The sequence below is a fragment of the Dasypus novemcinctus genome, chromosome Y (assembly GCF_030445035.2).
Source record: "Dasypus novemcinctus isolate mDasNov1 chromosome Y, mDasNov1.1.hap2, whole genome shotgun sequence".
NCBI lineage: Eukaryota > Metazoa > Chordata > Mammalia > Cingulata > Dasypodidae > Dasypus > Dasypus novemcinctus.
In genome coordinates, this window is record NC_092216.1 from 14,301,331 (window position 1) to 14,373,419 (window position 72,089).

Consider the following 72,089-nt stretch of genomic DNA (forward strand, 5'->3'; position numbering starts at 1 on the left):
GACAGATATCTTAATAATGCTTAATCTTCCTATGTATGAACAGGGAATATTCCTCCATTTATTTAAACCTTCTTTGATTTCCTTTAAAAATACTGTGTAGTTTTCTGCACACAAGTCTTTTGCATCTTTAGATACATTTCTTCCTATATTTGCTTCTTTTACTTGCAATTTGAAACTGACAATTTTTCCCTGATTTCTGCCTCAGATTGCTCATTATTGGTGTACAGAAATGCAATTCATTTTTCCACAGTGATATGTAACCTGTCATTTTACTTACTAAACTCATTTCTCAGCTTTAGAAGCTTTGTTGTAGATTTCTCAGAACTTTCTTTGTATAGAACCATGTCACCTGCAAATAGTGATATTTTGACTTCCCCTTTCAAGTTTGGATACCTTATATCTGGTTCTTGTCTCAGTGCTCAAGCAAGTACTTCTAAAGCAATGTTAACTAGGAAGGGTGATAGTGGGCATCCTTGTCTTGTTCTTGATCTTTGAGGGAAACATTTTAGCATCTCGCCATTCAATATAATGTTAGTTGGGAGTTTTTCATATATAACCTTTATCATGTTGAAGAAGTTTCCTTCTGTTCTTATCCTTTACAATGATTTTATCAGGAAACAGTACTGTATTTTGTTGAATGCTTTTTCTGCATCAATAGATACGATTGTTTGATTTTTTTCTTTTGCTCTCTTAATGTGATATATTACATTGATTTACTTTTCCTATGTTGAGCCATCCTTTCATACCAGGGATGAAAACCACTTGGTCATGGTGTGTAATTCACTTGCTATGTTGTTAAATATCATTTAGCCAGTATTTTGTTGAGCATTTTAGACCATGTAGACCATCTAGATTGGTCTATATTTTTCCTTTCTTGTGGCATCTTTGTGTGGCTTGTGTATTAGGATTACATTGGCATCATAGTATGAGTTAGACTATGTTCTCTCCATTTCTCATTTTGGAAGAGTTTAACCAGGATTGGTGTTAGTTCCTTCTGGAAAGTTTGGTAGAATTCACCTGTGAAGCCATCTGGTCCTCGGTTCTTCTTAATTGGGAGATATTGATGACTAATTCAATATCATTACTTTTGTTTGGTCCTATGAGATCATCAATTTCTTCATCATTGAAGTTTGCATGTGTGTTTCTAGAAGTGTGTCCATTTCCTCTAAGTTATACATATTTTTAGCATAAAATTTTTCATAGTATCCTCTGATGATAATCTTTTTTTCTGTGTAGTTAGTGGTGATCTCCCTTCCTCATTTCTTATTTTCTGTATGTGCATCCCCCTCTTTTTATCTTTGTTAGTCTAGCTAAAGAGATTTGTCAATTTTATTAATTTTCTCAAAGAACCAGCTTTTAATTTTGTTAACTTTTCTACTGCTTTCTTATTTTCTTATTTTCTTATTTTCTTTTTATTTTTTGTCTTTTTTTTTAATATTGCATTTAAAAAATATGACATCTCCATAAACCCTCTACCCCCCTCATCCCACTCCTCTCCCCAAAGCGACAATCTCCTCCATCATCATGAGAATTATTGCATTTGGTGAATACATCTCTGAGCACTGCTGCACCTCATGGTCAATGGTCAACATCATAGCCCACACTTTCCCACAGTCCACCCAGTGGACCATGGGAGGACATACAATGCCTGGTAACTGATCCTGCAGCATCACCCAGGACAACTCCAAGTCCAAAAAATGCCTCCACATCTAATCTCTTCCTCCCATTCCCCACACCCAGCAGTCACCATGGCCACTTTATCCACACCAAGGCCACATTTTCTTTGATTACTAATCACAATAGCTCATGAATAGAATATTAGTAAGTCCACTCTAATCCATACTCTATTCCTTCATCCTAAGGACCTTGGAATGTTGTGTCCACTCCATATCTATATCAAGAGGGGGCTTAGATTCCACATGGATGCTGGACGCAATCCTCTTGCTTTCATTTGTAGGCTCTCTTGGCACCTTGGTGTGGTGGTTGACCTTCAACTCCATATTAGCTGAGGGGGTAAGTCTAATAAACCAGAGTGTAGGAGCTGAAGTCTATTGAGGCTCAGGGTCTGGCTATCATATGGTCAGTCCAGAGATTCAGATCCCCTGGGTGTATATTAAACCCCAGCACCAACTACAGTTCTGGTAAAAGTAACAGGAGAGGCTTGTGAAAAAAGATCACATCTGAGTCCAGCTCCATCACACAGAAACAAAAACTTCAAAGAAGGGCCAACTGACATGGCACTGAATTCCATCTGCCATGACCACAGAATCTGTGGGTCTCTGTAGCCTCAGAAGAACCAATACCTGGGGTTGTACCTACTTTATCTGTCTCTGGGACTCTGCTGAGGTGTGCTAAGGGCAACACCTCTGATAACCTCCTAGCTCTTTTTTGGAGACTCATAGCCATATAAACTTATTTGTCCTTTCCATTCCCCCTTGATTCTGGTAAAAAGCATTTTTAACTCCTGGTATTATATGTAGACTGAGATATTTTGTGGGTCTGAGTTGACCCTTTTATTCAAGACCATTTTCTAGTTACATCATCAGCTGGTACTTGGTAGTAATCCCTCAGTGCCAGGGAGGATCATCCCTGGGAGTCATGTCCCACACTGGAGAGAAGGCAATGCATTTACATGCTGAGTTTGGCTTCGAGACTGGCCACATTTGAGCAACATGGAGGCTCTCAGGAGGTAACTCTTAGGCACCCTGCAGCTCTAGGCCTTGTTCTTATTTCAGGTACATAGGCTTACAAGCATAGTCATTAGTATCAAGGGCTCATTGTTGGACCTTCCTTCTTTTTTTGTCTTTGCCATTGCACTTGGGGGATTGTTGCTGTTCCTTTAGGGACTGTGATAGAGCTCCCCTGGCTAGGAACTCAGCACTCCCTCAGATGTTGTTTTTAATTGTATCCACTATGAAAATATCCAAACATTTTTATGTACCCTGGATATATGCCCTGGAGAACTCCCTACCAACCATGTGTCCCCTGTCAATAGCATACCACACCAGTATTCCTCCACTGCCATTGTTGAACCTCTCTGTGATCCAAAACTTCCTGAAAAGTGAAGCCCAATATATTGTCAGATTCCCTTAACAGTTAAGTGGAATATAGTGATGAGTTTAAAGGTTAGATATAGAATACATATTAATTTGGAAAAATTATGGTAAAAATTAATTGGGGTATCAAAAAATTAAAAATCGCAAAAGCTTTGTTTTTGATGTTTTGCCTTCCATCACTGCAATAAATGTTGCCCTGTATGCAAATTGGCAAGGCAACCTTTTATGTCTTTTCCTCAGTGTCTAAGTCCTATCTTTTTCTTTTCTTTTTGTAATTATTAAGCTTATCTTCACAAGAGATTTAAATCACATTAATTCATATATACAATAAACAGTACTCCCACATATCCAACATAAAACCTTTTCCCTTCCACAGCAATAATCTTTTTACATATTCATATTATCTTTAATGAAACTGATGTACGGATATTCAGACAACAGCTTTCAAACATGGTAACATTTGGGTTTACTTTGTGGTTTATATTTTAGACTATACAATTTCCTTCATTTTTAGTTATCTTATGTTTTACATTATGGTTTACATTTTAGCCTATCAGCCCCTATATATTTTTGGTGTAATTTTACATGTCTTATATCCAACCTTGCCTACTCTTGTGAAACACTTCGATTGCCCACACAGTTACAATGGTTCCATCTATTCAATACCTCTTTACCCCTCCCCTTAGGGCCCATAGTGACAGCCAATATTCATTGCTTGAAGGGCCATGTTCAGAGATAATTGCAACCATGTTGAGGGCTTGGCATGCTCAACTGCCCTAAGGCACTGGGAGCCATCATTTCGTTGAGAGATACAGTTCCCTCTATTTGATGGCATCAGTCCTCCCCAGGGTGTGGGTTTACCTTGGCTCTCATTATATGACTCTCTGTCCAATGACAGAACACACTATTGCAAAATGAGCATTCACATATTCCCTAGGAGCCTGACCTGCATCAGATCATCCCCTTTAAGCATCTTAAACAGGTAACTGTCCTCATTATATTTTTGAAAAGGTTTCCTCAGCATACCCTCAACCAAATACCTGACAATCTCTTATGTTTGTATGTTGCCCCACCCTCCCTCCAATTTCCTGGGCAATATTACCCATCCTCCCATTCCTAGCCCCCCTCAAGCCTGCAAAGCCCCACCCAAAGGTAACCCTATGCCCCCATTTTATCACTTCCTTGTACAAATCCTTACCTCCAGTTTATCATAGATTTCACCCATGTAGGTGTCAGCTTACATCCTTCCTCTACCCCCAATTTCCTGTAAACCTATCATCTAGTCTCTAGCTTTCTGAGGCAGCTTGGTTTACTAACTTCATATCATTGAGGTCATGTAGTATTTGTCCTTCAATGCCTGGGTTGATTCCCTCAACATAAGGTTCTCAAGACTCATCCATGTTATCATGTGTGCTTGTAGTGTATTTGTTCTTAAAGCCGAGTAGTATTTCATTGTATGTATATACCACATTTTATTGATCCACTCGTCTGTTGATGGGCATTTGGGTTGATCCCAACTTTTGACAATTGTGAACAATGCTGCTATGATATTAGTGTGCATATATTGGTTTGTGTCCTTGTTTTCATTTCTATTGTGTATATACCCAGCAGTGGTATTGCTGGGTCATATGGCAAATCTATGGTTAGTTTTTTGAAAAACCACCAAACTGTCCTCCAGAATGGCTGGATCCTTCTTCATTCCCACCAGCAGCAGATGAGTGTTCCCATTCCTCCACATCCTCTCCAGCATTTGTAGTCTTCTGTTTTTTTCATGGCTGCCAATCTTATGGGAATAAGATGGTATCTCAGTGTAGTTTTGATTTTCATTTCCTTGATAGCTAGGGATTTTGAGCTTTTTTTTTTTTCATGTGATTTTTAGTCATTTATATTTCTTCTTTGGAGAAGTTTCTGCTCAAATCTTTTTCCCAGTTTTTAAATGGGTTGTTTACTTTTTATTTCAAAAATATAGGAGTTCTTTATATATGCAGATTATAAGTCTCCTATCCGATATATGGTTACCAAATATTTTCTCCCATTGGGTATGCTCTTTTTTCACTTTCTTGACAAACTCCTTTGAGGTGCAGAAGACTTTAGTTTTGAGGAGATCCCATTTATCTATTTGTTCTTTTGCTGCTTGTGCTTTTTGTGTGAAGTTCATGAAGCCATTTCCTATTTAAACATCCTATATATGCTTCCCTACACTGCTTTCCAAAGTCTTTATGGTCTTGGCTCTTATATTTAGGTCTTTGATCCATCTTGAGTTGATTTTTGTGTAAGTTGTGTGATGGTAACACTCTTTCATTCTTTTACATATGGATATCCAGTTCTCCAGGCACCATTTGTTGAAGAGGACATTCTCTCCCAGTTGAGAGGGTTGATGGCTTTATCAAATATTACATGACTATATATATGAGGATCTATATCAGAACTCTCAATTCGGATTCATTGGTCAGTGTGTCTCTCTTTGTGCCAATACCATGCTGTTTTCACTACTGTAGCTTTGAAGTATGTTTTGAAGTCAGGTAGTGTGATTCCTCCAATTTCATTTTTCTTTTTCTAATGTCTTTGGCTATTCGAGGCCACTTTCCTTACCAAATACATTTCATAGCTAGATTTTCTAGTTCCCTAAAGAATGCTGTTGATTTTTATTGGGATTGCATTGAATGTGTAGGTCAGTTTTGGTAGGATAGACATCTTAATATTTAGTCTTCCTATCCATAAACAGAGAATATTCTTCCATTTATTTAGGTCTTCTTTGATTTCCTTGAACAGTCTTGTGTAGTTCTCTGTGTATAAGTTTTTTACATCTTTAGTTCAATTTATTCCTAGGTATTTGATTTTTTTTATTTACTATCGTAAATGGTATTTGTTTCTTGATTTCCTCCTGAGCTTGCTCATTATTGGTGTACAGAAATGCTACTGATTTTTGCACATTGTTCTTATAACCTGTGACTTTACTAAACTCATTTATGAATTCTAGAAGCTTTATGGTAGACCTCTCAGGGTTTCTATGTATAGGATCATGTCATCTGCAAATAATGAAATTTAACTTCTTCCTTTCCAATTTGAATGTCTTTCATATCTGGTTCTTGCCTCAGTCCTCAAGCAAGTACCTCTATGACAATGTTAAATAGAAGGGGTGAGAGTGGGCATCCTTGTCTTGTCCCTGATCTTAGAGGGAAGGATTGTAGGATTTCACCATTGTAAATGATGTTCACTGTGAGTTTTTCATATATACTCTTTATCATGTTTAAAAATGTTCTTGTATTCCAATCTTTTACAGTGTTTTTATCAAGAAAGGGTGCTGTATTTTGTCAAATGCTTTTTATGCATCTATAGATTTAATCATGTGATTTTTTTTCCTTCAATCTGTTTATATGGTGTATTACATTAATTTTCTTATGTTGAACCATCCTTGCATACCTGGAATGAATCCCACTTGGTCATGGTGTATAATTTGTTTAATGTGCTGTTGAATACAGTTAGCAAGTATTTTGTTGAGGATTTTTGCATCTAAGTTCATTAGAGAAATTGGTCTGTACTTTTCCTTTCTTGTGGTGTCTTTGTTTGGCTTTGGTACCAGGGTAATGTTGGCATGATAGAATGAGTTAGGTAATGTTTCTTCTGTTTTGATTTTTTGGAAGAGTTTCAGCAGGATTGGTGTTAGTTCTTTCCAGAATGTTTTGTAGAATTCACCTGTGAAGCTGTCTGGCACTGGGCTCTTCTTAGTTGGGAGGTTTTTAATCACTGATTCTATCTCTTTACTTTTGATTGGCTTGTTGAGATCATCAATTTCTTCTTTCATCAATATACACTGCTTATGTGTTTCTAGGAATTTTTCCATTTCCTCTGAATTGCCATTTTGTTGGAATATAGTTTTTCAAAGTTTCCTCTTATGATAGTCCTTATTTCTGTTGGGTCAGTGGTGATATCTCCTTTCTCATTACTTATTTTATGTATCTGCATCTTCTCTCTTTTTTTCTTTTTAGTCTAGCTAAGAGTTTGTCAATTTTATTGATCTTCTCAAAAAACCAGCTCTTGGTTTTGTTTATCTTTTCAAGTGCTTTCTTATTTTCTATTTCATTTAATTCCTCTCCTTGTTATTTCATTCTTTCTTCTTCCTGTGGGGTTACTTTGTTGTTGTTGTTTTTACTAATTCCTCCAAATGTGCAGTTATTTCTTCAATTTTTGCTCTTTCTTCCTTTTTGATGTATGAATTTATGGCTATATATTTCCCTCTCTGTACTGCTTTTGCTGCATCCCATAAGTTTTGGTATGATGTGTTATCATTTTCATTAGTTTCAAGGTATTTATTAATTTCTTTTGAGATTTCCTCTTTGACCCATTTTTTTTTCCTACAAGTGTGCTGTTTAATGTCCATATCTTGGTGTGAAATCTGGGCCTCTGGCCCTTGCAGATTTCCAGCTTTACTCCACTGTGGTCAGAGATATTATTTTGTAGGATTTTGATCTTTCTCAATTCATTGAGCCTTTTTTTGTGGCCTAGAATATGGTCTATCTTGGGAAAATGATCCATGTGCACTTGAGGAAAATGGATATCCTGCTGTATTCAGTGTAATGATTTGTATGTCTATTAGGTTCAGCTCTTCTAATATACTGTTCAGAATTTCTGTTTCTTTATTGATTCTCTTTTTTTATTGACTTTGTAATAATATTACATTAAAAATATATATGTGAGGTCCCATTCAACCCCACCCCCCCACCCCACCTCTCCCCCCCCCCCCCCCGCAACACTCATTCCCATCATCATGACACATCCATTGGATTTGGTAAGTACATCTTTGGGCACCTCTGCACCTCATAGTCAATGGTCCACATCATGGCCCATACTCTCCTCCATTCCATCCAGTGGGCCCTGTGAGGATTTACAATGTCCAGTGATTGCCTCTGAAGCACCGTCCAGGGCAGCTCCATGTCCCAAAGATGCCTCCACCTCTCATCTCTTCCTGCCTTTCCCCATACCCATCAGCCACCATGTCCACTTTTCCCAATCCAATGCCACCTCTTCTATGTGGACATTGGATTGGTTGTGTCCATTGCACCTCTATGTCAAGGGGAGGCTCAGATTCCACATGGATGCTGGATGCAATCCTCCCACTTTCAGTTGTAATCACTCTAGGCTCCATGATGTAGTGGTTGTCCTTCTTCAACTCCATCTTAGCTGAGTGTGGTAAGTCCAATAAATCAGATTGTAGGTGCTGGAGTCTGTTGAGGCTCAGGACCTGGCTATCACATTGTCAGTCCAGAGATTCAAATCCCCTAAATATATCTTAAACCCCAACTTTTGAGATGATCATTAACTTTTGAGATGATCTGTACAAAATTGATAGTGGTGTATTAAAGTTCTCCACTGTAGTTGTAGAGGCATCTATTCTTTCACTAATTTTTTCCAGTTTTTGCCTCCAAAGAGGTGCCCTTGTTAGGAGCATAAATATTTATGATTGTTCATTCTTCCTGATAGATTATCCCTTTCACTAATATGTCGTATCTTTCTTTGTTTCTTGCTATTGTTTCGCACTTAAAGTCTACTTTGTCTGATATTATTATAGGAATTCCTGCCCTGTTTTGGTTATTGTTCGCTTGTAAGATTGTTTTCCAGCTATTCACTTTCAACCTCCTTGAATCCCTGCATCTAAGATATGTATCTTGTAGACAGCATATAGATGCATCATATTTCCTTATCCAATCTCCAAGTCTGAATCTTTTGATAGGTGAGTTTAATCCATTGACATTCAGTGTTATTACTTTCAAGGAATTATTTATGTTAGCCATATTTTGATGGGATTTGTGTTTGTCATATTTTGTTTGGTTTTTTTTTCTTCTCTTTTTGTCTATTTGTTGCTCTTGCACTCTCCTCCAACTCTGCCTCTTCTGTTTTTTTCTTCCTTCCTGCACAACTCTCTTTAGTATTTCTTGGAGGGCAGGGTTCTTGTTGGCATACTCTGTCATTTTCTGTTTATCTGTGAATATTTTGAACTCTCCATCATTTTTGAATGCTACTTTAGCTAGGTAGAGTATTCTTGGTTGGAAATTTTTTTTTTTAGTAACTTGACTATATCATACCACTGCCTTCTTGCCTCCATGGTTTCAGATGAGAAATCAGCACTTAATCTTATGGAGACTCCCTTGTATGTGATGGTTTTCTTTTCTCTTGCTGCTTTTAGAATCTTCTCTTTGCTTGAGCATTGGATAATTTGACAAGTATATATCTTGGGGTGGGCCCGTTGGTATTTATGATGTTTTGGTGCACTGTGCTTCCTGGACATGTACATCCATCTCTCTCAGTAGATTTGGGAAGTTTTCACCCATTATTTCCTCCAACACTCCGTCCGTCCCCTTTCCCTTCTCTTCTTCTTCTGGAATACCTGTAATATCTATGTTTGTACATTTTGCATTGTCATTCAGTTCCCTAAGTCCCAGATAGAATTTTTCTTTCTTTTTATCGATCAGTTCTACTATCTGTTTAATTTCCGAAGTACTGTCTTCCACATCACTAATTCTCTCCTCTGCCTCTTCTAATCTGCTGCTATATGCTGAGAGTGTTTTTGAAAATTTCTTTAACTGTGGTGTTCCTCACCATAATATCTGTTATCTTTTTGCATATGTCTGCAATTTCCTCTCCAAGTGTTTTCTTCATATTTTTAATCTCTTCCTTTTATTTCCTTAAGTTGGTCTCTAATAGATGTTTTGAGATCTTTAATCACTTGTCTGTGTTTTGCTCCCCTTACTGGTTTTTAGTTTGCTCATTGGATTTGGCCATGTTTTCCTGATTATTGGTTTGTTTTGTAGTTTTTGTTGCTGTCTGGTCATCATTTTATCTTGATGAGTGCAATCAGTTCCTTAGCTTCTTTGTCTACTTTTGGGGATTAATTAGTTGCTGTTCATGCATAAGTGTTATGTGTCCTCTTTGTCACTTTGTTTTTCTTACTCTATTTTCTTGTTGCTGGCTAAATTCACTTTGAAGGAAAAATACTAGGGCCTGGGAAAGCAAAATGAGTAAGAAAAGAAAATGTATAAGGTACTATTGGTAATCAATGTTAACAGGATAACAATGTGAGATCTAGGAGAATGGATATTAGTTTCATGTAAATTATGTAGAGTTATAGCAGTAAATAGAGTACCTATAATGAGACAGTCAACTGAATATGGGGAGCAATAAAGTATGAATTAAAAGACCAGTGTTTTCATGAGAAACGGAAAGAGAATAGAAAGACAATAATATCAAGATTGGATAACAGACAGAACAAAGGTGTTAGAAATAAAAAGTCAGACAATTTAGGGGCCAAAGAAAGGAAGGTGGAATGTAAGAGAAACAGTCGATGATGGAGGATAGAAAGATATGGGGGAAAGTGGATAGTGTAGGTGGCCAAAATCAAAACACACAGAGAAGAGGAAATAAAGGTTGAGGAAACACAGCAAGTGTGAAGTGCTCCCTGCAGCACCTATTAGGTAAAGAAAATAAAATAGGGGAAACGGACTTGGCCCAGTAGTTAGGGCGTCCGTCTACCACATGGGAGGTCCACATTCATACCCCAGGCTTCCTTTACCCTTGTGGAGCTGGCCCATGTGCAGTGCTGATGTACACAGGGAGTGCCATGCCATGCAGGGGTGTTCCCCATGTAGGGGAGCCCCACACGCAAGGAATTCACCCCATAAGGAGAGCCGCCCAGCGCAAAAGAAAGTGCAGCCTGCTCAGGAATGGTGCTGTCCACACTTCCCGTGCCACTGACGGCACCAGAAGCAGACAAAGAAACAAGATGCAGCAAACAGACACAGAGAACAGACAACTGGGGGAGGGGGGAGAATTAAATAAATAAATAAATAAATAAATAAATAAATAAATAAATAAGAAAATAAAATAAAAAAAGAAGAAAAAGAGAGAAAGAAAAAAGAGAAGAGAAAAATGGGGGGCAAAGAAAACAGGTGGAAACAAGCAAGAAAAAGAAAAAGAAAAAAAAACTAAATAAATGAAAAAGGACCTTGGGGTATAAAATGAGAGAAAAGAGTAGGAAACAATGCAATATTAGCAACCATGACCAAAAACAAAAAACAAAAAACAAAAAACAAAAAAACTAACAAAAAAGCCAACTAGGAATCCTCTTTGCAATTAAATAATATGCTTAGAGATCTGACCTTCCCCCTTTCTCCTTTCCTCAGCTCTCTCTCTTCCAGGGCAGCAGAAAAGCTGCCTTAGTGGTCTGGTAGGAGGTTCAAGTAGGTCCTTGTTGAATCAATGCAAAACAGAAGACTATGACTTTATTTCCAGCATGAGTGCACCTATACCTCACTAGAAACCCTAAATATACTATTGGAAGCTTCGATAGCAGCTCCTACAATGGTAGGAGAGGTCTAATTGATTTTCTGACTCCACCTTCTCCCAGACCAAGTTTCTTATCCCAGGATGTTTAAGTAAATTGGGCTTTCTCAGCAGATTCGCCTCTCCTTACTTCCCAGATTCTCCCCAAGTCAATCACTACACTCCTTCAAATTCAAAGAGAGAGAGAGAGAGAGAAAAACACACACACACAAAACACCGAGGACTAGGATAATCAAGGACCTCAGATGGACCTCAGGGTGCAGTGCATTTGGGGATGGGATTTCCGTGATATTGCAGACTCAAGGTGTGTGAGTCTCTGTAGTGTGGGCCACCAGGGTTTAGGGGACACAGATCTGGGAACCATGCATCCAGTTAACACAGGGGCTGGGAACACAGCAGCACAACAAAGCCTTCAGGGATCACAGTGGCCAGGCTGCCAGCCCTAGGAGGAGGGGTTCTGCCCACAACTTCTGACCTCCATGTCAGAAACCCAAAATTCCACCTCTCGCAAGAATCTCCTCTGTCACTGTCTCACCAAATTGACATCCAGACACCTCCCACCCTGCAAGCCCCCAAAACAGCCCACTCAGGGCTTGGGAACATCCCAGCACAACAAAGACTTCAGGAATTGCTGCAGCAGGGCCACCAGCCCCAGTGGGAAGGGTCCCACCCATGACCTCCAACCTCCATGCAAAAGACCCAAAATTCTGCCTCTTGCAAGAATCTCTTCTGTCACCATCCCACCAAATTGATGTCCAGACATCTCCTACCCTGCAAACACCTGAAATAGTACGGTCCAGCAGGACTCCAACCCTACTCAGCCACTTCTTTGCAGGAGAGATTATGAGGTGCACTCACTCAGATGCCATCTTGCCCTGCCTCCTTATTAACTTTCTATGTTATTGTCCTTTCCTTTCTCTTCCCCTCTCTTCTATTCACACTGACAGCTTAAATCATACCATATTCTTCTACAAAACAAATTCCCATCTTACTATAGGTGCTCCACTACTTATTGTTGTACCTCTACACAGCTTACATGTGTTTAATATTCATTCTCTTAGGTCTTACATGGTTTTTCTGTTAACATTTACTATCAATACTGCTATTAGAAGTGGAGCAAGATGGTGTCTGAGTGAGTGCACTTCACAGTCTCTCCTGCAAAGAGGCAGCCAAATGGGGCTGGAGTCTTGCTGGAGTGGGCTATTTGGAGACTTGCAAGGCAGGAGGTGTGTGGACATTGATTTGCAGAGACGGTGACAGTGGGAGTGCTTGCTAAAGTTAGAATGGTGGGTTGTAAGTATGGAGGTTGGAGGCTGTGGGAAGGTGGGATCCTTCCCCCTAGGGCTGGCTGCTGTGGTGTTCTCTGAGAACTGTTAGTTGTGTGGGGGCATTCCTGGGCCCTGTGATCCCCAGATGTGTGATCCCCAGGTCCGTGTCCCCTAAATCCCTCTATAGGCATGCATACTATGAGTCTACAATGACCTGGACTTCCCCTTTCTGAATCCACTGCTCCTGGAGGTTCTGGTTGGTCCTAGCCCTCTGGTTTTGGACTGACTCCATGAGTGGAAGGGATTAGGTGGAAGATGCAGCAGCAGGGTTAAGTTGAGTTCAGGTTCAATTTTCTGGTTTTACCCCCACTTTTTTTGGGGGGGGGGGAGCTTGGAGGAACATACTGGCTGGCTTGGGGAAAGCCTGGGAAGAGAGGATTCATGAATCTGCTAAGAAAGCCCAATTCACCTAAACACCCTGGGATAGGAAATTTGGTCTGGGACATGGTGGAGATCAAAAACCCACTAGCCTTCTTGTAGGACACCTAAAGGAGAGGGACTGTAGTATGTGCTTTCCAAGCTTCCAATAGCATACATGGGGTTCCCTGTGAGGCGTGAGTGCTCTCTCTCTCTGGAAATTAAGAGGCATTGTTTTCTTAACCAAGCTGGTTCAACAAGGGCCCACTTGAATCTCCTACCAGACCTCTCAGGCAGCTTTCTGGCTTCTTGGGAGAGAGGGAGAACAGGGGAACATCAGATCCGTAAGTGTTTTATATAAATACAAAGAGGATTCCTTGCTTGAAATGTTGTCTAGTATTTTGTTGGTTTGTGTTCTTGTCTTTCCTTATCTTCCAAAGTCCCTTTTTTTCTTTCTGTTTCTATTTTTCTTTTCCTTTTTCTTGCTTGCTTCACCCCTCCCTTTTGTCTTTTCTTTTTCTTTCTTTCTCTTCTTTTTTATTCTTTTTACATTAGGTGCTACAGTGAGCACTTCACTTTTGCTGTATTTCCTCATCTTTCATTTCCTCTTTTCCATGTGTATTGATTTTGGCCACCAACACTAAGCCCTTTTCTCTACATCTTTATATCCTCTATTATTTATTCTATCATTTATTCTTTTACATTACACCTCTCTTTATTTTCCCCCCAATTTTTCTGACTTTTTATTTCTAATACCATTGTTCCACATTCTGACATGTTCTTTCTTTGTATTATTGTCCTTTCTTTTCTCTTTCCCTCTCTCCTAAACACATTGGCCTTTTAATTCACACTATATTCCTCCTCATATTCTATTTACTGTCTCATTATACATACTCTACTTTTCTTATTGTTATTACTCTACATACCTTACATGAGTCTAATATCCATTCTCTTAGATCTCACTTGGTTCTTCTGTTAATATTTACTATCAATACTACTATTATTAATTTTCTTTTCTTACTCCTTTTGTGTTCTCTGGCCCTAATACCTTCCTTCAAGTGAACTTAGCCAAGAACAAGAAAATAGAATAAGAAGAACAAAGTAACAAAGAGAAGCCTTAACACACACACACACACAGAAACAACTAATTAAGTCCTAAACTAGACAAAGAAGCTAAGAAAATGATTAAACCCATCAAGATAAAAAGATGACCAGACAGCAATAAAAAACTACAAACCAAACCAATATCAGGAAAACATGGCCCAATCCAATGAACAAACTAAAAAGGAAGAGGAGCAGAACATTGAAGAAGTAATTAAAGCTCTCAGAACATATATAAGTGAACAATTTGATGAAGTGAAGGAAGAGATTAAGAATATGAACAAAAACTTGCAAAGAATACAGAAAAAATCACAGTCATATCCAAAATGATAATGGATATGATGGTGATGAATGGCACAATCCAAGAAATCAAAAATACACCCTCAGCAAATAACAGGAAATTTGAAGATGCAGAGGAAAGAATTAGTGATATGGAGAGCAGTATATCTGAAATCAAACAGATAAAAGAATTGATTGATAAAAAGATAGAAAAAATCCAGTAAGGAGGTAGGGATCTGAATGACAATGCAAAAAGACAATCATAGGCGTTATAGGTATTCCAGAAGGAGAAGAGAGGCTAAAGGGGACAGAAGGAGTGTTAGAGGAAATAATGACTGAAAGCTTCCCAAACCTATTGAGGGAGATGGATGTACATATCCAGGAAGCACAATACACCCCAAAGAGCATAAATCCCTACAAGCCTACCCCAAGACATATACTTGTCAAATTATTCAGTGCTCACGACAAAGAGAAAATATTGAAGACAGCAAGAGAAAAGAGAACCATCATGTATAAGGGAAGCTCAATAAGATTGTGTTGATTTCTCATCTGAAGCCATAGAGGCAAGAAGACAATGATATGATATATTCAAGATACTAAAAGAAAAAAATTCCAGGCAAGAATACTCTATCCAGCAAAGTTGGCATTAAAATATGATGGAGAATTCAAAATATTCACAGATAAACAGAAACTAAAAGATTATACCAATAAGAAAACCTGTCCTTCAAGAAATATGAAAAGAAATTCTGCAGAAAGAAAGAAAAAACAGGAAAGACAGCATTGGAGAAGATGGTAAGAACTAAAAAGACAAAATGTGAAATAAAAACAACCTAGGACATGCAGAGATCCAAAGAAAATACAGCTAATGTAAGTAATTCCTTGAGAGTCATAACATTGAATGTTAATGGATTAAACTCACCTGTCAAGAGACACAGATTGGCAGAATGGATAAGGAAATATGACCCATCTATATGCTGTCTACAAGTAAACCATCCTAGACCCAGGGATTCAAGAAGGCTCAACGTGAATGGCTGGAAAACATTCTTATATGCAAACAATAACTAAAAAAAGACATGAGTAATTGTATTAATATGAGATAAAATAGACTTTAAAGGCAAAACTATTGTGAGAGACAAAGATGGACACTACATTTTACTAAAATGGGGTATCTTTCAAGGGGAAAGAGTAATCCTAAATATTTATGCTCCTAATGAGGGCACCTCCAAATACATGAGGCAAACTCTGTAAAAACTAAGTGAAGGAATAGATGCCTCTACAATTATATTGGTGGACTTGCCTACACCATTATCACCACTGGGCAGAACATGTCAACAGAGAAGCAATAAAGAAACAAATGTATTACAGAATCTGGGCCTAATGGACATATACACAACATCCCACCCAGATACAGCAGGGTATGTATTCTTCTCAAGTGCACATTGATCGTTCTCCAAGATAGATGACATGCTAGGCCACAGAGAAACTCCCAATGAATTCAGATAGACTGAAATCAGAAAAAAATAATTTTTCTGACAACACTGGAATGAAGCTGGAAGTTTGCAAGGATGAGAGAATCAGATAAGGCACAAAGATGGAAATTAAGCAACACACTCTTAGACAAACAGTGTGGCAAGGATGAAATCTCAAAAGAAATCAGTAACTACCTTGAAACCAGTGAAAATTACAACACAACATATCAAAACTTAAGGGATGAAGCAAAAGCTGTATAGAGAGTGAATATCATAGCCATTAGGAAATTGATGATCTCAGCAAACAAATCACAAGTACAGAGGTAGAATTGATCATTAAAAACCTCTCAAAAAAGAAGAGTTCTGGACCAGAGGGATTCACAGGTGAATTCTTCCAAATATTCAAGAGAGAATTAACACCAATCTTTTTAAAACTCTTTCAAAAAATCAAAATAGAAGGAACATTGCCTAACTCATTCAACATTACATTAATGCCAAAACCAAACAAAGACACCACAAAAATGGAAAATTGCCAACCAATCTCTCTAATGAACCTAGATGTGAAAACCTCAACAAAATACTTACCAATCATGTTCAACAACACTTCAAATGAATTATACACCATATCCATTGGGTTTCATCCCTGGTATGCAAGGATGGTTCAACATAAAAAAAACAATCAATGTAATACACTACATAAACAGATCAAGGAGGAAAAACCACATGATCATATTTATAGATGCCGAAAAGGCATTTGGCAAAATACAGAATCCTTTTCCTAATAAAAACACTGGAAAAGGTAGCAATAGAAGGAAAATTTCTGAACATAATAAATGGTATATATGAAAAACCCACACCTAACACATCAGCAATGCTGAAATGCTAAAATCTTTCCTCTAAGTTTAGGAACAAGAAAACAGAATAGGAGTGTCAACTATCATCCCTATTATATAACAGTGTTAGAATTACTTGCTCAAGACCATAGGAAAATAACAAATATAAATGCATCCTAATTGGAAAGGAAGAATTCAAAATTAAACTCTTTGCAGAAGACAAGATCCTATATAAAAGGCCTTGCAAAATCTACAACCAAGCTATTAGAACTTATGAGTTCAGTAAAGTCACAGATTATAAAATCAAAACACAAATATCAGTCACATTTCTGTACACCAATAATGAGCAACCTGATGAAGAAATCAAGAAAAAAATACCAATTCAAATAGAAAATTTTAAAATCAAATACCTAGGAGTATATTTACCTAAAGTTGTAAAAGGCTTATACACAGAAAACAACACAACACTGTTAAAGTAAATCAAAGAACACCTAAATAAATGGAAGAATATTCCCTATTCATTGACAGGAAGACTAAATATCATTAAGATGTATATCTTACCAAAACTGATCTACATAATTAATCCAATCTCAATAATAAAAGCAGCATTTTTTAATGAACTAGAAAAATTAAATATGAAATTTATTTGGGAAGGAAATAGGCCTCAAATAGCCAAAGACATATTGAAAAAGAGAAATGAAATTGAAGGAATCCCACTACCTGATTTTAAAACATACTACAAAACTACAATGGTCAAAACAGCATGATATTGGTACAAGGATAGGCATCCCTTCAGACCATTGGAACTGAATTGAGAGTTCTGATATAGATCCTTGTTATACAGTAATCTGATATTTGACAAGACCACCAAGTCACTCAACAGGGAGAGAATAGCTTCTTCAATAAATGGTGATTGGAGAAGTGGATATCCATATGCAAAGAATGAAAGAGAATTACCACCTCACACCTTATACAAAAATCAAGTCAGGATTGATCAAAAATCTAAGAGCCAAGACTATAAAGACCTTGGAAAACAAGGTAGGGAAGCATCTACTCGACCTTGTAATAGGAAATGACTTCATGAACTTCACACCCAAAGTAAGAGTTGTAAAAGAAAAAATAGATAAAGGGACCACCTCAAAATTAAAGCCTTTTACACCTCAGAGGTGTTTATCCAGAAAATGAAAAGAGAGCCTGCACAATGGGAGAAAATATTTGGGAAGCATATATCTGATAGGAGACTAATATTCAGCATATATAAATAAATCTTTTATCTTGAAGATAAAAAGACAAACAACCTATTGAAAAATGGACAAGAGATTTGAACAGATGCTTCTCCAAAGAAGAAAGTGGCTAAAAAGCACATGAAAGGATGCTCAACACCAGTATTAGGGAAATGAAAATCAAAACTACAATGAGATACCGTATTACACCCATTAGACTGATGGTTACTAAAACAACATAAGACTATAAGGCTGGAGTGTATGTGGATGAATGAGTACCCTCATCCACTTCTGGTGGGAATGTCGCAGGAGCCAGCCGTTCTGAAGGGCAGTTTGTTGCTTCTTAAAAATGCTAGCTATAGATTTGCCATATGATCCAGCAATTCCACTGCTCATTATATACCCAGAAGAATTAAAAACAAGGATGCAAACAGATATAGGCAACAATGTTCACAGTGGCATTATTCACTATGGCCAAAAGTTGGAATCAACCCAAATGCCCACCAACAGATAATGGATAAACAAAATGTGGTATATACTTACAATGGAATACTACTCAGCTGTAAAAGGAATAGTATAATAACACATGGGATAACATGAGTGAATCTTGAGGACTTTATGTTGAATGATGCAAGCCAGGTATTGAAGGACAAATACTGCATGACTTTTCTGATATAAATTTAGCAAATCAAACTGTTTCAGAGAGGTAGAGACTGGATGACAGGCTTACAGGCATTTGGGGGGAAGAAGAAGGATATGAGCTGATTCTTACATGGGTGAAATCTATGATAAAATGGAGCTAAGTAGTTGTGCAGGGAAAGGATAAGAAGGGTGCACAGGGATAATATTGGGTGGAGCTTTGCAGACTTGAGGGAGGTTAGGGTTGGGAGGATGGGTCAGATGGACCATGGAACTGGGCATGGTTTTGGGGGGAGCAGGTGAATGTGAGAGATTGTCAGGTATGTGGGTGAAACTTTAACAGTGGGAAAGCTCTTTAGAAAATATAATAAGGAAGGATTACTTGTTTAAGGTGTTTGATGGGGTCATCTGGCACAGACTGCACCTGGGTCAGGCTTCTAGGGAGCGTGTGAGTGCTCATCTTGTCATAGTGTGTTCTTTCATTGGGTGGAGAGCCATACAAGGACAAGAGACGGGTTGTACTCCCATCCTGGGAAGGCCTGATATTCTCAAACAAAGGGAAGGGTGTCTCTTGAAAGCATTAGTGGCTTCCAGTTAGGAAGGAGGACCATGTGTCAAGTCCTCAGCATTGCTGCAATTATCTATGAATCTGGCCCTTGAAGCAGTGAAGATTTGTTTTCACTGTGGTCCCTGCAGGGAGGGGGAGAGAGTAATAGAATAGGTGGAAGAGGGGGTAACTGGAGAGCAAAGAAAGTGTTCACAAAATCATGCAATGATACATATAAACCATGTTAAATTTTACAAAAATATTACAAAAATGTATAGTCTAAAATGTAAACAATAATGAACCCCCAAATTTGTAAATTTTAGTCTAAAATATAAACCATACTGTAAACCAAAATGGAATCATCATTAGTAGATATGTTTCAAACTCTGTGCATCAGTTGTTGCAAATATAATATCCACCTGTAAAAAGATCATTGCTGTGGGAGGAAGAAAACGGTTTGATGTTGGGTATATGGGTATCCCATACATTGTATATGTGTAGCAGTTTGATTTAATTGATGAACTCCAAAAAGAAATATTGGATTATTTTTGTAATCTGATCTGTACCTGGCCATGATTGAGTTATTATTAAAGCTTTTATTGGGTCATGCCATTAGGGTGTTGAGTCCCCACCTACAGATAAAAGGTGTGGCAAAGAACAGAGTTGGAGTTTTTTATGTGAATGGTTTTGATGTTGGAACTTGATGCTGAAGCCTTAAACTGGAGCCCTGGGAAGTAAGCTCACAGAGGAAAGAGAAGCTATCCCAAGGAAGAGAGGAACACTGAGCCCAGGAAGAGGCAAACACTGTGAAGAAAGGAAACTTGAACCTTGAGGGAAGCAAGACCCGGGAAGGGAGGAACCCAGGAAGACTGAATCCTCACAGCCACCAGCAGCCGTCTTGCTCCAAATACACTTTGGGGAGGAAAGTAATTTGTGCTTCATGGCCTGTTATCTGCAAGTTCCTATCCCAAAAAATACCCTTTATAAAAACAAACCAGTTTCTGATATTTTGCAGCAGCAGCCCTTTAGCTAACTAATACAGTAGGCGACTTCACTGTGACTTAAAACTTCTTTGAAGGCAAAATTAAAAATTAAAAAATGATGTAGAAATTGAGGAAATTGAGGAAGGAATGGATGATTGCCACTACATACAGGGTAGCACCTATTACAGTGATGAAGGAAAACCTCAAAAAGAAAATTTTATGATATATTTCATTTTTTAATATCCTGAATTATTCTTTACTTATTTTTAGTTTTCCTAAATTAATATGTATTCTATTTCTAACCTTTAAACCTATCATTACAATTTCATTTTCCTATGAATTGAAATTGGCAATAGATTAGGGTCCATTTGTTAGGAAGTTTAGGATCACAGAGGGGTTCAACTATGGTAGGGGATGAGCAGTGGGGTGAGGTGTCATTGGTGGGGAATCATGGGTGGGAGGGAGTTGTCCAGGGCATGTATATAGAGCATATATAAATGTTCATTGATTATTGTCATAATAAATAGAGTTACGAATGACAACTGAGGGATTGCTGAGTTCCTAGCTGGGGAGTCCTGTCACATTCCCCAAGGAAAGAGCAACAATCACCCAAGTGTAAGGGCAAAGACCAGTGAAGAAGGATGGTCCAAAGATGTGCCCTTGGTACTGATGACTATGCTTATGAGTTCAAATTTCACCTAGGCATAGACTGGGAGGGTTCCTAAGATTACCTCCTGAAATCCTCCATGTTGCTCAAATGTGGCCACTCTCTAAGCCAAACTCAGCATGTAAATGCATTACCTTCTCCCCAATGTGAGACATGACTCCTGGGGATGAGCTTCCCTGGTGCTGAGTGATTACTACCAATAACCAGCTGACGATGCAACTAGAAAAACAACTTGAATAAAAGGGGGGAATGGCAAAGACAAATGAGTTTATATTGCTAAGAGACTTAAAAATGTGTCATGTGGTCATCAGAAGGGTTCCTTCTTACATCAGTTCCTTCTTACCTCAGGATCAATAGGATCCCAATGACAGCCAAAGTATACATAACCCCATATACAGGTCCTCCTGAGGTTTACAGAGACATCCAGTTCCTACAGTCATGGTGGATGGCTCTGGAGTTCACTGCCTTGCCTGTGGGCCTTACTTTGGAATTTGTGCTCCTGAGTGCGATGGAGTTGGACTCAGATGTGATCTCTCTAAACATGCCTCTTCTGTCACTTTTACTGAAAGTGTGTTTGGTGCTCGAGTTGGTGTATACTCAGGAGACATGAATCTCTGGACTGGCCATATGCCAGGTGGGACTTGAGCCTCAGCAGAGTTACAAAACCTCCTCTCTGGTTTGTTCCACTTAACCAGGTCAGCTAACAGAGTGGTGAAGGTGTCACCTACCACATCAGGGTACTGAGAGTGCCCACAACTGCAAGCAGGAGAAATGCATCCATCAGCCATGTGGGATCTAATTCCCCTCTTGATTTTGAGGTGTAGTGGACATCACCTTCCCTGGGTCCACTGTTGGAAACTGAGGCACAGTGGCCTCTCAAGGAGAGACATGCTGTCTCCATGCTCATGCTGTCTCCATGACTACGCTTGCAACCTAAGGAATGCAGTGATTGGGAGTTCCCGGCAAATGGACTGAAGCTGTTAAAGGCTGAAGGAAAAGATGAGTTCATACCTTTTGTAATGTATAGAACACTTAGACTTTGTACCTTGAGATAAGATTTTTTCTAAAATTCCTTACACATAGGAAATGCTGATAGTTAATATGAGTTGCTCCTTAATGTCATGTAAGCTATGTTTCTACTAGGTCTGTGCTTATTGGCACGTAGGCTGTCATGGTTCTGCTTGTAGACACATACACTGTGGTATATAAGGAGCCCCATGTAATCAATAAAGTTGTCTGATGAGTCTCTACTCGCAGATCCCCTGATCCCAGCTCTCTCATTCTATTTCTCTTGCTCTTTCTTTTTGTGTTTCATTCTCCCTTCTCTCTTTGTCTTTAATTCCCGATACCCTCAGGTCACTGATTAAGACTCTGACAGCCCACAGGATGGAGGAAGAAAATATGATTGGAGGGGACTCACTAGTATTCTACCATAGAACTATTGTGCTCTAGCAATGGCAGAAATTGTATCATTGCTGTGGAAACAGTGGCCATGGGAGATGCTGAGGGCAGGGAGAGGGAAGAAGAGGTATGAAAATGATATTGCAAGGACAGATGCAGGACATTATATATCCTGTCATAACCCATTGAGTGGACTGGGGGAGAGTCTAAACTACAATGTAAACTATAATCCATATGGTGCAGGAGTGATACAAAATGTATTCACCAAATTCAATGAATGTGGCATTAAGATGAAAGAGGTTGTTGATGTGGGAAGAGTTGGGTATAAGGGAAGTTCTTATATTTTTTAATGTGACATTTTTAAAACCTATGTATGTTTTTTAAAAAAGACAATTAGATGAACACACCTGGAACTCCAAAACACACACACACACACAAACCCATGTTTATGTTTCATGTGATCCAAGTAAGAAACATGTTTTCATACCCTATGAAATATCCTTGTTTTTAAACCCCCTATTATATCATCCCTCATTTTCTCATCTCTTTGCAGAGTGCAATCTTCATTCATTCCTTGTCCAACTGCCATCAAAGAGTCTCTTCACTTCATAAGTCCCATTAAAACTTTCATCTGATTCTGTACCTGGTGTGTTCTTTGCTCTAAAAGCCACACAAACTCAAAGCCTTCAAAAATTGGATAGTAAAAATCGGTGAGTCAGTCAGGAAACCAAAGGATCACCAGCAGCAATAGGCATCAGCTTAAGGAGAGGAGACTCCATAAGGGAAATCTGAGGTTAGTATATACCACCCACATGAGGAGGAATGGCTACCTTCCAGGATGAACAGGGACTGTCAAGAGAACATGGGGACACCCAAAAAACTATGGCAGATATACTGGCTGTACTACAGCAGATAGCAGAGCAGCTGCACTTAAATAAGGAAAAGGGGGACTACTGTAAGATAGCCCTTATCAGAAGACTTGTGGACAGCAACTGAGGCAGAATTTGTGGCAAAGGTCTCTGTGCACCACTTAGAAGGAAAGTTAAAGTAAAAAGGGAAAAGCATTAGCACAGGCACAGGTGAAAGATTCCTTAGCTAATCGCCTGTCCTTTGTAGTTGTTGAGCTTGAGGAGAGGAAAGAAGAGATGTGATATGACAGCATTTTCAGAACTTGGAGTTGTTCTAAATTATATTGCAGGGGCAGATACTGCACATTATATATCCTACCATAACCCACTGAATGGACAGGGGGAGAGCGTAAACTACAATGTAGATTATAATCCATGAGATGCAACAGTGCTCCAAAATGTGCTCACGACATGCAATAAATGTGCCACAATGATGAAAGAGGTTGTTGATATGGGAGGAGTGGGGCAGTTGGGGTGATGGGTATATGGGAATCTTTTATTTTTTAATGGAACACTTTTTATGAACTATGTATCTTTAAAAAAATACAAAAATTTTTTTAAAAAGAAAAAGAAAAAAATCAGAGTGGAAATATGTAAGATAAGGATTGAATGAATATGGAAAGTTTTGAAGACATTGTAGAAGATAGTATTAAGAAAGGGAATGTGTTTTGTAAGGGTGAAATTTGTCTGGAGATGAAGTAACTATAGTCCATATTGTTATGGTTGGTTACAGGAAGTTTGCAAAAATATTTTCTAAACTGAAATATTTAAACGACTAGTCCCAGGAAGCCATTATTAATTAGAAACTTGGATAAAAAGTAACTTCATGACAGTGAAACTTGTCAGAGGCCACTTCAATCTGCATATTAAAGTAGTGGTAGTGGGAAGATAATCTTGATTCCATTGGGAATCTTAGGTTTTCATAAAATAATGGAGAAAGTACTTTTCCTATACTGCTAAGTTAAAATATCTGTTTATTAACATAATCATGGCAAAGGTTGTAGAAGTAAAGTAATAAAAATAGTTAAGTCCATTTAATGTTATAAACTGCATTGGAAGAAATTAGAAAATTTATAAAAATTAAGAGCTAGCTTTAGTTTTGTCAAACTCTCTTGCACATTCAAACCCCGGCCTCTAGTATCCTGAATAGTGTCTCTCCATTTGAGTTATTGGCTAGGTTGGTCACTGCAACCCTTAAAATAATAAAAGGATCTTCCTTCTCTGGGCATGCTCCTGAAGTGGATGGAGAGTATGTTGCTGTTTCAGGCAGCTGGCAATAGTTTGAGTGGCCAGATTTACTATGGGTATTGCCTATAAACTGGTAATGTTTCATAATGCCCAAAGGTGCTATGAACCAGACAGGTGAAGCACTGGAGCCTCCCTCCAAGAGCCAGTGGTGCTGCAGCATGCTGACTGTGTGAAGGACGTACCAAGTGGAGTATTACTTACTGGGGTAACATGAGTAGAAACTAAACAGACCTAAACAATTGGCATTATGGTCTACTCCCATGGAGAGACAACATGTATGGTAAAGCAAACCTGGAGCTTAGATCTATTAACATCAGCTCAAAGAGGAACTTGTGCATTTATTAGTATATTGATTAGTGTTAAGTACTGTACCTATATACCTGATGAGTATGACAATATCTATAGGAATATAACATAACATGTTAATAGTCTTTATAAATGTAATTCATTTTCTAATGAATTAATGAATGTGCCTATAAGATAAAACAATGCCTTTCTTAAGTATTGTCCTTATTTTGCCTGCCATATGCTTGTCTTGTTTTTGCCTATATTGTCTTTGTGAGTTTATATCTAGGGTAGTGCCTCTTTTTAACTCTCCTAGCTGTCATAAGCATAACCACCACTCTGGGAACTGAGCGTGGCAGTTTTCTAGCAGCATTTGAAACTTACAGGACAAGTCCATCAGCTTCAGAAAGATGTAGTCTCTGGAGACACCTAGGCTTTCCCATTCCCATGGTCCAATATGCATGGCTACCCTACCTTTGGGGACTGCTTATCACCATTTTATTTATCCTTTTAGTAGGACCACATATTTTGAAAATTCTAACATAAGTTTATTTTTTCCAGGGTCAATTCCTTCCAGAAAATGGTATTAGTCATGTGGGGGTTTCATCCTACTCCAATCATGGTGCCAGGCCCACCTTCCCTCAAACTCAATAAAATAGATGGAGAGTTTCACAAATCATTAGTCGAGGAACTTCTGCCCCTAATCAGCAGGAAGCAGCTACAGGAGAATAACCATTACCTTTCAGTTCCCCCTCAAGAATAAGGGGGTGAACTCTCTGAGGAGGGAATTGAGGCAGGTTAATTTAGGAAACAGGGGAGACAGCTGGTCAAAATAAAGTCCACCAAAGACCCTGGTCACAAGGTCCAGTTTGAAAGTCCTGGACTACTTATTATCTGTTAATGGAAATGTTTCTTCCCCCTCATGTTCCCCGTAAACATTTTTCTTTTTGCCCCTATGCCTTGCCTACAGTGAGCTTCAGCAGTAACACATGCCCACAATCAAACCAATGTTTGATCTTCCTTGGTAAGTCGAGGATGCTCCTGGCCTTCCTTGGATCATAACTACAGCAAATTGACAGCATGAAACACATTGCTGGCATGACAGAATACAACCCACTGACAAGTTTGGAACATGACTTTCTCATTTAAGACTGAAATATAGCTGCCCTCTTTCAATGAGACTCGATTATATGTTTTCCCTTTTAAGGGAACTGGTGAATAAATCCAGGCCTTTATTAGGATATGCTTATATAATAATTTAGGGTGGTTAAGGACTGAGTCTACCATCCTAGGTTGCATTGCCCAAGGGCAATGGAATAACGGACAGAATCTGTGATGTGGAGTAGTTACCCATGGAGTTTTGTCCTATTGTCAATGTAGGCTGCTTTGTGCGACTGTGGGAATCCAGGCTTCCTCGTCAAGTCCTCAGCATGCAGCCACCTGTGTGACCTAAGCATAAGTTAAAGGTCAACAACCCTCCCCAGAGGGTAAAGGATGTATAATGTTATCATAAAATAAGATCTTCACAAAGCAGTAAATGTCCTTCCTATGAGCATAGCAAAAACATCCATACATGTCATCTATATGCTTCACATGACCCTAGCAGGAACTCTGTTCTGAAAACCTTTATATATCATCCTTAATTTTCTCATCTGTTTGTAGAGCCCTATTTGCATTCATTCCTTGACTGGCCACCAATGATCTCTCCTGTTCATAAGTCCCAATAAAACTTATGTCTGATTCTCTTCTCAGTGCATTCTTTGTTCTTGCAGCCACACCAACTCATGCCCTTTAAGAGTTGGGTTATAATAGGCATATTGGCCTCTCTTCTTTTATTAGTCATTGCCTATCTACTCTAGTGATTCTTGCTCCTTTATTTGAGATTGCAACAGGACTCCAAAGGGTAGGCATACGGATTTTGTTGGCCATTATGTGGGTCTCTAGCTACTGAGATAATATATATAATCACATGAACACAGTCATATTCCACAGACGTATGCCCCAGTGCTAGCTTCAGCATCTATACTAATATTGGAATGATACAGAGATTAGCATGGCCTCTGTGAAAGGATGATGCAAAATCATGAAGCATTCCATAGAGGCATGCCTAGATGTACCCTTCTCCACCCATCTCCTCTCCAACACCCTGCACTGCTGCCCTCCCCTGCCATAATTGCTGAAAGGATACTTCCACAATTGTGTTTTTAACCACTCCTCAAACTCCTAAGTTCATCTGGTCCTTCCTCCAGCCCCCCCACCTGCTCAATCAGTAACCCAACCCAACCCCCAGCCCCACTGAAACTCACACACCAGCATCATCAACCCATTCATATCCCTGCCACCATTACCTTATCCAATGCCAAACCACTCCATTCACAACCTCACAGGTTCTACCCAGATTGAGCATCACCTCTCCATTCTCTACTATCTCCTGCTAACTCATTTTTCAGATGACTTTTGTGATTCTAGTCAATATCCTTTGTTTATATCAGTGAAATCATATATGTCCTTTATTGATTGATTTATTTCAATTTATTTCACTAAACATAATGTTTAGATACTGATGGATGTAGGATGACTGAACACCTGAATATAACTTGTTTCTCTCCCTGTTACCATGGTACAAAGGAAAGAATTGTATGCAAATTAGAAGGTAATGAGATGTAAACCTCAGCGTCAAATTCTGCTTTTGCTGGACAAGACCTTCTGTTGAAGCGATGAGTATGAAAACCATTGAAGTATCAACCATTTGGCCATACCTGCACAGAAGTCCCTTGCTGTCCTCACTTCAACTTGCTTAATTAACATAGTAAACTCCCACCCAGGGGTGGAGTTATCTGTCCCATTTTTGATCATGCAATGTGTGTGCAAGTGTGATTTCCTGGACATATTAATCATACAATTGTATATCCGGCTGTGTGTATGTGTGTTCATCCATATGCATAAAATCGAATGCGTAATCAGAGCCAATGCTAAGTAGGAACTTGAGTATTTAAGCAAGAGTGAAACTGCAGCACAGGGAATCAGGTCTGAGTCACTTTAGACAAATCTTGGCTTCTGTCTGCAGACATAATATTTGTAAGATCTGCCTAGCTATCAGGTTAAAGGTTTTGGTGTTTTTTTTTAATATAGGATGCAGATATATATATATCTGGTTATCCTCAAAGGCCCAGCTTTGGGACCTAACAATTCATCCATGTTTTAGCATTCCTTCTTACAGCTGACTAATATTTCTTTGTCTTTTATACCACTGTTTGCTTATCCTTTCATCTATTGATGGATATTTGGGGTGCTTTCAACTTTTGGCAACAGTGGATAATACTGCTATGAACATGATTGTACACATATTTGTTCATGTTCATATATTTAGGTATGTCCCTCAGAATAGGATTCCCAAATCATATAGCAGTTCTTTATTTACCTTCTTGAGGAACCAGCAAACAGTCTTACACAGTGGCTGCACCATTCTACATTCCCACCAGACGTGGATGTGTGTCCCGTTTCCTCCATATCTTCTCCAACACTTGTAGTTTTATAGTTTTTTAAATAGCAGCAATCTAATAAATGTTCAATGATACATGATGTAGTTTTTCTTCCTTAAAGTCTATTATTTTTAATTCTCAATTGCATTTATTTGTATTCTACACTTTTTCTTTTTCTTTTCTCTCTTTCTGCATGCTTAGTTTGAGTTTGCTTTACTTTTTTCTAGTTCATCCAGGTGTGTAGTTAGGTCTCTACAATTTTTTTTTCTTTTTTAATATATGTACTTATGGCTATAAATTTCCCTTTTAGGCATATCTTTGTTGGATCACATAAGATTTGCATGATGCTTTATCCTTTTCATTTGTTATAAGCTATTTACTGTTTTCTATTTTAATTCTTCTCTGGAACACTGACTAAGAATGTGCCATGTAACATCCATGTATTTTTAATTTTTTAATTTTTCTGTTATTGATTTACAGCTTTATACTCTTATGATAATAAGAGTTGCCTTGACTAATTTCAGTCTTTTAAATTTATTGATTCTTATTTTGTCACCCAATATATAATCTATCCTGGAAAATGATCCAGGGCCACTTGAGAAAAATATATATCTTGTTTGGGGGTTCTAACCTACTAACTTGAAAAGAATCTAACTCAGGTTCAATAGCATACACTTTCTCTGTTTGGATATCCCTCTATTTCCCTCTCTTCTTGTACTTGCCCTATATTACTTCTTTATATTTTAAATGTCCATATTCGGGAAATACACTATTTTTCTTGCTCCACTGTATTCTGACTTTTACAGGAATTAAAGAGTAGAGACACAGATTGAGAATACAGTACTATTGGGATTTTAAATATACTTTCCTTATTCGAGAAATTGTAGGTTTACAGAACAACTGTCCATAAAATACAGGATTTTCATATATCACCTTATGCATTGGTACAGAATATTTGCAGTAATTGATAATAGTACATTTAAATTTGTTCTATTAATTAAATGCCCTGGGTTAGCCTAGGGTTCACTATTGTGAAGTACAGTTCCATAGAGTTTTTAAAATATTTTATCTTGTCACTATATATAAAATCTAACATTTCCCTTTTAATCCTATGGAGATGGATATTTCAGTGCTGTTAATTGCATACACAATTAACAATGTGCTAACATCACAACCATCCATTACAGAAACATTTTCACCACAAAGGCTCATTACTTGAATATTTCCATATTTCCAAATAGGAACCCTGTTCATTTTAAGTCTTAACTTTCCATTCTTTATCAGCTATCTATCCCATGGTAACACATATTCACCATTGATATTGGTCTTGTAGAATGAATTTGGTGATGTTTCTTCTTCAATTTCTTTGAAGAGTTAGAGGAGAAATGGAATTGTCTCCCTGAAATATTATGTAGAATTCCCTGGTGAAGTTATCTTTTTTGTCTTTTCTTTGTTGGAAGTTTTTAGATTACTGATTCAGTCTCTTCATTGGGAATGGGTTTGTTGAGATCTATTTTTTGAGTTGGTACAGATGGTTTGTGTGTTTGTATGTATTCATTTCATCTAGACTATCTAATTTATTTCATACCATTGCTCATACTATCCTCTTAGAGTCCTATTTATTTCAGGGAAGTTAGTAGTAATAATTTCTTTTTCATTTATAACTTTAATCATTTGTATACTATTCCTTTTTTTGTTGTTGTTAATTTTATTGATCTTTTCAAAGAACCAAATTTTGGTTTTGTTGCTTCACTGTATATTTTGTCTATTCCATTTATCTCCATTCATTTTGCCTTTTCCTGCATTCTCATTTTGGGTTTAGTTTCCTCTTTTTTCTAGTTATTTCAGTTTTAAGGTTATGTCTCTGTTTTGAAATCTGTCTTCTTTTCCAGTGTAAACATTTAGAGCTACAAATTTCACTCTCAACACTGCCTTTGCTGCTTCCCATAAGTTTAGTATGTTATATTTTCATTTTCACTTGCCTCAAGACATTTCCTAATTTTGCTGTTGATATTTTCTTTAACCCATTGGATGTTTAATAGTATTTTGTTTAGATTCCAAAGATTTGTGAATTTCTCATTTCTCACTATTTCTTGTGTCTTTGAATTTAAGATGAGTCTGTTGAAGACAGCATATACTTCAGTCATGTCTTTTTTATCCATTCTGCCAATCTATCCCTTTAATGGAGAGTTTAAACCATTTACATTTTCTCTTTTTAATTATATTTCATTTTTAAAGAAGATTTAGATTACATAAATGTTGCATGAAAAACATGAGAGATTTCTATATGCTGCATTTCCTCCCCTTTCCACTTTCCCACATTCTTTTCAGCGTGGTACATTTGGTACAATTGATGAACTCATATTGAAGCATTGCTACTAACCATAGACAACAGTTTACATTACAGTTTGCACTCTGTCTCACACAATTTTGTGTTTTGACAAAATATACAATGGAATGGATCTGTCACTGCAATGTCATGCAGGACAATTCCAGTGTCCTGAAAATGCCCCCATGTTACACCTATCCTTCTCTCTACCATCCCTCAGAACTTCTGGTGGCCACTGCCCTTATATCAATGAAAAGAGTTCTTCCATTGCTATAATAATATTAATATGTCTGTAGAAGACTAATAAGAAGTCTATTTTAGTCCATTGTGCATTCCCAGTCTAGAGGATTTGGAGATGGTGATACCCACTCTACTTCTAGTTAAGACCTCTTAGGGTGAATGGATGGGACTATCTTTCTTGCAGTTGCAGACGCTCTCTTTCCTTGGGATAGCCATTGTCCATCATAATATCTTTGTTCTTTGTTCTTGGTGAGTCCAATGAACTGGAGAGTAAGTGTTGCAACTGCTGAAATTTACACTCCACTGGCCAATGGATCCAAAGATTTCAGTCTCTGAAACATATATTTATCAAGTGTAGTGCTAATTATAGTTTCAACTAAAAGGAGCAGAAGAGTCATGTGTACAGGATCTAAAAATGAATCTAACTGTTATACTGAGGGACATAAATTCCAAAGTAAGGCTCACTGATAGGGTGCTGAATTCCTGAGCTGTTTGCCCTGCTATAGTTTCTGGATATCTCTAGAGCTGTCAGGAACCCAGCTATTTAAGGTACTGTTGATTGTGATAGTCACTTTCTTCCATTGCTGGAATAGTAATGCCTACCTCAGTACATAGTTGCATTTCCATATTTTAGCTTTAAATAAGTCTTTTGTCTTTCTTTTCCTCAGCAAGATTCATTTCAAGAGATTTTTCTTTGAATTTACTAATTCTGTCTTCTTCCCCATCCAGCCAAGTCCTGAATCTCCTGGGAACTTTTCATTTCACTTATTTTGGTATTCAATTCTAGTAGTTCTTTCAGCACCTGTTAAAATTTTCTCTCTTTACTAAGATCCTCATATCAGTTATTTATTCTTTTCCCAATATCTGTTAGTTATTTCTCAGATTTCCTTTATCTCCTTGAGCACTTTTAATATTATTTATTAGAAGCTTTGCTCAGTATGTACAAATTCTTGTCTTTTTCTTCAGTGTTTTCTGAATTAGTACCCTTTTCCTTATATGGGCCATGATTTCCTGGGTTTTTTGGGGGGAGGCGTGTTTTGGTATGTATTTGTCATATATTCTTTTCTACGCACTGCATATTTTAATATTTTAAAAGCTTAACTCTTGAAACAAAACAGATGGAGGAGATCAAGATGGTGGCTGAGAGAACTTGCCTTGTGGTCTCTCCTGGGACGAAGTGGCTGGGCGCCGCTGGAGGTTCACCGAGGCCGGGCTTTTTCGGGATTTTTGCAGGGCAGGAAGTGTCTGGACATCGATTTGGTGGAAAGGTAACGGAGAGGATTGGTCTATAAGATATAATTTGGGTTCTATTGCCCAGAGGTGAGACCTGCACACGGGTTGCTCCCTCTTTGGGGTGGGTGGAGCCATGGTATTGGCACGGTGGTGCTGCTTTTTGGTGGCTCTGTGGTGCTGGGGAGTTCGCGAGTCCTGGGCAGGCTGTTGGGGGGTTGATGGGATGGGCCACCTTTGCGGATCGATTTGGGGAGACAGACGGTGTTTTGTTGTGAAGCGGGGGAATTTTTGATTGCGGACACAAATAATAGCGCTTCCGCCTGGAGCCCCGCCCACACAAGCTAGGCTGCCGATCTGCAATGGAATTAGATTGTGGGCAATAAAGGGACGTAATTGCGAGGTTGTTACAGGGTGCAGCGAGGGAGGGGGACACGTCTGGAAGCTGAGTGGGGAATATTTTGCGAAGACTGGGAATTCCGGTTTTGGAATCTGTTTTCAGCATTTCAAACTGGCGGCCAGCCCACGGGCCGGGCTTCGGATCTGCATCATTAAATTGGCTGCCATGTAGAGGCGCCATCACGTGGCCATTTTATGGAATCACAGGGTGGGAGCTGTCCAAAAGCTGAATTGATGATTTACCCTCATAAATAAACCCTAGTGAGTAAGTGAATTGCAGGGTTCAGACATAATATAGAGTTTGCGGATCTGACTTCCCCCATAGGACTGGCACCCAGCTGTGGGGATCCCTGAGGGCTGTGTTACACTGAGGGGCTCCTACTCTTCCTGTTGACCAGATTTGAGGTTGCTGGGTCTGAATCCCCTAAACTCTGGTGGCCCACACCCCAGAGTCTCACACCTCTTGAGCCTTCAATATCTCAGACTTTCCACCCCTGAATCCATCACGCCCTGAGGTCCATCTGAGATACTTGAATGCCCTAGCCTACAACATTTGGGTTTTTTCTTTATCATTTCATTTTGTTTTGTTTTTATTTTCATTTTATCTTTTTTTTTTTACTTTTTTTAATGTCTTGATTGCTAATATTGCATTATCCCCTAGTCTTTTCTCCCAGCGTATCCCACAAAGTCTTTTTTTTATTCAGTTATTTAGGGTTTTGTATTCTTTTTGTTGCTGTAGTTGGTGTTGCAATTGTGGTTAGTGTATATCTGGTTTTTTTTCCTTTCCCCAACCTGTTCCCCACCCTTTGCCCACCACTTTTTCTTTCTTCCTTTCTTGTCTTCCTTCTTTTTTTTCTTCTTTTCTTTTTCTGTTTTCTCTCTCCCTCATGTCCCTCATTTTCTACTTATTTTATTTTAACTCAATTATACAATAGGTGCAGCAGGGAACACCTCACATTTGCCAGATTTTCTCATCCTCCACTGCCTCATTTCTCTGTGAACTGATTTAGGCTTCCTACACTATCCCCTTTCCCCTACATCTTGAAATCTGCCATCATCTACTGTCTCTCCTATATTCCACCTCCCACCTCCCTTTCTTTGATCCACAAAGTGTCTAACTCTTAATTTCTAATACCTTTGTTCTGTTTTCTGTCTGTTATCCACTCTTGAAACTATTACCTTTCTTTTCTCTTTCCCTTTCTCACGAAAACAATAGCTTTTTAGCTCATACCATATTCCTCCCATATTCAGTCATCTACCTCATAATAGGTACTTTAACTACAGTTATAATTCCACAGAATTTACATGAATCTAACCTCCATCCTCCCAGATCTCATATTCTTGCTTTGTTAACATATATCACCAATACTATTTTACACTTTTTCCTTGTTTACACAATTGCCTTTCCCCACCACTAATACTTTCCTTTAAAGAGAACTTAACCAGTAACAAGAAATTAGAATAAGAAGAACAAAGGGAAAAAGAGAAGATATAACAGTTACGCAAAAACAACAGCTAATTAATCTCCAAGAGTAGACAAAGAAGCTAAGGAACTGATTAAACCCATCAAGATAAAATGCTGACTAGACAGCAACAAAAATCTACAAACCAAACCAGTAATCAGGAAAACATGGCTGAATCCAATCAACAAACCAAAAATCAGAAGAGGAGCAGAACTTCGCACAAGCAATGAAAGATCTCAGAACATTTATCACTGAGAAATTTGATGAAGTAATGAAAGAGGTTAACAACATGAAGACAACACTTGGAGGGGAAATTGCAGATATATGCAAAAAGATAACAGATATGATGGGAATGAACACCACAGTTCAAGAAATCAAAAATACACTTGCAGCAAATATCAGCAGACTAGAAGAGGCAGAGCAGAGAATTAGTGATGTGGAAGACAGTACATCAGAAATCAAACAGATAGTAGAAGGGGTCGATAAAAAGATAGAAAAAATCCAGCTAGGACTTAGGGACCTGAATGACAATGCAAAATGCTCAAACATACGTATTATAGGAATTCCAGAAGGAGAAGAGAAGGGAAAGGGGTCAGAAGGAGTGTTGCAGGAAATAATGGCTGAAAACTTACCAAATCTACTGAAAGAGAAAGATGTACATGTCCAAGAAGCACAGCGTACTCCACTAGTCAAAAACCCCAACAAGCCCACCCCAAGACATATACTTGTCAAATTATCCAATGCTCAAGACAAAGAGAAAATCCTAAAAGCAGCAAGAGAAAAGAAAACCATCACATACAAGGGAAGATCCATAAGATTAAGTGCTGATTTCTCATCTGAAACCATGGAGGCAAGAAGGCAGTGGTATGATATAGTCAACGTACTAAAGGAAAAAAATTTCCAAACAAGAATACTCTATCCAGCTAAACTAGCATTCAAACATGATGGAGAGTTCAAAATATTCGCAGATAAACAGAAACTGAAAGAGTATACCAACAAGAAACCTCCCCTTCAAGAAATTCTAAAGGGAGTTCTGCAGGAAGAAAGGAAAAAACAGGACAGGCAGAGTTGGAGGAGAGTATAAGAGCAACAGAAAAAGACAAAAAGAGAAGGGAAAAAATTACAAACAAAATATGACAAACACAAATCCAATAAAAAATATGGCTAACACAAATAATTCCTTGAAAGTAATAACACTGAATGTCAACGGATTAAACTCACCTATCAAAAGATTCAGACTGGGACATTGGATAAGGAAATATGACCCATCTGTATGCTGTCTACAAGAGACACATCTTAGACCCAGAGAAGCATGGAGATTGAAAGTGAATGACTGGAAAACAATCATACAAGCAAACAATAACCAAAAAAGGCAGGAGTAGCTATATTAATATCAGACAAAATAGACTTTAAATGTGAAACAATTGTGAGAGACAAAGAAGGATACTACATTTTAGTGAAAGGGAAAATCTGTCAAGAAGATCAAACAATCATAAATATTTATGCTCCTAGAAAGAGTGCCTCTAAATACGTGAGGCAAATGCTAGCAAAACTAAGTGAAACAATAGATGCATCTACAATTATAGTGGGGGATTTTAATACACCACTATCTACCTTGGACAGAATATCTCAAAAGAGAATCACTAATGAAACAAAACATTTGAACAGTATATTAGAGGAGCTGGACCTAATAGACATATATAGATCATTACACCCAAACACAGCAGGATATACCTTTTTCTCAACTGCATATGGAACATTCTCCAAGATAGACCATATGCTAGGCCACAAAGAAAGGCTGAATGAGTTCAAAAAGATTGAAGTCATACAAAACAATATCTCTGACCACAGTGGAGTCAAGCTCGAAATTTGCAAGGGACAGAGGCCCAGGTTTCACACCACGATTTGGAAATTAAACAGGACACTCTTAGAAAAACAGTGGGTCAAAAAGGAAATCTCAAAAGAAATCAACGACTACCTTGAAACAAATGATAATGATAACACAACATATCAAAATTTATGGGATGCAGCAAAAGCAGTACTGAGAGGGAAATTTATAGCCATAAATTCATATTTCAAAAAAGAAGAAAGAGCAAAAATTGAAGAACTAACTGCACATTTGAAGAAATTAGAAAAACAACAGCAAAGTAATGCAACAGGAAGAAGAAGGAAGGAAATAACAAAGATAAGAGCAGAACTCAATGAAATAGAAAATAAGAAAGCACTTGAAAAGATAAACAAGACCAAGAGCTGGTTTTTTGGAAGATCAATAAAATTGACAAACCTTTAGTGAGACTAACAAAGAAAAAAAGAGAGAAGATGCAAATACACAAAATAAGAAATGAGAAAGGCGATATCACCATTGGCCCCACAGAAATAAAGACTACCATAAGAGGATACTTTGAAAAACTATATTCCAACAAAAATGACAATTTAGAGGAAATGGACAAATTCCTAGAAACACATAAGCAGCCCATATTGAACGAAAGAAGAAATTGATGATCTTAACAAACCGATCACAAGTAGAGAGATAAAATCAGTCATTAAAAATCTCCCAACTAAGAAGAGCCCATGGCCAGACGGCTTCACAGGTGAATTCTACAAAACATTCCAGAAAGAACTAACACCAATTCTGCTGAAACTATTCCAAAAACTCGAAACAGAAGGAACATTGCCGAACTCATTCTATGATGCCAACATTACCCTAGTACAAGACAAACAAAGACACCACAAGAAAGGAAAATTACAGACCAATTTCTCTAATGAACCTAGATGCAAAAATAATTAACAAAATACTTGCTAGTCATATTCAACAACACATTAAACGAATTATACACCACGACTAAGTGGGATTTATTCCAGGTATGCAAGGATGGTTCAACATAAGAAAATCAATCAATGTAATACACCATATAAACAGATTGAAGGAAAAAAATCATGTGATTATATCTATAGATGCAGAAAAAGCATTTGACAAAATACAGCACCCTTTCTTGATAAAAATACTCCAAAAGATGGGAATACAAGGAAATTTTTTGAACATGATAAAGAGTATATATGAAAAACCTACAGCCAACATTGTTTACAATGGAGAATCCTAAAATCCTTCCCACTAAACTCAGGAACAAGACAAGGATGCCCATTGTCTCCGCTCCTATTTAACATTGTCTTAGAAGTACTTGCTCGAACACTGAGGCAAGAACCAGATATAAAAGGCATTCAAATTGGAAAGGAAGAAGTCAAAATTTCATTATTTGCAGATGACATGATCCTATACATAGAAAATCCTGAGAGATCTACAACAAAGCTTCTAGAACACATAAATGAGTTTAGTAAAGTCACAGGTTATAAGATCAATGCATAAAAATCAGTAGCATTTCTGTACACCAATAATGAGTAAGATCAGGAGGAAATCAAGAAACAAATACCATTCACAATAGTAAATAAAAAAATCAAGTACTTAGGAATAAATTTAACTAAAGATGTAAAAAACTTATACACTGAGAGCTATACAAGACCGTTCAAGAAAATCAAAGAAGACCTAAATAAATGGAAGAATATTCCTTGTTCATGGATAGCAAGACTGAATAGTATTAAGATGTCTATCCTACCAAAACTGATCTACACATTCAATGCAATCCCAATAAAAATCAACACAGCCTTTTTTAAGGAACTAGAAAAACTAACTATGAAATTTATTTGGAAAGGAAAGAGACCCCAAATAGCCAAAGACATATTGAAAAAGAAAAACAAAATTGGAGGAATCACACTAACTGACTTCAAAACATACTGCAAAGCTACAGTAGTGAAAACAGCATGGTATTGGCATAAGGAGAGTCACACAGACCAATGGAATCAAATTGAAAGCTCTGATATAGAACCTCACATATATAGCCACATAATATTCAATAAAGCCACCAAACCCTCTAAACTGGGAGAGAATAGCCTATTCAACAAATGGTGCCTGGAGAACTGGATACCCATATGTAGAAGAATGAAAGAGGATTACCATCTCACACCTTATACAAAGATCAACTCAAGATGGATCAAAGACCTAAGTATAAGAGCCAAGACCATAAAAACCTTGGAAAGCAGTGTAGGGAAACATCTACAGGACGTTGTAATAGGAAATGGATTCATGAATATCACACCAAAAGTAAGAGCAGCAAAAGAACTAATAGATAAATGGAACTTCCTCAAAATTAAAGTCTTCTGCACCTCAAAGGAGTTTGTCAAGTAAGTAAAAAGGGAGCCCACACAATGGGAGAAAATATTTGGCAACCGTATATCTGATAAGAAACTTATAACGTGCGTATATAAAGAACTCATATATCTTGAAAATAAAAAGATAAACAACCCATTTTAAAAATGGGAAAAGATTTAAACAGACACTTCTCCAAAGAAGAAATACAAATGGCTAAAAAGCACATGAAAAAATGCTCCAAATCTCTAGCTATCAGGGAAATGCACATCTGAACTACAATGGGATACCATCTTACTCTTACCATCTAAGATTGGCAGCTATGAAAAAAACAGAAAAATACAAATGCTGGAGAGGATGTGAAGAAAGGGGAACACTCATCCACTGCTGGTGGGAATGCAGAAGGATCCAACCATTCTGGAGGACAGTTTGGCAGTTTCTCAAAAAACTAACCATAGATTTGCCATATGATCCAAGAATACCACTGCTGGGTATTTACCCAGCAGAACTGAAAACAAGGACACAAACCGATATATGTACACCAATGTTCATAGCAGCATTGTTCACTATCGCAAAAGTTGGAATCAACCCAAATGCCCATCAACAGATGAGTGGATCAATAAAATGTGGTATATACACACAATGGAATACTACTCAGCTGTAAGAACAAATACACTACAAACACACGTGACAAGATGGATGAATCTTGAGAACCTTATGTTGAGTGAAGCAACCCAGGCATTGACAGACAAATAGTACATGACCTCAATGATATGAAATAAGCAAGCTGCCTCAGAGAGCTAGAGACTGAATGATAGGCTTACAGAAAATTGGGGGGTGGAGGAAGGATGTGAGCCGATGTCTGCAGGGGTGGAATTTATGATGAGCTGGCAGTAGTATGAACACGAAGAAGAGATAAAATGCGGGCAAGGGGTTGCCTTTGGGTGGGGCTTTGCGGGTTTGAGGGGGGCTGGGGACGGGCGGATGGGTAATATTGCCCAAAAAGTGGGGGGAAGGAGGGGTAGCATACAAACATAGGAGAGCTTCAGCTGTTGGTTGAGAGTAAAATGCTGAGAAAATCGTATCAAAATATAATTAAGAGGGTTACCTGTTTAGGATGCTCGGAGGGGATGGTCTGATGTGGGACGGGCTCCTGGGAATGTCTGAATGCCCATTGTGCCAGAGTGGGTGGGACCATTGGGTAGAGACCCAAGTAGTGAGAGTGGGGGTGGACCCACATCCTGGGGAGGACGAATGCCATCAAATAGAGGGAATTGTATCTTTCAGGAGAAAAGGTGGCTCCCAGGGCATTGGGGCAGTTGAGCAAGTTAGGCCCCGAACACTGTTGCAAGTATCTCTGGACGTGGCTCCTTGGGAAACGGAGGTTGGATGTCACTGTGGGCACCAAGGGGATGGGAAAATGGATGTTAAAAGTGTGGAACCAAGGTAAATGTGGGGTAAGAGAGGAGTTTCGCGAGAGTACACAAGGATGGATATAAAACATGTAATATTACACCATAAACATATAAGGGACGACAGACTGAGAATGTAAACCATAATGTAAAACATAGGATAACAAAAATTTAGAAAACTGTATGTCCTAAAGTAAGCACCACAATGTAAGCACAGATGTCACCTTCTTTGAAAGCTATTGTCTCAGACTCTGTACATCACTGTAAGTAAATATGATGTGAATAGGTTGTAAGAGTATCGCTGTGGAAGGGAAAAGGTTTTGTGCAGATGTGTGGGAGTGCTGTATATTGTATATATGAATTGCTGTGGTCTAGGGCTCTTGTGAAGAGAAGTTCAATAATTAGGGAAAAAAAAAAAAGAAAAAGATAGGATGTAGAATTTTTCCAAGTCAACACATATTCTATATCTAACCTTTAAACCCATCACTATATGCCATTTTGCTAGTAAGGGATCCTGACATTATATTGGACTTCAATTTTCAGGAAGTTCTGGATCCCAGAGTGGTCCAAAAATGGCAGCGGAGGAATACTGGTATAGGATACTATTGACAGGTGATATATGGCTGACAGGGAGCTATACAGGGCATATGTCCAGGGTGCATGGTAATGTTTGGATATACTCACAGTGGCAACAATTAAAAACTACAGCTGGGGGGTACTGGGTTCCTGGCTGGGGGGTGCTCTGTCGTAGTCCTTAGGGGAGCAGCAGCAGTCCTCCAGGTGCAGCAGCAAGGACCGGGAAGCAATGAGGGTCCAACAGTTAGCCCCTGATACTAATGACTATGCTTGTGAGCCTATATGCCTGAAATAAGAACAAGGCCTAGAGCAGCACTGTGCCTGGGAATTTCCTTCTGACCACCTTCATGTTAGTCAAATGTGGCCAGTCTCGAAGCCAAACTCAGCATGTAAATGCAATGCCTTCCCCCCAGTGTGGGACATGACACCCGGGGATGAGCCTCCCTGGCACCGAGGGATCACTATCAACTACCAACTGATGATGCAACTGGAAAATACCTTGAATTGAAGGTTCGATGCGGATCAGCAGAATATCCCTGTCTACATATAATAACGTGACTTTAAAATGCTGTTTGACCTAATGTAAGGGGGAAAAGGAAAAGAGAAATGAGTTTATATGGCTACGAGACTCTAAAAAAGAGTCTGGAGGCTGTCAGAAGGATTGCCCTTATGCATAACTGAGCAGAGTCTAAGAGACAGAAAAAGTAGATACAATCCCCAGGTATTGGTTCCTTGGAGGGCTAAAGAGACCCACAGGTTCTATGGTCATGGCAGATGGGGTTCACTGCCATGTCAGATGGCCCTTCTTTGGAGCTGGTGTTTCTGTGTGATGAAACTGGAATCAGATGGGATCTCTTTTCATAAGACTTTCATGCTACTTTACTGGAATTGTAGATGGTGTTGGGGTGGTTTAAGATATATTTAGGGGATTTGAATCTCTGGATTGACAATATGATAGCCAGGCCCTGAGCCTCAACAGACTCCAGCTCCTACAATCTGATTTATTGGACTCACCTCACTCAGCTAAGATGGAGTTGAAGAAGGACAACCACCACACCATGGAGCCTAGAGTGCCTACAACTGAAAGCAGGAAGATTGCATCCACTATCCATGTGGAATCTGAGCCTCCTCTTGACATAGAGGTGCAACGGACACAACCAATCCAAGGTCCACAGAGAAACGGTGGCATTGGAGTGGGAAAAGTGGACATGGTGGCTGATGGGTATGGGGAATGGCAGGAAGAGATGAGATGTGGAGGCGCCTTTGGGACTTGGAGTTGCCCTGGATGGTGCTTCAGGGGCAATCACCGGACACTGTAAATCCTCCCAGGGCCCACTGGATGGAATGGGGGAGAATATGGGCCATGATGTGAACCATTGACCATGAGGTGCAGAGATGCCTAGAGATGTACTTACCAAATGCAATGGAAGTGTCATGATGATGGGAGTGAATGTTGCTGGGGGGGAGTGGTGGGGTAGGGGTGGTGGGGTTGAATGGGACCTCATATTTTTTTTTAATGTAATATTTTTACAAAATCAATAAAAAAAGTTCTACTTAAAAAAAATGAAACAAAACAAACACACAGGCAAGCAGTATTAATGTAATATAAAAAAAATAAAGACAAAAAATACTAATCAGAAAACAAGTGAAAAAAAAAGAAAAGAAAAATAAAATAAAATAAAAGCTTAACTCTAGAGTTCATCTCATGAAATGTCTGTTTCTTGCTAGAAACTACTAACAGTAAGATATTTTCTTGAGCTTCACCCTTCCTATCAGAAAAGTCTGCCCACGGCAAATATAGTGTACATGTTTCCCCCTGCCAGTGTGGACACTGTCTTCTTGTAGGTGTTGCTTGTTTGTTAGTTTGGAGCTTCCAAGGAGGTAGAATCCTCTCTCTTCTGAGTTTGAAGCTGCAGGCCTTTGCCCTGCAGCTCTCTGCCTCTGTAATTTCTTATATTTCTTTCATTGTCTCAGGCTTTTTTGCCTGGATGACAAATTCTGGGAAAAGGGGTATGTCAGAGAAAACTTTCTCAAGTCAGTCTTCACCAACTGAAACAGAGACTGATCTCCACCCAATGGTAACATATTAGCTCCAACATGCCTTGGGGAGAGAATCAGCAAGGCCACTAAATATCTCCTCGGAAGCCTTGAGGAAGCTCAGTATCATCATGTCTCTACTGCATCCACCCCAGTCTAGGGCAGATTTAAACAATAATTGCCACTACTCTGGTTCTGTCATACTGAAGCAATGCTGTCTCAGATCTCAAACCCCAGTGATCCAAAATCTCTAATCAAACGATTAGATAGTTCAGTGGTTAGTGTTGCCTACTTCTGTTCTTAGGGAAGAGGAATTTTATGTCTCTTGCTATCACCAGTAGCACTCCAGGGGCTGAGCCTCCTAGTGTCCTGCCAAAAGAGGAGGATGCATGCCAGGAGTCACCACACCTGGAAAAAGGAGATCGATAATTATTCTTCTCTGGGTTTCATTTTAATATTTTAGGAAGACAAAGAGGATTCTACACCAAAAATGATAAAACTGGCTTTTAAAACTTACCTACATGTGCCTTTGAGTTACTCTCTAACATACTTTCATTTCACCAACAAGAACTTCCTTTAGCAATTTTGTAGTATAGGTCTCCCGTATTTTTTTTTATTTTATAGCAGAATATATTATTTTGTCCTTCAGCCATGGAAGATAGTTTTGCCAGTTGTAGAATTCTTGGTTGACATTTTATTCTCTTTCAGCATTTTAAATATTCTATCCTGCTGTCTCTGGATTCCCCCATTTCTGATGAGACATTGGCAATTATAAGTCAATTACAAGGGTAATCCAGCTTGATATCACCTCTACTGAATGTATAAAACTATTAGATAGCAAATCAGCAAGGAAATAAAAGACTTGAATATCCCAAGTAGACAAAAAAGACATTTGTAGAACATGTCACCCAACGCCAGCATATTCTCCTCCTTCTCAAGTTTACCTTTAACTTTCCAGGTTAAGCCATGTATTATTCCATATTCATCTCAAAATTTTTTTTAATGTAAATCATCAGACTAGGTAAATTTATAACTATAATGGAAAATCTTTGAAAATCAATAGCAAGGAAACTGAAAACTTCAATAATATGTAAAAATTAACACATGTTAAAGCAAGAATCAATAAATCCCAAAGGAGATTAGGAAATACATAAGATTAGTGATATAGTTCAATAAAATTGATTTGAAACTACAGAAAAATCAATATATTTATGGATATCTAATTTTCAAGAAGGTTGTCAAGTCATTTAATTGGGAATAACAATCTTTTCTATAAATGGTGCTACCAAAATAAAATAGGCATATGCAAAGTATGAAGTTAGGTTCTGCCTGAGTCAAGATTGCAAAGTAAGAAATTAAGGATTCCCTCATCCACATTGAAGCTTTGAAAAACCAAGAGTAGAAGAAACATGTTTTCCAAACCCCAGAAAATAAAGAATTTCTATAACAGGTTGAGTACTGAATCAAAAGAAAGTCCATTTATAAGCAGGAGGACTGATGGTCTGGTTGGCATGTCCTCATCCCATAACCATTTTGGCAAGAAAACAGCCAGTATTCCCATTTGGATCCTTGGTTCCAGATGGAGCAAAGTAACCCTCATGCACATAATGGGACGAAATTTGTCTGGTGGTAACTTGAGGGACTTGCTGTCCCAGAAGTTGCCTTGCATATGGAATATTGGTAGGACAGTCAAGTGGCCACCAGTGACAAGGGATTTCTGGCTACAGGACAGATAATGCATTTTTTGATTTGGTACAATTATCAATATCCAGTAAAACAGCTTTTTTATCTCCTCCAGAGAAATTGCACCCATTCCACTGTAACCCCCTCTCCCACAGCCCTTTACCACCTCTAATATTATCTCTTTGAAATTTGTTCTATGCTTTCCATAACTCAATAAAATCTTTTTGTGTCAATCTTACTTCAACTTGATGTCTCGAAGGCTCATCCATATGCTACCATGCTTCAGAACATCATTCCCTTTAATTGCTGAGTTATAGTGTATTGTGGGGATATACCATATATTGTTTATCCATTGTTTATTATATATCCATTCATCTGTAACTTCCACATTTTGGTTATTGTTAGTAATATTGTCAGTAACTTTAATTTACTAACATGTTATTGAGGACCTTACTTTTAACTACTTGATGCATATAACAAGAAATTGGATCACCAGGTCGTATATTAATCACACACTTGATTTTCTGAGGAAATGCTACACTGTTTTACACAGCTACTACACCATTTTATAGTCTTACAAACAAAAAAATGAATGTTCTTATTTCTCCATATCCTCTCCTACATTTCTAATTTTCTAATTTTTTATAGTACCCATTTCAGTGAGTATGTAATGCTATGTCATTGTTTTTTTTTCTTTTTCTTTTTCTTTTTTTTCTTTTAAATGTTACATTAAAAAATATGAGGTCACCATATATTGAGGGTATATCCCACATCAGCAACCTCTTCCATCATCATGGCACACTCACTGCACCTGAATACATTTTGGAGCACTGCTGCACCATGTGGACAGTGGTCTACATCGTAGTCTACACTCACCCCATTCCACCCAGTGGACTATGGCAGGACAAGCAAGGTCCAGAATCTGTCCCTGCTGCACCACCTGGGACAACTCCAAATCCTGAAAATGCACCCACATCATATCTCTTCTTCCCTCTCCCTACCATCAGTAGATACCGTGGCCAATTTCTCCAAATCAATATTACAGTTTCTTCCCTTACTATTCACAATAGTTCCCTAACAGAACACCAATAATTCCACTCTAGTCTACACTCTATTTATCCATCCTGTGGGCCCTCGTATGGTTAAGTCCAGTCCCTCTCTACATCAAGAGAGGGCTTAGATTCCACATGGATGAGAATGCAATTCTCCTGCATGCAGTTGTAGGCACTCTTGGCTCCCTGGTGTGGTGATTGATCTTCTTCACCTCCCTGTTAGCTGGCCAGATGATAGGAATTGCAAGTCTGCTGTTGTTCAGGGCCTGGCTGGCCCATAAAAATATGCTCAATATCAGAAACTATTAGATCCTTGCAAATCAAAAGCACAATGTGTATACAAACTGTATGCGCAGTTTGGAATTTGTTCATCTTCTTTTTGAAATGTCTTAAAATATTTTGCCCATTTTTTTTTTAAAGATTTATTTATTTATTTAATTCCTCCCCCTCCCCTGGTTGTCTGTTCTCTGTGTCTATTTGCTGCGTCTTGTTTCTTTGTCTGCTTCTGTTGTCATCAGCAGCACGGGAAGTGTGGGCGGCGCCATTCCTGGGCAGGCTGCACTTTCTTTTGCGCTATTTTGCCCAATTTTTAAATGAGTTGTCTTCCTGTTGTTAAGTTGCTGATTTTTATATATTGTGGATATTAAACTCTTATGGACTATATGATTTCCCAATATATTCTCCCATTGAATAGGCTATGTTTTTACTTTTATGATAAAGTCCTTTGATGCACAGTATTTTAAATTTTGTTGAGGTCATATATATTCATTTTTCCTTTTGTTTGTCTTTTTAATGTTTAGTAAAGAAACCATTGCCTTAAACAAGCTTTCTTATTCTTTCTTCTTGGGGTTCTAATGTTCTGGTTCTTATATTTTGGGTCTTCAAACAATTCTTATTCTATTTTTGTATATAGTATAAGGAAGGGGTTCATTTTCATTCCTTTGTTCATGAATATCCAATTTTCCAAGTACTATGTGTTGAAGAGACAACTCTATACCAATTGAGTGGATTTCCCACCCTTGTTCAAATGAGATGACATAAAAGTAGGGGTTAGTTTCTGAACAGTCAATTTATTTCTCTGGGCTATATATCCTTCCCTCTGCTTGTATGATGGTATTTTGATTCCTATTTCCCCTTTATTTATTAAAGAAGTTGTACAATCATGTGTAATACTTAGAATTCCCATACCACTCCCCTACCACCTTGCCTTATTGTGGAATATTTGTTATAATTTGAAAGCATATTCTGAAAACTTTACTGCAAGCTATAACCTACAGCTTACATTTGGTGCATTTTTCCCATAAAACACCCTATTATTGCCACCATGTATTAGTATTATATATTTGTTTTAGCTCATGAGAGAATGTTCTCATATATATATATTTTCAGCCAAAGTTCATCATCAACCATACGGTTCACTGTGTTATACAGCCTCAAGCCTGGAATAACCTATAATAACCTATCCAAAGTCTGCACTCAGTGGTGCCTGGTGTCATGCTTCTGTCATTACCTCAGGAAATTTTAGAGCATTTTCCTTACTTAATCAGAAAAAAAAAATCCTATCCCATACTCTCTTACTCCCTTATAACTCACTACTGTTGACTCTTAACATTGATATAATAGTTTTTTGCTATTGCTGCAAATATATTACAATATTACAGTTACTATAGTCCATAAGTTACATTAATTGTATTTTTCATGCAGTACCATATTCTTAACAGCTTGTAATAGTGGCATGTATGTGTTCTATTTCATAGAAGAACATTCTTGGACTTGTGCTATTAACCAAATCCTCATCCACCACTGAGTTCTCTGTGTTAGTTCCTAGATTACTCTCTAGTTTTCTTTCAATTGGCATTTATATCCCTTGACTACCCTTTGAGCCACAATCACATTTACGAATCAGCAGTGATAGTTATAATCACTGTACATTACCATCAACTCTATCCATTGTCACACATTTACAGTCAACCTTATTAAAAATTCAACATACATTATCAACTCACCCTTCTCAACCCTTATCTTCTAGTAACCTCTACCTTAGATTTTAACTCCATAAGTTTAATCCTTGTATTTAATTTATATTAATTAGACCATACGTCATTTGTTCTTTTATGTCTGATTTGCTTCACTCAATATGATTACGGTTCATCCATATTATTATTGGTGTCCTGACTCCATTTCTTCTTACAGGTGAATAGTTTTCCATCATATGCCTATACCACAATTCATTTACTCATTCATTGGTTGATGGACACTTGGCTTGCTTCATTCATTTAGCAATTGTGAATAATGCCACTGCAAATATTGGTGTACAAATAGCTCACTACACTGCTTCCAGTTTTCCTGAATATAATCCCAATAGTGAGGCAGTTTGACCATATGGCAGTTCTGCATTTAGCTTCCTGAGGAACCACCAAACTGTCTTCCACAGAGGCTGCACCATTGTACATCCCTAGCAAGAATGAGTGTTCCTATTGCTCTACATCATCTCCAGCACTGTAGTTCTCTGTTTCTTCAATAATGGTCATTCTATATGTTCTGAATGATAATTTTGTAGTTTTTCCCCTATTTTTCAATTTGAAAAGTTGTAAATTAAGTAAACAATCATGTACAATTTACAGGATTCCCATACTTTTCCCCAAGAGCACCTTACATTGTTGTGACACTTTTATTACAAATGACTCAAGAACAGCTTCAAAATATTACCATCTCTATAGTTCATAGCTTATATTTGGTGTATTTCCACACAAAACATCCTACTATAAATGCCATGTAATCATACTGAATGTTTGTTATAGTTCATGAAAGATTGTTTTCATATTTTTACTCTTAACCTCAAGGTTCATTGTTTTGTACAGTACCTTGTATTATCCAGTCCATCCAAAGTAGACATACACTCAGTGGCTCTCAGTACCATCACGGACCGTTCCTATTATTAACACAGAATGTTTTCCTTACTCCAAAAGGAAAACTCCTATATCATCTTACACTCCTCATCATTGACTCTTAGCATTGATTTAGTACCTTCTTTACCAATGGTGTAAAAATATTACAAAACTACTCTTAATTTTATACATTACATGACATGCATTTTTCGAATATATGTCCATTTTCTTAACACCCTGAAACAGAGGAACACACTTGTATTTGTACTGTTAACCACAATCATCCTTCACCCCTCAAGTCATGTTTCATAGTCCCTGAATTATTCTCTAGCTTCCATTCAATTGATGGTAACCTTCATAGACTAGCACTTTCAGCCAAAATCACATACACTTTATCACATTGAGATGTTTCCTTCTATTCCCATCTTTGAAGTGTTTTTCTATAAATAAAGGGCCCTATATTTTGTCAAGTTCGTTTATTGCCTCAATCAAAAGGATCATGTGATTTTTCTTCTTCAGTTTTTTAATGTGCTGAATTACACTGCTTGATTTTCTTTGTGGTAAACCACCCTTGCAAGCCTGGGATAAAATCCAGTTGATCACTATGACCAGTCCTTCTATTATGCTGCTGGATTCTATTGGTAATAAATTGGGTAGGATTTTTGCATCTGTATTTATTTGGGAAATGAATATGTAATTTTCTTTTATCATAATATCTTTATCTGGCTTTGGCATTAGGATGATTGTTGGATTCCTAGATTGAGTTTGGTAGCATTACCTTTATTGAATGTTGGGAGAAGACTTAGAGCAAGATTGTATAAAATAATCTTTGAAAGTTTGCTAGGATTCAGCTTTGGGGCCATTTGGTCATTTGCCTTTTATTTTTTGATATTTTTTATGACTTTCAATCTGTTTATTTGTGAATTTTTTAAGTCATGTATTATCTTCTAGAGTCAGTGTAGGTTGTTCATGCCTTTCTGGGGACATGTCCATTTCATCTACAGTGTCTAGTTTGTTGGCATACATTGTTTGTAGTACCCTTTTAGGTCTTTTTACTTCTGTGGAGTAATAATGTCCTACCACTCATTTCTGTTTTTATTTATTTGCATCTTGTCTTTTTGTCAGTCAAGCTAATGATTTGTCAATTTTGTTAATCTTTCAAAGACCCAACAACAGTTTTGTTGATCCTCTCTATTGTTTTGTTGTTGTTGTTGTTCTCGATTTCATTTATTTCTGCTTAATTTTTGTGTTCTTCTGTTTACTTTGGGATTAGTCTACTATTAATTTTCTGTAACCCTCCAGGTGTGTTGTTAGGTCTTTAATTTTAACTACATATTCCTTTTATAATGTAGGCACTTAGCTTAGCAAATTTTCCTCTCAGCACAGCCTTTCCTACATCCCATAAATTTTGCTATGTTGTCTTCCTCTTTTCATTCATCTTGATATACTTAATGATTTATCTTGCAATTCGTTCTTTGGCCAACTGGTTGTTTAAGACTGTGTTGTTTAACCCCCATACCATTGTGCATTTTCCAGGCCTCTACCAGTTACTGATTTCTAGCTTCATCAGAGAAAGTGCTTTGAGCAATTTCAATATTTTTATATTTATTGAATCCTGTTTTGTTATCCAACATAAAAATCCATGGGCATTTGATAAAATGTGTGTACTGTTTTTTTGGGGTACATTGTTCTGTAGATATCTGTTAGGTGTAGTTTATTTATCAAATTACTCGATTTCTCTATTTCCTTCATGATATTCTGTGTTGTGTGGTCTATTTATTGATATGAACACTGTATTGAAATCTCCCATTATGATTGTAGAGAAATCTCTTTCACTCTTCACTTGGCCAGCATTTGTCTTATGAATTTTGGCACTCTGGTTAGGTGCATAGATATATATGGTAGATATTTCTTCTTGTTAGATTGCCCTTTTAAATAATATATAATGTCCTTCTTTGGCTCTTATAACAGCTTTGCATTTAAAAGCTATTTTGTCTGATATTTTTTGTTTACTGTTGCATGAAAGAACTTTTTCTAGTCTTTCTCTTCCAAAGTATTTGTATCCTTGGGTCTAAGATAAGTTTCTTGTAGACAGCATATAGATGGTTCATTTTTTAAACCAATTCTACCAGGATGCATGTTCTGATTGGGGATTTTAATCCATTAACAATTTAATATTATTACTGTAAAAACAATACTTTATCCATTTTTCTCATATTATACATTTTATTTTTTAAAAAGTTTTAGAGTACAGAAAAGTTTCATGAAAAATATAGGGGATTCCCATATACTCCACTTCTACTTCACATTTTTCCCTATTAATAATACCTTACATCAATTGATAAGCAAATATTGAAACATTGCTACTAACTAAAGTCTATAATTTACTTTATGGTTTACAATTTGCAGTGTACAATTTTATAAGTTTTGACAAAATGTAAATACCCTGTAACCATCATTGCAATGTAACACAGAACAATTCCAACACCCTCAAGCATGCCCTATATTCCAATTACTTTTCCCTTGCTCTCCTCTCAGCACTGTCTTTATATCAATGTTATAGGTTCTTCTATTACTACAATGATAATCTTTGGTCTATGGTTGCATTCCTCCCTTATATTCATTCATTCCTCAATCTTGAGGATATTTTCTCCCATTAAGTAGGCCTCCTTTTCACTTCCTTGACAAACTCCTTTGAAGCATAAGAGTTTACATTTTGAGGAGGTCCTTTTTATCTGTGTTTTCTTTCATTGCTTGTAATTTCAGTTTAAAATTTATAAAACCATTTTCTATTACAAGATCACATAGATGTTTCCCTACATTATCTTCTAGCATCTGTGTAGTCTTGCTTCTTATATTTGGGTCTTTGATACATATGTAGTTAAGTTTTGTATAAGGCATGAGATATTGATCCTCTTTTATTATTTTGGGCATGGCTATCCAATTCTCCAAATACCAATTAGCTGATGACATTATTCTGCATCAGTTAGTGGGCTTAGTGGCTTATTGAATATCAGTTGGCCATATATGTATGGGTCTATATCTGAACTCTCAGTTTGGTTCCATTGGCCAGTATGTCCATCTTTTGCCAGTATCATGTGGTTTTGACCACTGCAGCTTTACAGTATGCTTTAAGTCAGGTGGAATGTTTCCTCCAATTTTGCTTTTCCTTTCAACTTGTTTTGGCTAATTTGAGGGTGACTTACCTATCCTTCCAAATAAATTTGATAATTGTCTTATCCAGTTTGTAAAATGTGCTATTGGAACTTTAGTAGGATTGTGTTGAATGTGGAAATCATTTACATAAGACGACATCATACTGATATTTAGCCTTCCCATTCATTCACATGGAATATATTTCCATTTATTTCAATCTTCTTTGATTTCCTTTAGCAATGTAGTGTCATTTTCTATACACAAGTCCTTAACATCAAGAGTTAAGTTTATTTTTTGATATACAATTATTTATTTGCTACTGTATATTAAATTTTTTCTTGATTTCCTACTCAGATTGCTCATTTTCAAGGTAAAGAAATAATACTGAATTTTGTGTGTTAATCTTTTTTCCTGGCTACTTTGCCAAACTCATTTATGAGTTCTAGAAACTTTGTTGTAGATTTTCCGGGACTTTCTAAGTATATAATTATGTCATCTGCAAATACTGAAAGTTTTACTTCTTCCTTTGGATTCACTTTATTTGTGAATTTGGATTCACTTTACTGCTTTTTCTTGCCTGAGTGCTTGAACAAGTACTTTTAATGCAATGTTAAATAAGAGAGGTAACAATGGGCAACCTTGATCTTAGAGGGAAAGCCTTTAGCATTTCACCATTGAGTATGATGTGAAACGCTAAATGATATGCCCTTTAATATGCTGAGGAAATTTCCTTTTAATCCTGTCTTTAGATGTGCTTTTATCAAGAAAGGATGCTGTCTCTTGTCAAATTCCTTTTTTGCATCGATAAAGATGATAATGTGATTTTTCCTGCAGTCAAATGATATATTACATTAATTGATTTTGTTGAACCACTCTTAAATACCTGGGATAAAATTCACTTGATCCTGGTATCTAATTCAATTGATGTGTTATTGAATATGATAGCAAGTATTTTTTGAGGATATTTGCATCTAAGTCCTTTAAAGAGATTGGTGTGTAGTTTTCTTTCCTAGTAGCATATCTATGTAGCTTTTATATAGGGTGATGTTGACACTATAGATTTAGATAGTGTTCCCTCCTCTTCTTTTTGAAAGAGTTTTAGCAGGATTGGTTTTAGTTCTTTCTGGAATGATTGGTAGAATTCATCTATGAAGGCAACTGATCTTAGGTTCTTCTTATTGGAGAGGTTTCTGGTGATCAATTCAATTTTGTAACCCGTGATTTGTCTGATGAGTTCATCAATTTCTTCTTTCATCAAAGTAAGCTGCTTGTATATTTCCAGAAATTAGCCTATTTCATCTACATTGTTCACATTGTTGGCATTTAATTTTTCAAGTATGATGCTCTATTTCTGTGGAATCAGTGGTGATATCCACTTTTGTTGCTGACTTTATTTGCATCTTCTCTCTTTTTTTCATGTTTGTCTAGGTAAATGTTTGTCAATTTTATTAATCCTCTCAGAGAACCAGCTTTTGTTTCATTAATTCTAATTGTTTTTTATTCTCAGTTTCATTTGTTTGGATTCTAATCTTTGTTATTTCCTTCTTTCTTCTTGCTTTGGGATTAGGTATTTTTTTTCCCCCCTCTAAGTGTGTAGCAAGGTTCTTGATATTAGATATTTTCTATTTTTTCATCTCAGCATTTAGGGTATAAATTTCCCTTTCAGCACTGATTTACCTGCATACCATTAGTTTTGATATGTTTTGTTTTCATTTTCACTTTTGTGAAGTAATTACTGATTCTCTTTAATTTCCTTCTTGACTTACTGCTTATGTTAGAGTTTGCCTAGTCTAGTTTGGCCTATTCTAGTTCTCCATCCTTTTTAAATTTATAGCTGCATTCTATTGTGTTCAGAACAAGATTTTTGTATAATTTCAATTTTCCTAAATTCACTGAGATTTTGTCTTATGACCCAGCATGTGATCTATCATGCAGAATGATCCATGAGCATTCAAGAAAAATGTATAACCATTTGTTTTGTGATATAATCTTGTGTGTAAGTAAGTCAGGTCTAGTTTCTCTAACATACTATTCAAAGTATCTGATTTTTCATTTAGCATTGGTCCCAATATTCTGTCCAATGGTGATAATGGTGTATTGAGCTATGATTGTAGAGTCAACTATTTTTCATCTTAGTTTTCCCAATATTTGCATCATGTAATTGGGGGTCCCTGGTTAGGTACATAAAAATTTAGGATTGTTCTTTCTCCTTGGTCGAGTACACATTTTATTAGCTTAGATTGTCTTGGTTTGTCTTTTACAACTTTTTTGCATTTAAAATTTATTTTGTTCAATATTAATATAGATAAGCCTGCTCATTTTGGGTTAATATTTGTATATAATATTGTTTTCCATTCTTTTACTTGCAACCTTCTTTTGTCCCCGATTGTAAGGTTAATTTCAAGTAGAAAGCATGTAGATGGGTCTTATTATCCTATCTATTCAGCCAACCTGTTCTTTGATTGGAGAGATTAATCCATTAACATTCAGTGTTATTATACTATAAAGGCAGTACTTACTTTAGTCATTTTTCTTTAGGGTTATATGGGTCATAGTTTATTTTCATTTCTATTATCCTTTTAGTTAATCTTACCCATAATCTTCCTTTATACACTGTAGGAGTTTGAGATTATTTATGAATCCCTATAAGAGAAAGATATTGTCTGTAAACTAATCTATTCCTCTTGGTATGTTACCCTTTGATTATGTTAAATTCATTTGAGACATCTCTGGTTAGGTTACCTGTTGTGTTTGCTTTGAGGAACACAAACAGTTGTGAGTGAAAGGTTAGAATGATTTCACATACAAAGAGTAACCAAAACAAGAAAAAAAGGCAAGCGTAACCATACTATCACTTCCTGCAAGCTAAACCAACAAGTGTTTGAGAGATCTGTATGAAGAAAACCACTGTCAGCCTGGACTAAAGGGGACAGGGAGGAGAAGGATGGAAAGGAAAATGGCTTTCAGAGGAAAACTGGAAGCTGAGGTCTAGAATTAAGACATTTCCTTAGGCCATGAGATGACCCCCCCCCCATGTGAATGGAGAGGGTGATTTTCCCTCTAATTTTGATGACGGTAGCTGTTCCAGCCCACTCTTCACAGATTTTTTGAAGGACAGTCTACAGAGAGTTTGTTGCAGATTCCCTGGTGGTTGGGGAGAGTTAAGTCACCACCCCACTTCTCTGATGTTGCCGGGCCTAATGCCTACAGGCAGGGGATTGGGGTCACTACCCTACTGCTCTGTGGGTTATGACCTCTTACCCATAGATTGGGAGAGTGAGGTGTCCACCCCACAGCTCTGAGCGGGTTGGACCTGTATGCCAGAGATTAGGGAGAATATTGACATCTCCTCACTCTAATAAGGGTGTTGAGACTGTATCCTGGAGATTGGCAAAGAGTGACTATCGCCCCAATATTATTGGAGGGTGATATTTGGAGCCCAGTCACCACCCAGATGCTTAATGAGTGTGGAATAAAAATCATGGCCACTGGGCAAGCCTGTAGAAAGGGTGGGCCATCATGAGGCCCCAAGGAGTAGAAGAAACCATCATCTTATTATGACGCTCAGATTTTGTTTCTGTCTGTTACTTCTACTGTGATTTCAGATGTGCTGTCTTCTATGTTTTTAAGTCTTTCCTCTATCTGATCAAATCTGCTGTTAAGTGCTTCTAGTGTATTTTTAGTTTCTTGCATCATGCTTCTCATCATCATCGGCTCTGTTATCTTTTTATGTATGTTTACAATTTCTTCTGTAGGCCATGCAGGTTTTCAAACTGTTAGGGATCTGGGATGCATGTTTCCTTCCCAAATTATCCTTGTGAAAATGCAAATGTTTATTCTATATCTGTACCCTATTTGTTTATTGGAAACATATAATTTGTCAAGCTCCACAGATCTAGAACCAGAGGTAATTAGGACCCAAGGAAAACTGTTCATGCAACTGATTTTATGTGACTTTTTAGGCAGTATTACCACTGAAATTATGTACAGATATTTGGAAAATTATAACATCTTTTGGGGATTCCCTAGGTGGAGTGTGGCAGTAGGAGATTATTTTTAATCCCAAAAGGAAAAATATTATGTGTGTATGTTAATCTTTTAATATTTCTCTGGTTGTGATATCCTTTGATTATATTAAATTCAGTTGAGGTGCACTTGATTATATTATCTGACATAATTGCATCGAGGACCTCTTGATTCAACCACATCAGTAAGTGAGTCTGATATAAATGGACACTCACACAGACATATAGAGAAGAGAGAGCTCTGTCATTTCTGATCTGGCCATGTGACATTATGAAGAAAGTTCAAACACCTGAAGCCCTGGGGACAAATGAACAATTTTACCTGATAACTTACAATTAACCTTGGGCAGAGAGTGGTAAAAGACATAAAGCTGAAATCAAGAAGAAGTGGAGCTGCTGAACCTGAGAGTGGAAGCCCAAAGGGGAAGACTGATACCCCTCAGAGAGCACCTGCTATCTTGCTTCAACATGTGGTGGCTGACTTTGATGAAAAAATACCTCTTATGGTACTTTCTATTGTCTTGGGGCTGTATGCTTTTACCCCAAATAAATACTCTTTTAAAAAACCAACAAATTTCTGGTACTTTGAAACAGCATTCCTTTGACTGACTAATACATACACTCTCTTCCATCCCCCTCTCTCTTGTTTTTATGTGTTTTGTTTTGTCTTGTTTTTCATCTCAACCTACAGAACTCCTTTTAGTATTTCTTGAAAAGCAGGATCATTGCTCACAATTTTTCTCAATTTCTGTACTTGTGAATATTTTCATCTCTCCCTCATTTTTGAAGGACAGTTTTTCTGGATATGGGATTCTTGTCTGGTAACTGTTTTTCTTTAAAGAGTTTAACTACATTATACCACTGCCTTCTCACCTCCATGGTTTCAAATAAGAAACCAGCACTTAATCTTATCAAAATTATGTGGGATGGATCTCTTTTCTTTTGCTGCTTTCAGTATTTTGTTTTCATCTTGAGGTTTTGACAATCTGATGAGCATGTGTCCTAGGGAAGGTCTGCTAGGATTTATTGCCTTTGGAATTTTGCTGTGCTTCCTGAACATGAGTTGGGAAATTTTTTTATCATTATTTCCTTCAACACACCTACTGCCTCTTTTATCTTCTCTTAAGGCCTGGGATACACATATGCATATGTTTTCATTTTGTGTTATTCAATTCCCTATGCCCCTATTGATTTTTTTCCATGATTTGTTTTTCTATCACTTCTACTATCTGTGTGATTTCAGATGTACTATCTTCAATGCTGCCTATTCTTTCCTGTGCCTGCTCAAATCTGATGTTATGTGCTTCTAGTGTATTTTTAATTTCTTGCATTGGGGCTTTTATCATCATCAACTCTGTTATCTTTTTAAGTATGTTTACAATTTATTCTGCATGTTCCCCCCATATCTTCTTGATATCCTTTATTTTTCCTTTGTTTCTTCAATTTTGTTAAGGATATTTGTTTGGACATCCATAGTTAGCGGTTCCCTGTTTTGCATCTCCTCTCTCCATTTTAGTTTGTTCCTTAGACTGGTCCATTACTTCCTGTTTCTTAGTTTGGCTTGTCATTTTTTTCTGATGTCTAGGCATCTGTTTATATTCATGTGCTTACTCAGTTGGTTATTTTCTCTTCCTAGTCTAGGATTTTATGCCATGATATTTAGAGTGAGGAATCTATCATTGATATCCATGAAAAGACAAGTTATGACTAAATGTCACCAGGAGCTTGCATTCAGAATATAGTTACAATAGTACCATACTGAATACAATGAGGAAGAAAGAATTGATATAAAAAAAGTGAAGTGATGAGAGTTTACATAATCGAGACTTGTTTCTATGTTGTGTAAGAATCAGACCATTGTTTTAAGAGTCAGGAAGATAGAATCCATATGTATAGAAAGAGGAGAAGTAGTTTCATTAAGCAGAGAGCTTTCATCTACATCCTAATAAGAAATAGGCTATAAGTAGTTACAGAAAACTACTATCAAAATGCAAAGACGTATTATGCCATATATATTACAGCAAGAATTTACATTCTTATCCCAGGAGAGGAGGTCAGTATTCATAAATCCTGAATATATTTCTTAGTAAGCCTGAATACCTAAAATTGATTGTTACAGTTTCTACCATATCTACAAAGGCGGGGGGGAGGTGGTGCATGGTTCATCAATCCTAGATCCTGAATTTTTTTTCCAATACATAAACACAGATTGCTTCAACCAATGATAAAGTATATGTATCTAAGGACAACAGAGAGTTGATAGCCTATTACCATTAAGAAATAGACCATTGACCATACATAGGATGATGTTATTTATGATGCTCCACAGGGATCCATCATCCATATCCAAGGAAAGATAAGGTCAGTGTACATAAAGCTGTTAGAGTCAGCATAGAACCTTTAAAGAGAATAACCTTCATTGTTAGAATCAGAAAATTAGTAAAAATCCAAGGAGAGGAGTTAGCATTCTGAAATAATATTCTAGTATAGATTAATGTGCCTTTCTTAGCCATCAGGAGGTGAACTCCATATCAATAGGGATAGGTGGACAGAGATTACAGACCCAAGATGCTCAATTTAAATTTTAGTAATCAGATAGTAGAAATAGATTTTGGTTGTTACATACAGAATCTATATCCTAAAATGGTGGTCTTTCTTCCCTGAGTTGCAGAATGATAGCATCTATATCCTAAAATGGTGGTCATTGTTCCCTGAGTTAGAAGACTGACATCATTTTCTAATAGAAAATCTTGGCCACAGCCAGGATGCTATCAACCATATTAAATAAAGAGGAGTTTAACCTTCTTTAAGCCTGGACCTGGAATTCATACATGAAAGAGATATAGGATGATTTGTTCAGCTAAGAAATTAAGATCAATTCTGAGAGAAAGGGAGGGCAAGATTCAGATATCTGTTGACTAAGTTTATATCCTAGTAAGCAATGAGAGGCATGGTTATTACAGAATGGAGGTTACCATCAATACCCAGAAATTTAATAGCTCAGAGTGCATAAAGCCAATACCTTCATCAACATTCTGTTATGGACTGGAAGCTGTCATCACTATCAAAAGAGAGATGAAGTGAAATTTCACAGAACTAGAAGCATGAATCCATATCCTAGTAATAACTAGGCTATAATTTTTACAGCTCAGAAACAAGAATCCTAACCAAAGAAATATGCAGTATTCGTAGCACAAAAAAAAAAATGATACAAATTCTAATAAGTAAATATTAAAAAGTAAAAGGCTAAGAATTACAGCCAGTGAGGTTCCATCTATATACAAGAGGAAAGAAAAAGTTCATATATCCAGAAAGCTAAATCTATATCATAGTAAACATAGTGTTATGAATGTTACAGTCATGGAGATAGTAATAACAATAATGAAAAGCCATGCTAGGATTTATAAAATGTGGGTATTGAATAAATATCCTAGTAAGAAATAAGCCATGTTCTTACTTATATCCAAAGTGAGAACATCCGTAACTATTAAAAAAGAGAAATCAAGGATTGCGTTCACAGACCCTAAATCCTGGTATCTCAGGTTCAGATATTTCAAAGTCCATACTCATTTCTGATGCCAACTCAAGGTCAAGGATACCAAGACCACCCTTCCTGACACAAACTGCAAATTAAGTGGCCTTCTGATACCAGTTGCTAGTTCAGGAGTCTCCAAGAGAAACTTAGGGTTTCATAATTTACTAGAAGGACTCACTGAACACAGTGACACCTCTTGTATTTATGGCTGTAGTTTCTCATGACAAAAGAAGGCAGCTTAATATCAACCAAAAGAAGACATATATAAGATGGCATTCATGAGAGTTCTAAGCTTGGTATTCCAGTTGTCCTCTGCTGGTGAAGTCATGACAACACTAACTTGTATCTCAATTATGTGTGATAATACACTTGCTGTAGTACTGATCAGGGAAGCTCACCTGTTCTGGTATCCAGAGATTTTTTTAAAAATTTCATTAGAGAAGTTGTAGGTTTACAGAAAAATTCTGTAAAAAACTACAACCCTCCTATATATCCCCTATTGATGAGGCTTTGTATTCACTTGGTACTTTTGTTAAAGTTGATGAAAGAATATTTTTGTCCTATTAATTATAGCTCACGGTTCACTAGGTGTATTTTTCCCACATACTACTTTATTATTAACATTTTGTTTTAGTGTCATAAATTTGTTATAATTAATGAAAAGTCTTTGCTATATTTGTACTAACTGAGATCTATTTTCTACAATAGAATCTAGAGTTATACAGCCCTATACGTTTTATCATTTAACTTTTACCCTGATAACATATATGACCTAAATTTTCCTCTTTTAACCACATTAAAGTACATAATTCTAGGTTGTTAATTATATTCACAATAATGTACTACCATTACTACCATACATTTTCAAAATTTTACAATCAACTTAAATAGAAATTCTGTACAAATTAAGCATCACCTCCCCATTCTCTAACCACAAATTCATACCTCAGTAATCTACATTCTAGACTATATGAGTTTGCTTATTACAATTAGCTCATATTGGTGAAGTCAAACAATATTTGTCATTTTCTGTCTGCCTTATTTCACTCACCATAATGTCCTTATGGTTCATCCACATTATCACATACTTCAGTACTTCATTCCTTATGCTTGAATACTATCCCATTGTATGTATAAGCCATATTTTCTTTTATCTATCCATTGGTTAATGGATACTTGTGTTGTTTCCATTTTGTGGCAATTATGAATAATACCACTATTCATACCAGTTTGCTACTATATATTTTTTATTTTAATTATATTTTTTGAAGATACATACATCACAAAAAATGTTACATTAAAAAATATGAGGTTCCCATATATCCCACACCCAATACCCCCATTCCTCACACATCAACAACCTCTTTCATCGCTGTGGTACATTCACTGCATTTGGTGAATACATTTTGGAGCACTGCTGCACTGCATGGATAATAGTTTATGTTGTAGTTTACACTCTCACCTAGTATATTCAGTGGCTTATGGCAGGATATATAATGTCCAGCAACTATTCTTGCAATACCATTTAGAATAACTCCAAGACCGGGAAATGCCCCCAGGTGACATCTCGTCTTCCCTCTCCCTGCCTTCAGCAACTACCATTTTCATTTTCTTCACATCAGTGTTACAATTTCTTCCATTACTAGTCACAATATTCCTATACTAGAATACCAGTAATCCCACTCTAATCCATATTTTATTCTTCCATCCTGTGGACCCTCTGATGGTGATGTCCACTCCATCTCTATTATGTTATTAGTACCTGCTTTCAATTCCTTTGTGTATTAGTGGATTGCCAGGTCATTTGGTAATTCTATACTTAGCTTCCTAAGAAACCTCCAAACTCTTCCATAGTAGCTGCATCATTTTAAACTGCCACCAGAAAGAAGTTCCCATATCTCCACATCGTTACCAACCCTTGTAATTTTCCTTTTTAAATAGCAGCCATTTTAGTAGGTATGAAATGGTATCTCATTGTGGTTTTGATGTGCATTTCCTAAGAGCTGTGATGCTGAGCATCTTTCTTTAAGCAATTTACATATCCCATTTGAAGAAATGTCTATTCCAGTTTTTGTACCTTTTTCAAATTGGGTTTGTTTGTCTTTTTATTGTGTAAGTAAGGATTTACTTATAGGTTATGAGCCCCTTTTTGGAAATAAGGTTTGCAAATATTTTCTAGCATTGAGTAGGTTGTCTCTTCAGTTTTGTCAGATATGACTTTGATGCAATTTAAAAAAATTTTTGGAATAGATACTACTTGCCTATTTTTTTTTTTCTTTTGTTGCTTGTGATTTGCATGTAAAATCTAAGGAACCATTACTTAGCACAATATCCTGAAGATGTGTCCCTACATTTCTTGCATTTTATAGTCCTGGTTCTTGTATTTAGATCTTTGATCCATTTTGAGTTAAGTTTTAATATCGAGTGAGATAGGGTCCTCTTTAAATCTTTGCATATGGATATCCAGTTCTCCCAGAACCACTTATTAGAGGCTAGTCTTTCCCAATGGAAAAGTTTTGGCAACCTTATTAGAAATCAACTGGCCACAAATATGTGGGTCTATTTCTGAAATCCAAATTCCATTTCATTTGTCATTTTATGTCTGTATGCCAGTGTCACTCTGTTTTCACCACTGTAGCTATAGCTTTGTAATAAGATTTAAAGTGAGGAAGTATGAGTTCTCCAACTTTGTTCTGTTTTAAGGTGTTTTTGGCTATTCAGGGACCATAAGACTTCCAAATAACTTTGATAATTGACTTTGCCATTTTTGCAAAGTAGACTTTTGGGATTTTGACTGAGAGTGCATTGAATCTGTAAACTAAATTGAGTAGAAACCACATTGTGTGAGCTAGGACCTGGGCTACCCCTCCTTAAATGAAACACAGCCTGAAGCAAGTAGCCACCAGTGTAAACTGGACACTTACTAATTAAAAAATAACATACCTCCCTGAGGAAAGAAAGTACAAATGTTGCTACAAACTTTAAGCCCCTCAAGGCTGTATACTGTCTTCTTGTGGTAACATTACCAAACACCCCATTCATGCATCTTGTGTAACTTTTGCAGAATATCCATTCTCATACCCTATGGAATATCTTTATACTTAGACCCTTATATTCCCTTTCCTCTTCTTTCTTTGAGCTGCTGCTATTGAAAAGTCTTTCCTGTTTGAAAGTCTTGATAAAGCTCATCTCTAATAATTTGTCAGGAGCATTCTTTGGACTTGTGGCTGCCCAGACTCATGCCTTCTGGAGTTCAGTTGGAACAGCTGGTGAGCCAGCCAGCAGTGAGACCAAAGGACCACCAGCAATAGCAGGCATGAACTCTGGGAAGGGGAACCCATACAAGACATCCTGAGTTGACCTATAATGTCCCTATGGGGATACATGGCTGCCCTCCTGGACAAGAGGAAAATGCTGAGAGAATACGGGATGCCCTGAAGACTTGGGTGGTTATACGATTGTGTTGCAGCAAGTGGCAAAGCACTGCATTTAAATAAGAAAAGGTGAGACCGCCAGATAGCAGAGGCCTTTATTAGGAGTCTTGCAAGCTACCAAGGTAGAACAGATTGCACAAGCCTCTGTGTACCACCTAGAGGAGGGATTAAAGTAGTAAGAGATCTGTGCTAACACAGGCAGAGATAAAAGACTCTTTAACTGAAAGCCTATGCCAAGCTAATGATCAATTAGAAACCTTAGATGGCAGATGTGTTCATTCTAGAAGCTATAGGTTGCCTCAGGTCCAAATCTAGGTGATATTAACCACTGCTGGGTGGGACTCCTAGGCATGGGATCCTATGGACTCCTCCTCACATGAGGAAAAGAGGAGGAATGTGGGAGGTGGAAAAAGATAAGTCCCCCTTGGGTGCATCCCCTAAGACAACAGAAGTGGAAGGCATTACAGGACCATCTTCTGCAGCCCTGCAGTTCTGACCTCCCAAGCAAAAATTGCATGTTACTATGAGAGGCTACACCATTGCTGAGTTAGGTGATTTAGGGCAGAAGTACAGGCAGAAATCTAGAGACTTCCTACCTAATTGGATTCTAAGGTCATGGGACCCTGGAGCAGAAGTAGTAGTATCTGAGCTGGAGATGAACAAGTTATCCCCTATTACCACTCATCATTCTCTGCATCAGCATCAACATACTGCTTCAAAAAAGGCAAAAAAGTATGGTTGCTAGTTTGATTAGTTGCTAGATGCAAAGCTGCCTGGCTAGCGAAGGAGATATAATCCACCCCACCCCTCTTTGGCAATGCATGGAAGTGTTACAGGATAATTTACAGCTCGGGATAAAGTAAGCTTTTTATGCTGCCAACTTCAGGGGGCCTGATGCTAAAACATTTGCCACAGGAGTGAAAGAGACTGCGCTGCATTCTGTCTCCAAACATGGACCACTGGTGTTTTAGGAATTGACATTCTCCAGAATGGTACATTGCAGACTACCATAGCAGAATTCTGCTCCCAATGCTGAGTAATAAAAGCAGTGCTAGGGGGACAAGCTAAATGGTGCCAGTGAAGGTGCCCTCACTTTAAAGAACTGGGGCAATCAAACAACAAGATCCCTGAGGGGCACCAGGAAACTCTTGCAACAATTAAGGAATTAGGGGGGAAAGTGGGAATAATAATTACTACCCATAGTCTTTTCAATAGTCTGGTATGGCCAGTATGAAAACCTGATGGAATATGGCCTTTAATGCTATATTTAGCTTAGATACTAAAGCCACTGCCTGTGCTAATCAGGAAAACTCATGCATGGGAATGGAGGACCCCGAGTAGGCTGCTCTTAAGAAGTCAAAAGGGCAAAACACAGGCTCAAGCACTAAGGGGGGTGGACTCTGACTTACTCTGTGAATTGGATGTGGCCAGCATTGATATTAGCTTTGGGGGGGGTTTCTGGCAAAGGCAACTTTCTAAGCAAGTACCTGTTGTGTTTGGTCACAATTGTGAAAGAGGCCAAGTTACTATATAGCTCCCTAGAGTAGTAACTATGTGCAGCATACCACACCATGTTGCAAGTGGAGGGCTTAACCCCAAAGTGTCTGGTCCCTGAGGACTGCCATCCCTCTCCAAGGGTGGACTGCAGATACTGGGGATAAGACAGGAAACATGGACTGCTGTGACTGCTCTCTGTGGGGGAGAGATGTGTGCAAGGACATCTGGGACTCCTGCCAGTGATAAGAGGTAACTATCAAGTCCCCACCCTCTCCTCTAACACTCCTGGGAATGTTGAGGCAGATGACCTCGTGAAGGTCCAGAGCAGTGTTGAACCACAGAAAAGTAGATGTTGTGGCTATCACAATTTGACACCAAGTCCAGCAGCTCCAGCTGCCTGTCAGTCACCAGCAGCTTGTGGTCATGACCCATGAGTGTCCATGCTCACTCCCATGACCATGAAAATTATCACCAGATGGAACATAGTGGCCAAGCACAGACCCCAGAAACATGACAGCAAGTTGATTACATCAGTTCCATGCACAGTCAGAAGGGCAAGAATTGCTATCATTGCCAGGGAACTCCTTCGCGGTAGGAAATGCCAAAGAGCTGACTACTGTTTGCTGCCTAGGAAAAGTAAGTGTCCTATTGGGGTACCAGCCCAAAATGACAGCGACCAAGGGACTCCACTGACCATCAACTCATGCTGTCTTGGGCTATGGGTCAGCATATTGTCTGGACTTTCCATCTCACTTATAACCCCACCAGTGCAGGTTTTAGGGGAAGGATGAACAGCCTGTTAAAGGGGCACATCAAAGGCCATAAGGAGTCTTTGCAACATGGACTAAGAGGCTGTATCCAACCCTGACCCACTTAAATCAGCTCTAGTCAAAATGCCAATACAGGACTCATGCAGACCTGGAGAATACAAGTTAAAGGCACAACTGCCCTGCAACCCAAGAAAGGGAAGTAATAATGATCTGTTGTTGCCTATGCCTCAAATCATACAAACTGGAGAAATGAGGCCCTTTGGCCATGGTACTGGCCTATGTAGCTGGGGCATAATCCCATCCCCTAAAGGATGGCTGTGGACTTGCAGGAAAAATAAGTGGGCATATTTACCCTGTAACTGGACCAGACGATGCATGTGGGGACAGATGTATGTTCTTGGTCCCCTATATGACTCGTCATCCGGTACCCTCAGTCAGTGGGAAATGATAAAGGCTCGATATAAGGTGAAACACCCTCCTGGTGGTTCTTTCCATTGACTACTTTTGTGCCAGTTGGTGCTAAATCATCCCTGAAAAACACTAACTGCTTTAGTCTTCCCTCCACTCAAGTACTTAAGGATTCCAAGACAGCAATTTCCTACTAAATGAAGAACCTACCCAACTGTGAAGGGTAGTTTTGCAAAGTAGAATGTTTTTAGATATTCTTACTGTATCACAGGTGGGACCTGAGCCTTCTGAATGTCCAATGTTGTTTTGTAGTCCTGATCATTTCCATATATTTCACAAGCTCTAAAGTATATGTGAAGACATACCACACATCGATAACTACTGACCGCTATCTTACTGGTTAAATTCCCCTTTCTCACCTTGCCAACAGGTTTTCACAGGTCTACTTGGTTTGCATGGAGGACTCTTATTATGCTGTTGTCTGTTTTACTGTTGCTGTGGAACATGGATACATTGTGTCCTATGGCCAATGCGGCGGCTTGCTCGGTTGGTAGAGGTGGGGTCTGGCTACGGACGAGGGGTCGGTCCCACTTGGGACGAGGGGTCAGTCCGGCAGCAGACGAGGGGTCGGTCTCACAGGGGTTGCGCTGTTCGGCTGACGGGGTCGCCCGGCGAAGCCGGCGATGAAGGGGTCGCCAGGAGAAGCAGGCCACGAACTGGGGACAAGGGAGGCCAGGCCCTTGTCGGGGGCTCTCAGGACTGGAGGGTGCACGGCAGAAGAACTACCGTGGAGACAAGGTAAACATGCAAGTCCACTTTATTGAGGGAGAGGCAACAGTTTTATAGGGGCTGGGGAAGGCTGATTGGTTGAAGCCACGCCCTGTTCTGATTGGTTGCCAGGGAAAGGTCAATGGGAGGTACTGGACGGGGGAGGGGTGGTGATTAGGGATTGGCTGTTGCTGTTGCTGGGGGAAGGGGCAGGGTTTAGGGATTGGTGGCTGCTGTTGCTGGGGTGGAGGGCAGACTGGAGTTTCCCGCCCACGCCTGGCTGTTGCTGCTGTCGGGGGAAGGGAAAAGGGCAGACTGGATTTCTCCACCCACGCCAGGCTGTTACTGCTGTCGGGGGAGGGGAAAAGGGCAGACTGGATTTCTCCACCCTGCGCCTGTGCAGGGAGAAAGAAGGCATCGTGCAGTCGCTATCTGGGAGGAGGGGCAGCCACGGAAGCATGGCTGCCGAGAAGGGGAGACCCGAGGGCACTCTGCGCCCATGCCGAGCTTCCTTCAGGGGTGGCCGTGGGCCCGACCAACTACCCTATTACAGGGGCAGCGGTTTGGAATAGGCCTACCGTGGCCACCGCCCCCCCCGCCAGGTCAGCAAACCACACTTCAGCCCGAGGGGCGACCGCAGGCCAATGCTGGCTGCTGCAGGGTACTGACTGTGGGAGCCCAGGGTCCACAGCACAGCACTACCTGTATAGCTTGGACATGAGTTTAAAAGTATCAGACCGAGGGGGAGGCAAGATGGCGGCTGAGTGAACTTCCCGGTTACTAGCTCCTGGGGGGAATCGGTTGGGAGGCGTCGGAGACTCTCTGGGACTGGCTGTTTCGGGATTTTTCCTGGTCCGGAGGTGTCTGGACATCGATTTGGAGGGAAGGTAACAGAGAGGATCCATCTGTGAAATATACATGGAGATCCCAGCTACCTGTGAAGGACTCCCTCCTTGGGTAGGCGGAGCCGAGGCAGCTAGCACCGTGCGGAGCCCGGGCGGCGGTCAGGGTAGCCTAGCTGGGCCGAGGTGGGCAGCAGGCGGGGGATACGAGCCACGCCGTGGCGGGCAGCGGGCGGGAGAGCCGAGCGGAGCAGCGTTGCGCCGCAGCGGGCGGCGGGCGGGGGAACCGAGCCCAGCTGAGCCCAGTCAAACCCAGCCGAGCCGCGGCGGGCCGGGAAGCCGAGCCCAGCCGAGCCCAGCCGAGCCCAGCCACGCCGCGGCGGGCGGCGGGTGGCGGGTGGCGGGTGGGAGAGCTGAGCTGCGCTGAGCCGCCCGGGCAGCGGGCGAGGGAGCCGAGCCCAGCCAAGCCTAGCCGCGCCGCGGCGGGTGGCAGGCGGGAGAGCCGAGCCGCGCTGTGCCGCAGCGGGCGGCGGGCGAAGGAGCCGAGCCCAGCTGAGCCTAGCTGCGCCGCGGCGGGCGGCGGGCGGGAGAGCCGAGCCGCGCTGCGCCGCGGCGGCGGGTGGTGGGCGGGGAAGCCGAGTCCGGCTGAGCCGCAGCAGGCGGGGGGCCCGAGCCCAGCTGAGCTCGGCTAAGCCCAGCCGCGCCGCGCCGGGCGGTGAGCAGGAGAGCCGAGCCGCGCTGCGCGGCGCCGGGCGGCGGGTGGGAAAGCCGAGCCCAGCCGAGCCGCGGCGGGCGGCGGGCGGGGGACCGGAGCCCAGCTGAGCCCAGCCGAGCCTGGCGGCGGGGTTTCTGTTCTTTGGTTTTTTGTTTTGTTTTTTTTTTTATTTTTTGTTGTTGTTGTTGTTCTTGTTGTTCTTTTTTTTTTTTTTTCAATCCTCTCTTTCTTGTCCCCAATATTCTTCTTATACTATTTTACCTTAACAATACAATAGGTCCTACAGGAAATACCTCACATTTGCTGGGTTTCCTCACCCTCCACTGCCTCATTTCTCTGTGAATAGATTTAGCCTATCTACACTATCCCCTTTCCCCTACAACTTGATATCCTCCACCATCTGCTATCTCTCCTATATTCCATCTCCCTTTCTTTGATCCACAAAGTGTCTAACTCTTAATTTCTAATACCTTTGTTTAGTTTTCCATCTGGTATTCGTCCCTGAAACTATTACCTTTCTTTTCTCTTTCCCTCTCTCACGGAAACAATAGCCTCTTAGTACGTACCACATTCCTCCCATATTCAGTCGTCTACCTCATTATAGGTACTTTCCTACTACTATAACTCTACACAATTTACATGATCTAACCTCCATCCTCCCAGAACTCATATTGTTGCTTTGTAAACATATATCACCAATACTACTTCACACTTTTTCCTTCCTTACACAATTGACTTTCCCCAGCACTAATACTTTCCTTTAAAGTGAGCTTAACTAGCAATAAGAAATTGGAATAAGAAGAACAAAGTGACAAAGGGAAGATATAACACTTACGCAAAAACAACAGCTAATTAATCTCCAAGACTAGACAAAGAAGCTAAGGAACTGATTAAACCCGTCAAGAAAAAATGTTGACAAGACAGCAACAAAAATCTACAAACCAAACCAGTAATCAGGAAAACATGGCTGAATCCAATCAACAAACTGAAAATCAGGAAGGGGGGCAGGACTTCGCACAAGCAATGAAAGATCTCAGAACATTTATCACCGACAAATTTGATGAAGTAATGAAAGAGGTTAACAGCGTGAAGACAACACTTGGAGGGGAAATTGCAGACATGCGCAAAAAAATAACAGATATGATGGAAATGAATACCACAATTCAAGAAATCAAAAATACACTTGCAGCAAATATCAGCAGACTAGAAGAGGCAGAGCAGAGAATTAGTGATGTGGAAGACAGTGCATTGGAAATCAAACAGATAGTAGAAGTGGTCAATAAAAAGGTAGAAAAAATCCAGATAGGACTTAGGGACCTGAATGATAACGCAAAACGCTCAAACATACGTATTATAGGCATTCCAGAAGGAGAAGAGAAGGGAAAGGGGTCAGAAGGAGTGTTGCAGGAAATAATGAATGAAAACTTCCCAAATCTACTGAAAGAGACAGATGTACATATCCAAGAAACACAGCGCACTCCACTGGTCATAAACCCCAACAGGCCCACCCCAAGACATATACTTGTCAAATTATCCAATGCTCAAGACAAAGAAAAAATTCTAAAAGCAGCAAGAGAAAAGAAAACCATCACATACAAGGGAAACTCCATAAGATTAAGTGCTGATTTCTCATCTGAAACGATGGAGGCAAGAAGGCAGTGGTATGATATAGTCAAGGTACTAAAGGAAAAAAATCTCCAACCAAGAATACTCTATCCAGCTAAACTAGCATTCAAAAATGATGGAGAGTTCAAAATATTCACAGATAAACAGAAACTGAAAGAGTATATCAACAAGAAACCTCCCCTTCAAGAAATTCTTAAGGGAATTCTGCAGGAAGAAAGGAAACAACAGAACAGTCAGAGATGGAGGAGAGTGTAAAAGCAACAAGAAAGACAAAAATAGAAGGGGAAAATAAAATAATACAAACAAAATATAACAAACACAAATCCAACCAAAATATGGCTACCATAAATAACTCTCTAAACGTAATAACACTGAATGTCAACGGATTAAACTCACCTATCAAAATATTCAGACTGGGACACTGGATAAGGAAATACGACCCATCTATATGCTGCCTACAAGAGACACATCTTAGACCCAGAGACTCATGGAGGTTGAAAGTGAATGGCTGGAAAACAATCATACAAGCAAACAACAACCAAAAAAAGGCAGGAGTAGCTATATTAATATCAGACAAAATAGACTTTAAATGCGAAACAATTGTGAGAGACAAAGAAGGATACTATATTTTAGTGAAAGGGACAATTTGTCAAGAAGATCGAACAATCATAAATATTTATGCTCCTAACAAGGGCGCCTCTAAATATGTGAGGCAAACGCTGGAAAAACTAAGTGAAAGAATAGATGCATCTACAATTATAGTGGGGGATTTTAATACACCACTATCAACTCTGGACAGAACATCTCAAAAGAGAATCACTAAAGAAACAAAACATTTGAACAGTATATTAGAAGAGCTGGATCTAATAGACATATATAGATCATTACACCCAAACACAGCAGGATATACATTTTTCTCAAGCGCACATGGAACATTCTCCAAGATTGACCATATGCTAGGACACAAAGAAAGGCTTAATGAATTCAGAAAGATCGAAATCATACAAAACAATATCTCTGACCACAGTGGAGTCAAGCTGGAAATTTGCAAGGGACAGAGACCCAGACTTCACACGACAATTTGGAAATTAAACAGCACACTCTTAGAAAAACAGTGGGTCAAAGAGGAAATCTCAAAAGAAATCAATGACTACCTTGAAACAAATGATAATGATAACACAACATACCAAAATTTATGGGATGCAGCAAAAGCGGTACTGAGAGGGAAATTTATAGCCATAAATTCATATATCAAAAAAGAAGAAAGAGCAGAAATTGAAGAATTAACTGCACATTTGAAGGAATTAGAAAAACAACAACAAAGTAACCCAACAGGAAGAAGAAGGAAGGAAATAACAAAGATAAGAGCAGAACTAAATGAAATAGAAAATAAGAAAGCACTTGAAAAAATAAACAAGACCAAGAGCTGGTTTTTTGAGAAGATCAACAAAATTGACAAACCTTTAGTGAGACTAACAAAGAAAAAAAGAGAAAAGATGCAAATACACAAAATAAGAAATGAGAAAGGTGATATCACCACTGACCCCACAGAAATAAAGACTATCATAAGAGGATACTTTGAAAAACTATATTCCAAAAAAAATGACAATTTAGAGGAAATGGACAAATTCCTAGAAATACATAAGCAGCCCATACTGACGAAAGAAGAAATTGATGATCTTAACAAACCAATCACAAGCAAAGAGATAGAATCAGTCATTAAAAATCTCCCAACTAAGAAGAGCCCAGGGACAGACGGCTTCACAGGTGAATTCTACAAAACATTCCGGAAAGAACTAACACCAATCCTGTTGAAACTATTCCAAAAAATTGAAACAGAAGGAACACTGCCTAATTCCTTCTATGATGCCAACATTACCTTAGTACCAAAGCCAAACAAAGACAACACAAGAAAGGAAAATTACAGACCAATTTCTCTAATGAACCTAGACGCAAAAATAATGAACAAAATACTTGCTAATCGTATTCAACAACACATTAAACGAATTATACATCATGACCAAGTGGGATTTATTCCAGGTATGCAAGGATGGTTCAACATAAGAAAATCAATCAATGTAATACACCATATAAACAGATTGAGAGAAAAAAAACACATGATTATATCTATAGATGCAGAAAAGGCATTTGACAAAATACAGCACCCCTTCCTGATAAAAACACTCCAAAAGATCGGAATACAAGGAAACTTTTTGAACATGATAAAGAGTATATATGAAAAACCTAAAGCCAACATTGTTTACAATGGTGAAATCCTGAAATCCTTCCCTCTAAAATCAGGAACAAGACAAGGATGCCCATTGTCTCCGCTCCTATTTAACATTGTCTTGGAAGTACTGGCTCGAGCACTGAGACAAGAACCAGATATAAAAGGCATTCAAATTGGAAGGGAAGAAGTCAAAATTTCATTATTTGCAGATGACATGGTCCTATATATAGAAAACCCTGAGAGATCTACAACAAAGCTCCTAGAACTCATAAATGAGTTTAGCAAAGTCGCAGGTTATAAGATCAATGCGCAAAAATCAGTAGCATTTCTATACACCAATAATGAGCAAGATCAGGAGGAAATCAAGAAACAAATACCATTCACAATAGTAAATAAAAAAATCAAATACTTAGGAATAAATTTAACTAAAGAGGTAAAAAACTTATACATCGAGAACTATACAAGATTGTTCAAGGAAATCAAAGAAGACCTAAATAAATGGAAGAATATTTCCTGTTCATGGATAGGAAGACTGAATATTATTAAGATGTCTATCCTACCAAAACTGATCTACACATTCAATGCAATCCCAATAAAAATCAACACAGCCTTCTTTAAGGAACTAGAAAAACTAACTATGAAATTTATTTGGAATAGAAAGAGGCCCCGAATAGCCAAAGACATACTGAAAAAGAAAAACGAAATAGGAGGAATCACACTTCCTGACTTCAAAACATACTACAAAGCTACAGTAGCGAAAACAGCATGGTACTGGCATAAGGAGAGACACACAGACCAATGGAATCGAATTGAAAGTTCAGATATAGAACCTCATGTATATAGCCATATAATATTTGATAAAGCCACCAAATCCTCTCAACTGGGAGAGAATGGCCTATTCAACAAATGGTGCCTGGAGAACTGGATACCCATGTGTAGAAGAATGAAAGAGGATTACCATCTCACACCTTATACAAAGATCAACTCAAGATGGATCAAAGACCTAAATATAAGAGCCAAGACCATAAAGACCTTAGAAAGCAGTGTAGGGAAACATCTACAGGACCTTGTAATAGGAAATGGCTTCATGAATATCACACCAAAAGCACGAGCAGCAAAAGAACAAATAGATAAATGGGACTACCTCAAAATTAAAGCCTTCTGCACCTCAAAGGAGTTTGTCAAGAAAGTAAAAAGGGAACCCACACAATGGGAGAAAATATTTGGCAACCATATATCTGATAAGAGACTTATAACTTGCATATATAAAGAACTCATATATCTCGAAAACAAAAAGATAAACAACCCATTTAAAAAATGGGAAAAAGATTTAAACAGACACTTCTCCAAAGAAGAAATACAAATGGCTAAAAAGCACATGAAAAAATGCTCCAAATCCCTAGCTATCAGGGAAATGCAAATCAAAACTA

General features: G+C 38.4%; 1 pseudogene; it reads left to right on the forward strand.

The window, feature by feature from the left end:
- Positions 1 to 26,665: 26,665 nt before the first annotated feature.
- Positions 26,666 to 26,764, forward strand: LOC139438449 (U6 spliceosomal RNA; annotated as a pseudogene).
- Positions 26,765 to 72,089: the final 45,325 nt, after the last annotated feature.